This window comes from Phyllostomus discolor, chromosome 5 (assembly GCF_004126475.2).
Source record: "Phyllostomus discolor isolate MPI-MPIP mPhyDis1 chromosome 5, mPhyDis1.pri.v3, whole genome shotgun sequence".
Taxonomy (NCBI): Eukaryota; Metazoa; Chordata; class Mammalia; order Chiroptera; family Phyllostomidae; genus Phyllostomus; species Phyllostomus discolor.
This window is the reverse complement of record NC_040907.2, coordinates 23390469-23445983: the sequence shown is the minus strand read 5'-3', so window position 1 is coordinate 23445983 and position 55515 is coordinate 23390469. Positions and strand designations below refer to the sequence as shown.

At 40.8% G+C, this 55515-nt stretch overlaps 1 protein-coding gene across 2 annotated transcripts; it reads left to right on the top strand.

Moving 5' to 3' along the window:
• The first annotated feature begins 20641 nt into the window (after positions 1 to 20641).
• Positions 20642 to 52978, top strand: CLSPN (claspin). Of its 2 annotated transcripts, none has more exons than XM_028512491.2 (25): positions 20642 to 20817; positions 24797 to 24905; positions 25448 to 25896; positions 26503 to 26661; positions 27322 to 27399; positions 27735 to 27807; positions 28591 to 28699; positions 28877 to 29457; positions 32975 to 33166; positions 34973 to 35241; positions 36167 to 36329; positions 36431 to 36496; positions 37002 to 37201; positions 37531 to 37685; positions 42211 to 42437; positions 43239 to 43347; positions 44679 to 44754; positions 44976 to 45079; positions 49681 to 49845; positions 49950 to 50071; positions 50538 to 50665; positions 51010 to 51115; positions 51694 to 51776; positions 52035 to 52196; positions 52535 to 52978. In XM_028512491.2, exons 1-25 carry the CDS (start codon positions 20794 to 20796, stop codon positions 52643 to 52645), a joined length of 4020 nt encoding a protein of 1339 aa, XP_028368292.1. In that variant the 5' UTR covers positions 20642 to 20793; the 3' UTR covers positions 52646 to 52978. The 2 variants fall into 2 exon arrangements, with proteins under 2 accessions (XP_028368292.1, XP_028368291.1); XM_028512490.2 differs by having other exon boundaries at positions 20643 to 20817; positions 36167 to 36330; positions 36444 to 36496.
• The last annotated feature ends 2537 nt before the right edge of the window (positions 52979 to 55515 follow it).

The window sequence follows — 55515 nt, the reverse complement described above, 5'->3', positions numbered from 1 at the left end:
GACATAGACTACTCAGTTAATTGGGTGTGGGAGGATTTGGAATTTTGTCAGTGAGTATAATGAAGGGAAAGTGACAAGGGAATTAAGACTATTTGGCTGCGAACCAAAGTGTCCCAGGTTCGATTCCCAGCCAGGGTACATTCCTGGGTTGCAGGCCAGAACCCCCAGCAACTGCACATTGATGTTTCTCTCTCTCTATCTCCCTCCCTTCCCTCTCTAAAAGAAAATAAATAAAATCTTTAAAAAAGAATATTTACAATGTAGTGATTATAATGATGTATAATGGAATCTAGACTGGGAAAGAAAAAACGAGAACATGAGAAGGGTGAGATAATTAGTGAAAAGTGATGATGCTGATGGATTAGAGGAACCCATGAGGTTCTGATTCAACTGTAGGAGATCTTTTCATATCATTCCCTACAGTAGCAGAATCAAGGGGAAAATCATACAATTATCCCAATAGATGCTAAAAAAGCATTCGGGAAAATCCCACACTCACTTTTGTTAACACAGGCACATACACACAAATACAATGATTAGTAAGCTGCAAATAGAAAGAAATTTTCTGCCCTGATGGGTGTGGCTCAGTGGATGGAGTGCCAGCCTATGAACCAAAAGGTTGCAGGTTTGATTCCCAGTCAGGGCACATGCCTGGGTTGTGGGCTAGGTCCCAAGGTGGGAGCGTGTGAGAGGCAACTGGTCAATACATCTCTTGCACATCAATGTTTCACTCCCTCTCTTTCTCCTTCCCTTCCCCTTTCTCTAAAATAAATAAATTAAATTAAAAATAATAAAAAGAAGGAAATTTTCTAAATGAGTTAATAAATATAACTAAATGAGTTATATACAAAGTATTTTTAATAGTAGCTAGCACAGCCCTGGCTGGCATGGCGCAGTGGCTTGAGCACTGATCTGTGAACAGAAAGGTCACTGGTTCGATTCCCAGTTGGGGCACATGCCTGGGTTTCGGGCCAGTTCCCCAGATGGGAGTGTGCAGGCCCCAGCTGACATATCTCTTTCACATTGCTGTTCCTCTCCCTCTCTGTCTCCCTCCCTTCCCCTCTCTCTAAAAGTAAGTAAATAAAATGTTTTTTAAAAGTACTTTAAAATTTTTAAAAAAACAATAACTAGCACAAAGTAAACAAATAATAACTCCTGCTATTATCACTATCATCATCATCATCATCATTTTTTTCATAATGTGATAAAAAGCATCTACCGAAAACAAAAGGCAAACATCGTACTTATAGTGGAGGTTCCCCATCAAGGATGCTCACACTACGACTCCCATAAAGGCAATCATCCAGAGCTAAATAGGTGTGTAAAAATTATATACAGATGTGTTCTATTAAATTAAGTACTTCATATTAAATATAGATGTACCCTGTTACATTAAACTTGTTACTGTCATGCGTATGAGCTGTGCTGCTCATGCAAGGAAGGAGTGTGAAGAGTCACCAGGAAAGTATTTGGGTGGCTACTTAGCTTCCATGAAACTTACCCTATAGAAACTGTTAACATCTTGGTCACCTGGTTAGGACATTTCTATGGGACCAGGGAGGTCAGCTGCGGAAAATCTTTTCCATGACGTCTTGCGGTCTGCTGAATGAAGCAATGCTAAGTAAACAATTCGTTTAGATGATACATTCATGCTTCTGGTAATTGAAAACCTATCCATCAAATTACCTGTTGCAATAAAAATGGCAAACTACAAAACCCACTAACATTAAAAACAAGGAAAGCATGCCAATGATCATTTCTACTAGTCAATATCATACTGGAGTATTTAACTATTAATGAGAGACAAAAAAAAGAGATGGTATAAATATTGGGGGAAAAGACTCAATAGCTGAAGATGAAAGATACCCACTAAGTGAACCAACTGAAAAATTATTAGAATAAATAAGGCAGTTAATAAATTAGTTATATATAAAATTACCACATAGAAATCAATAGCTTTTCTACAGACCAGTGATAAGTTATTAGAGTATATCATGAAAAAAAAACAATTCACAATTGCTGCAAAATCTATAAAGAAGCAAGAAATAAACTTGACAAGAAACATGAAAGTCCTATACGAATAAAATTACGGAGTTTTACTCTAAGTTATAAAAGAAGAACCAAATAAATAAAGACATGTGGGAGACCATTTATTTTAAAGATGTCATTTCTACTCATATTAATCTATTTTTAAATGAAATTTGGCAGGTCAACCAAAAAATGTAAGGATAGCCAAGAATATTGGCCAAGTAGGAGGAAGGACTTACCTTATCAGATATCAAAATGTGCTTTAGAGTATTATTGACCTCAAAATACATAAGCATTAAAAAAATTAGGGAGTCCAGCTCTGGTTGGTATGGCTCAGTGGGCTGAGCACCGGCCTGAAAACCAAAGGGTCGCCGGTTCAATTCCCAGTCATGGGCACATGCCTGAGTTGCAGGCCTGGTCCCCAGTGGAGGGTGCGCAAGAGGCAACCACACATTGATGTTTCTCTCCCTCTCTTTTTCTCTCTCCCTTCCCCTTTCTCTAAAAATAAATAAGTAAATAAATAAAAATTTAAAAATAGAGAGTCCAAGGCCAGATTCTTTCTCTCTCTCCCTCTCATATCTCATTTCTGTGTATATATTTTATTTACCTATCAGAACTTAGTACATGAAAAATTACAAAAAATTTTTTTAGTACAAAAATTTTTAAATTAAAGAGGAAAATAATGGCTAGAACAAATGTTGTTGGGGCAACTGGCTATCCATTTGGGAAAAGTAATATATTCAAATGCCACAGCATTTTTCTTTCTCTCTCTGACTCATTTCACTTAGCATAATACCCTCCATGTATTATGAGGCATTGACATAATATCTTCAACATCCATGTTGCTGCAAATGGTGGGTTTCATTCTTTTTATAGCTGAGTAGTATTCCATTCTGTATATACATATCTTTTTGAATTACTATTTTCATTTTCTTCAGATAAATACCCAGAAGTGGAATTGCTGGATCATATGGTAGTTCAATTTTAAATTTTTTTAAAAAATTTATTTACTTTTAGAGAAGGAAAAGGAGGTAGAGAAACACTGGTCAGTTGCCTCTTGCACTCACCCCAACCAGGGACCTGGCCCAAAATCCAGGCATGTGCCCTGAACTAGGAATCAAACTGGTGACCTTTCCTTTTATGGGACCACACCCAACTAACTGAGCCACGGCAGTCAGGGGCTATTTTTAATTTTCTTGATGAACCTCCATACTGTTTTCCGCAGTGGCTATACCAATTTATATTCCCACCAAGCGTGTGCAAGGGTTCCCTTTTCTCTCATTCTTGCCAACACATGTTACCTCTTATCTTTTTGATGATAGTCATTCTAACAGGTGTGAGGTGATATCTCATTGTGGTTTTGAGTTTATAGGCTTCTCTCTTGACCTGTTCAGTTTTCCTAGGAAAGATTTTCCAATCTACAAACTGGGAGATATAGACTTGGCTGCCAGTATTCTCAAAACTGAGTGAGAAAAGGAGGCAGAGGGTATCACCACTCAGTATACAGACTTTCACTTGATCTTCTGCTGTAGCCTCATTTGCCATAGGATTGCAAGAAACAGTAAGAAGGACAGTAAGCTGAAATTGATTGAACAAAGTGAGTGGTAAAAGATGAAGTCAGAGAGTAGGTGATGAGCATGCTGATAATTAGGCTTTATAGACATGTGAGGAACTCTGAATGAGTTGGAAAACAATTAAGAACATACTGAGCTGAAATAATAGAGCCTTGAGCTTTAAAAGAATCACCATAGACTATGGGGCTGTGAGAGTGTTACAAGGTGAATTGTGTCTGTCCCTCCCCCCCAAAAAGATATGTTGAAATCCTAACCCCAGTATATCAGATTGTGACTTCACTTGGAAACAGAGTATTTGCAGTTGGAGTCAAGTTAAGAGGAGGTCATTAGGATGAATACTAATCCAGCATGACTGATGTCCTTACAAAAAGGGGAAATTTGGACATATACATAGACATGGGTGGATGAAAGACTGTAAAGTGACACAGGGAAAATGCCTTGCAAAGATGGAGGGTTGGAGTGATGCATCTACAAGCCAAGGGACATCAGAGGATGCCCACAAAACGCCTGAAGCTAGGGAGAGGCAACGATGGCTTCCCCTGCAGGCTTCAGAGGGAGCATGGCGCTGCAGACACCTTCCAGCCTCCAGAACTGTGAGACAATAAATTTCTGCTGTTTTAAGCCTCCCAGTTTTTGACATTTTGTTACAGTTGCCCCAGAAAACTAATACAGGGAGCAAAGGTAGGAATAGGGAGAACAGGAAACAAGCTGTTGCAGTGATCCAGGTGCATGCTGACACTGGCCTGGGTAAAGGTAGTAGCTGGGGACTCTGGGTATGTTTTGAAGACAAAATCTGCTGATGGATTGCATATGGGGCTATATTTAAAAAGGAGAGTCATTAAGGGTAATTCCAAAGTTTTAGTGCTGTTAGTGCCCCAGACTGCATCTCTGTGCCTGGGGCCTTTCCCAGAAGTTCAAAAGGAAAGCCATACTAACAAGTCCTACCTTAGACTGGAAGTGCTGGGAAATTAACCCTACCTAAGGGAAGCCCTCAACCAGAGATTCGCAGGAGTTGGTGTATAACTACCCCAGCTCCCTTGTCCCTTGGATAGGATAATTCTTACACATTGTTTTACACTATTTCCCACAAGATAAACTGCAAGCAATCAGCTGGTTTAACAACACATCTCTATTGGATGCCTTGTCTTTTAACTTATTGTTTATTTTTTAATTGATTTGAAAAGAGAGATTGGTGGGGAGAGAGAGATTTTGTTGTTCTGCTTACTTATGCATCCATTGGTATTCATTTTTCTGTGGCTGTTCCCTTACTCCAGAGAAAAATCCCCCATTTTCATGCCTAGGGGAGGAATAGCCTAGCCACCAAATAAAGACACTATGCAGAATGGGTGGGAGTGGGTAGAGAAGTGTGCTTTGTTTTTGTTCAATAGGCAGACTCCCAGTGAATCTCCCTTTTCCTAGTAAGGCACCTCTCTGGTTCCATTGCTCCACAGAATAAACCTCCGGACTCCTGCCAGGGAGGCACAATCCCCTGACAGGCTCAAGATTGCAGAGGGGACCTGAAGTCTGATGAAACTTTATAGATCCTTTTATCCAATCCCCTGCCGTCATCCCATTCTTCTCCCTGGGTCTTTCTTCCTGGGTTTTTAGGTCCTCTAGAACTCGAGCTTAGCTGGAGTTTCGTGGCAGGAAATGGCTTGCTTCTCATTAGCACCACCTCTGCAGACACTTGGTATGCAGCTTTCTCAGCTCTGCTAATTTTTCCGCTTGGCTTTCCATCTTATCCTCCGATGTCTCCTCTCCCACTCTCTTTATCCTTGTGCATTCATTCACTTGCTCTTATTTTTGTGGGCTCCAAGAAGGAAAAGAGATAAACCCATGTGTTCAAATTACTATTTTTCCTTCTCAACAAAAATACCTGGAGACAATCAAATGGATAGCACTATTCCAGGCTCTGGGACCAGAATTTCAGGAGAGATGTGAGTTCTTCCCTTGAGAAGCCACATTCCTTGGAGTTCTTGGTGCCTTTGGGGTTCCAGAGTATCTCATTTTCTTTTTCCCAGAGGCTACAACTGGGCCAGCAGTATTTCTGCCTGATCCATTCACACAATTTTCCAGCTACCTGACTGTGGAGGCATTTTCTATTTGCCAAGGAGCCAACTCAGGTCGACTCCTCCCTGTTGTTAAGCTTATATGCCCGTGATCGCCACACAGGAGGACGTATGCATAACTGTATTAAGTCCCAAAAGGCTGGTAGTTATGAAAAGGACTCTCCAAGTTCTGTGGGAAAAATATTTGGAAACGTTGGGCTGAGAGTATGTATATGGAGTGGGTAGGGGTGATTTGGGCCACAAATTTTAATTTGTATCATTTTCCACACATCCTGTTGTTTCTGAATCTGCCAAAGGCAGTGCTAATAATAATCGAAAACATTTTAATATTGTTTATTTGGAGCCAGTACTTTCTATATTCACTTATAAGAGAAATAATTATATATTAACTACACAATCCTCAGCAATCATATGAAGTAGGTACTACCATTATCTCCAAATACCATTAAAGAAACTGAAGCACAAAGGAGTTCATTACAAGGCTAAGACGAAGGGAGTTGAATCTAGGCATTCTAATCCCAGAGCCCAAATGCTTAGCCACGATGCATGCAACCTGTCTTAGAGCAAGATTGTGTTTTACTTTCTTTAACTCATTAGATGAAGATTTTAGGATACCAAACCTCAGAATCCAATCAGAGTCTTCCCATACTATTTATGTATGTATGTATGTATTTATTACTGATTTGAGAGAGAGAGAGGAATGTCAATTTGTTGTTACACTTAGTTGCGCATTCACTGGTTGCTCCTTATATGTTCCGTGACTGAAGACTGAACCCACAGCCCTGGTGTATCAGGATGAGGGTCTAACCAACTGAGCTACCTGGCCGGGGCCTCCATACCATTTATTTATTATTAGGTTGAACACCCAGACCATATCTTGATGGTGACCTCACTGAGGTTAACCTTCTGTTTAAAAATAGGATTCTTTAACAATTTAAATAGTCCTGAACCCCAAGGTGGTACTGCTTCTCTACAGTTGGGGTCAGCGATGCGGCGGATGCCTGCAACCTCACGGCAGAGTCTCTGGGTCCTGAAGCACTTGGACTGGGTTGTGGTTCCAACAAGAAGGAAAGGTCATTCCAATAATTTTCATTATTTTCCCAGGGGCAGAGTTTGTGGGCCCACAGTGAAATTCTACTACAATTTCCTTTTTTCTTATTTGGGACATAGAGGGAAAAGTCTTTTATTAATTTATTTATGGATGTGTCCATTAAAAAAATGTTGAGCAGGGGCACGGTGGGCCTTAATCGAGGCTACCATAGCCAGCTTGCAGAAGCTGGAGCAGGGCAGCAGGGTGGAGGATCTCCCAAGGCGCAGAAAATCTGGTCTGGGACTAAACCCCCAGTAACTCCCGAATCCATCAGCCAAATTCTAAAGCGGAGAGAGATCTTTCACAGTTTAGAAATGTGGGAACTGGCTTGAAAAAGTGTTTACTAAAATATTGCTGATGCTCAGAGCCCATGCTCTGCTGAAAGGAAAGTCTTGATCCACCCTCAAACCACTTGAAACCAACCAACCAAACAAGCAAACAAACAAAAACAAAAAAACATTTGAAACCAGTAGTGAAGTGATTCCGGCTAAAACTGCAACAAAGCTCAGACCCGACTCAGCTGCAGGGTAGATTGACTAATTTCCGCCACACTAATGACCTGACAAAGATGGGTTTGCTCCTTTCTATTTATGTTGGTCTGCAGGTCTTTTATACAAAGACATATAATTATAAATTATGAGACACGTGTAGAATCAAAAAAATAAAAAGAACTATGGTCAAGAATGGAAATATTGCTAGAAGCAGATAAAGTGGTAGCTTAGATCTACAATGATCAAACTCTTTTTAAATTATTTTAAATTATATTTTATTGATTATACTATTAAAATTGCCCCAGTTTTTCCTCCTTCCCTCCCTCAACCCAGCACCCCCCACTCCCTCAGGCGATGTCCACACCATTGTTCATGTCCATGGGTCATGTGTATAAAATGACCAAACTCTTTTTTTTTTAAAGATTTAATTTATTTATTTTTAGAGAGGGGAAGGGAGGTAGAAAGAGAGGGAGAGAAACATCAATGTGTGGTTGCCTCTTGTGTACCTCCTACTGGGGGCCTGGCCCGCAACCCAGGCATGTGCACCCCCACGGGGAATGGAACTGGCAACCCTTTGGTTCACAGGCTGGAACTCAATCCACTGAGCCACACCAGCCAGGGCAATCAAACTCTTTTTTAAAAAGATTTTATTTATTTATTTTTAGAGAGAGGTGAAAGGAGGAAAAAGGGAGGGAGAGAAACATCAATGTGTGGTTGCTTCTCATGCACCCCCTACTGGGGACTTGGCCCACAACCCAGGCATGTGTCCTGACTGGGAATCAAACCAGTGACCCTTTGGTTCTCAGGTTGGTGCACAATCCACTGAGCCACACTAGCCAGGGCAAAATGATCAAACTTTTTAAGACAGCTATGATAAATATGTAAAAGTTCTAGTGGAAAAGGTGTATAAAATGCATGCACAGGTGGGGGTTTCTGCAGAGAGAAAACTTTAAAAAAATCTAATGGGAGTGCTAGGAATGAAAAATAAAATGTAAGAAATGAAGAATGATTTTCAGTGGGCTTAACAGCAGACTGAATCCCACAGAGGAAGGAGTCAGCTGCCTGAAGACAGGTCAGTATTATCCAAATTAAATTATCCAAATTAAAGTACAAAGAAAAGAAAAGAGTTAAAAGTATAAAATAGAGTATCCAAGAACTGAGACAATATTAAATGTTCTAACATATGTGTAATTGAAGCCCCAGATGGAGAAAAACAACGACAAAAAAGTATTTGAAAAAATAATAGCTGAGAGTTTTCTAAAATAAATGAAAGATAAAAGACACAGATCTAAGAAGTGTGCTATAACCCTTCAGATCACTAGCAGGATAAATAGATATGAAAACACACTTAGACATAATGATGTCAAACTGCTGAAAACCGAAGATAAAGACAACATTGTAAAAGCAGCCAGAGAAAAGACTGCATGCAGGGGAGCAATGATGCAGAGGATGGATGACATTAGAAATGGAGGCCAAAGACAATAATGTCAGCTTTAAAGTGACAGAAGAGAAAAACAAAAACATCCTTCAAAAGTGAAGATAAAATAAAAACATTTGCAGGTAGACAAGAACTGAGAGAATTTGTTCCAGGAAGACCTGCATTGCAAGAAAGTCTAGAAGCTGATGGGAAATGATACCAGACAAAAATTCAGATCTGCGGGAAGAAATGAAGAGCGCCAGAAATGGTAGATATCTGGATTCAGTATAAAAGACCTTTTCAGAAATGATCTCTAATTATGTTTATAGATGTATATGTTATGTGTTATGCATGGTGGGATTTATACATATATAACAAGGACCCTAAGGGCAGAGGTGGGTAAATGAAATTATACTCTAGCAAGTTTTCTTGCATTATTCGTAAGTGAGTACAATATTGTTTGAAGGTAGACTGTGATAGCCATTCCTTGATTAATGGTGATAATGTGTAAGTCTCATATGCTTCCATGAGAAGGAAATATTATAGCACTGCTGTGCCACACATTTCATTTTGTGATTTTTCCAAGTATTCCTGGTAGCACTGGCCTTGTTTATCAGATAAACAAGGCACTAGATTAGACCCTTCTTATACAATATTTAATTAACACAACAAACGTACAGAGCCAGTACTATTATTATCCCCATGTTTACAGAGGGCAACTAAGACCCAAAGAAGGAAAACAGGTTTATTATCTAACAGCCTCCTAAAAACTTGGCATTTCTAACAGAGTTGATATCTTTTAATAAGATAACAAGGTCACACATCTTTAAACATAAAAAAGAAATATCCTAAAACAGTGGAAATAGCACTGGACTTGGAGTTAGAGAGACCAGACTTGAATCTTAGCTAAACTGTTAATTAGCTCTATGATCCTAAATAATAAACCTGTTTTCCTTCTTTGGGTCTTAGTTTCCCTCTATAAACATGGGGATAATAATAGTATTGGCTCTGTAGGTTTGTTGTGTTAATTAAATATTGTATAAGAAGGGTCTAGTCTAGTGCCTGGCATATCAATTCCTTCTCAGAAATAATAGCTGAATCTGATCTGATGTCATGGATTGGGAAAACAAGAGGCAGCAGGAAAAAAACCCTGTAGCTCCGAAGGAGGAAACTAACGTATTAATAGACAGAAAAGGAAGATTAAGACTGAAAGCTCCTTGAAGGCAGACATCTTTATTTCCTTATCACCTCTGTTCTTTGACTGTAACTAAGTGCTCTGCTTAGAAAAAGTTTGTTGATTTGAAGTTATCTTGTCAGGTGAGAAGAGCAAGATAATTCTGGTAAGATGTAGCCCAAATGTGGCTCCTAGCGTATGGTGACAGGAAGAGGGGAAGCCCTTGTTTAGGCTCAGACCAGCCTTTCTGCATCCATTTCATCATTCCCTCTTCTGGGTTAATGCTGGTGAAAGGAATGAGCACTTTTTTTACTGCCTACTGCATGCCAAACAGTGAGTTACCATCTCAGTTAATCATTGTTTTGCTTGGGGAAAATTCAGTCTGAGATGAGAACAGTGACTTCCCCACAGTTACCAGACTGCCAAGTGGATCTCTTGGATGCCCGTGTCCAAGCAGGTTCCATTGCGTCATGTGGCACCTCTGACTTTTGCCTCACCTGGGCCGTAGCAACAATCTCCTCACTGGTGTTCCCATCTCCAGTGTTTCTCTTCCCAACCCATTCTCCAGACTGCAGTAAGCTAACTTCCTAAAACATCACATTGTCTGCCTCGACTCAACATGGGTTGACTTCTCTTTTTATTAATGTGAGTGCAAATGATTTGTTTTGCATTTAACGGTGGCAAGAATCAAATTGCTGTGTGATCTTAGGAAATTATCTTCTGTTGCAAACTGACTCAAGACAATTTGCACATTTATTAATCATATTATATTAATAAGTGCTTATTAACTATTGAGTGGGGTTTTTAAATTAATTATTTTATATTATTCTTTATCACCATTTATCCCTTCTGTACCCTCTTCCACCCCCACCTACCCCCTCTCCTCCCACAACCACCACACTGTCGTCTGTGTTAATGAGTTCTGTCTCTTTTGTTTTCTTTTTGCTCAATCCCTCTACCCCTTCAGCCCCCACTGAGGGGGGGCTGGTTTTATTTGGTGGTTGTGATTGCAGGGGTGAGGGTCAGATATCAGCAGCTTCCAAAGTGAGAGATGGGCCACATCTTCCTTCCCCAGCCCTTACTACCAAGCAGTGTGTTGTGTTATAGTGAAAGCAAGTCCCACACGGAAATCTGCCACATGCTCAAACATTTATAAACAAGCAGGCAAAACCAGTCATACAACTTGTAAGTTCAATGAAGTCCCAGCTCTTGGAATTTTTAGACACTTTGCCAAGTACTTTGCATGAAAGGTTTACTTTAGGTAAATAAGATAATGTTTTAGCAGCAGGATTTTAGTCAGAATACTTGTAATGCACGTGCTAGTTGGAATCAGAATATTTGTAATGCACATGCTAGTTAGAATCAGGTAATAGGATCCTCCACTAAATGGAGGGGAAAGGACTGAACAGAGCTCAGCCCATAACATCACTTTGAAGAGCCTTGTTGCTGGGCTCACTAGATTCTTTTCTCTCGGTCAGACAATTGAATACAGTTCTTCTAGCCAAATCACATATGTTGAATCCACTTGTTTCACCCATATCTAACATCTAACCATATTTAAGAGCTTTCTAGTGTTGACTGGGGATAAAAATAGTTGAAATTCTTGCTGTAGTTGCTACTGGAATATGGATTATTGATTAGAATTTCTCAGATATTAACAAACTGCTCATAGGGTGTATGTTTCTTATTAGGTACTTCATATGTTAACTGATAGCCCCTAAGGTTTACACTAAAACTAGTTAACAAACATGTGTATAAAACTTTTTAGTCCCACCCTGACCATCGTGGCTCAGTTGGTTGGGTGTTGCACTAAAAAGCAAAAGGTCCCCGGTTTGATTCCTGGTCAGGGCACGTGCCCAGAGTGCAGGTCTGGTCCTGGCTGGGGTGTGTTCGAGAGGCAACCAATTGATGTTTCTCTCTCACATCAATGTTTTTCTCCCTCTCATTCTCCCTCCCTTCCTCTATCTCTAAAAATAAATAAATAAAATCTTTAAAAAATACTTTCCAGTCTGAAATATTTTAATATATATGTTTAATATATTTTATATTATATAATATTTAACATAAGGAAATTATAGACAACACAACACCTTCTCTGAGGTTCAGCTTATTTTATGTGAAAAGATAGGGTGAGCTGACTTCCAAAGTTTCTCCCATGATCCTATAAGTGGTTATTAATGCAATTATAAGGATGTGGGTTAGGATCATGGAAAAACTTACTGATAGTTGCTGGAATGTCATCAAGCATAAAAACCATTTTTTTAAAGGAAACTCTAATATTTTCATTAAAGAATTTATCTTTCTAAAATAGCAGCTCTTCTCTTTAGTTCCTAATCACACCTGTCATCCTCTAACCCCCCTTTTTAAATAAACACGTTTTAAGTTGTTGAGGTAGAGTTGACATATAACAATTAGTTTCAAGTATACAACATAACCACTCAATATTTGTATATACTGTGAAATGGGCACCACAACATGTCTAGGTAACATCTGTCACCACACAGAGTTACAGAATTTTTTTTTCTTCTAATGAGAACTTCTAAGATCTACTGTCTTAGCAACTTTGAAATATGCACTACAAGCCCTGGCTGGCGTAGCTCAGTGGATTGAGCTCGGGCTGCAAACCAAAGTGTCGCAGGTTCAATTCCCAGTCAGGGCACATGCCTGGGTTGCAGGCCATGGCCCCCCAGCAACTGCACATTGATGTTTCTCTCTCTCTCTCTTTCTCCCTCCCTTCCTTCTCTAAAAAATAAATAAATAAAATCTTAAAAAGAAAAGAATTAGAGCTCAGTTAGGACAAAAATTTTTAAAAATATTAAAAAAAAGAAATATGCATTACAATATTATTACCTATAGTCACCATGCTGTACAGTACACCCCCACAACTTGTTTTATAACTGGATTTTTAAAAGATTTTATTTATTTATTTTTAGAGAGGGAAGGGAAGGAGAACGAGAGAGAGAGAGAGAGAAACAGCAATGTGCTGTTGCTGGGGGCCATGGCCTGCAACCTAGGCATGTGCCCTGGCTGGGAATCAAACCTGCGATGCCTGGTTCGTAGCCCGCACTCAATCCACTGAGCTACTCCAGCCAGGGCTATAACTGGATGTTTGTACCTTCTGACCCCCTTCACCCATTTTGCCTACACTCCACCCCCTGTCTCTGGCAACATCAGTCTGCTCCCAGTTTCTGTGTGCTGTTTGTTTTTAGATTCCACGTATAAGTAAAGTCATGTGGTATTTATCTTTATCTGTCTGACTTATTTCGTTTAGCACAATGCCCTCAAGGTTCATCCCTGTTGTTGCAAATGGCAACAAGACAAATGGCAAAAGATTTCATTCTTTTTTATGGCTGAAAACATTATATATATATATATATATATATATATATATATATATATCATATCTTCTTTATTCATTCATCAATTGATAGATAATTAGATTGTTTTCATATCTTAGCTATTGTAAATAATACTGCAATGAACATAGGGGTGTATATATCTTTTCAAGTTAATGTTTTCCTTGTCTTCTAATATATACCCAGAGATGAAATTGCTGGATCATACGGTAGTTCTATTTTTAATTTTTTGAGAAACCTCCATACTGTTTTCCATAGTGGCTGCACCAATTACATTCCCATCAATGGTACAAAAGGGCTCCCTTTTCTCCACATCCTCACCCACACTTCTTATTTCTTGTCTTTTGATGATAGCCATTTTAACAGGTGTGAGGTGATAGCTCATTGTGGTTTTGATTTGCATCTTCCTCATGATTAGTGAATTTGTGCACTTTTTCAGGTAGGTACTCATTGGCCATCTGTATGTCTTCTTTGGAAAAATTTCTATTCCATTCCTCTGCCCATTTTTAAATTTGATTTTATTTTGCTATTGAGTTGTAGGAGTTCCTTATATATTTTGGATATTATTTGAAAATATTTTCTCCCATTAAGTAGCTTGGCTTTTCATTTTGTTGACAGTTTCTTTTGCTTTGTTGGAGCTTTTTAGTTTGATGTAGTCCCACTTATTTATTTTTGCTTTTGTTGCCTTCGGTTTAGGTGTCAGATCAAAACAAACATTGCCAAGACTGATGTCAAGGAGCTTACTGCCTGTTTTCTTTTAGAAATTTTATCATTTCAGGTCTTATGTTCAAGTCTTCAATCCATTTTGATTTAATTTTTTGGTGTGGTGTATAGTGGTACAGTTTTATTCTTATGTAATTAGCTGCCCAGCTTTCCAAACACCATTTATTAAAGAGACCGTTCTTTTCCCATTGTATATTCCTAGCTCCTTTATTGCAAATTAATTGACCCTATGTACATGAGATAATTTGGGGGCTCTCTATTCATCTTTTTAAACATTTATTTTCTTTAAAAAAATCCTCACAGAGGATATGCTATTTTTATAATTGGTTTTAGAGGAAGAGGAAGGGAAGGAGAGAAACATTAATGTGAAAGAGAAACCTTAATTGGTTGCCTCTTAGGAGCACCCCAACCAGGGATTGAACTCACAACCTAAGTATGTGTCCTGGCCAGGGATCAAACACACAACCTTTTGGTGTACAGGACAATGCTAAACCACCTGATCCACCCAGGTAGGGCTGAGCCCTCTATTCTGTTCCATTCATCTATGTGTCTGTTTTTATGCCAATACCATACTGGTTTGATTACTGTAACTTTGTAATATAGTTTAAAATCAGGGAGTATTATGCCTCCAGCTTTGTTGTTCTTTCTCAAGATAGCTTTGGCTATTTGGGGTCTATCCTCTAACTCCTTAACATTCTTTATTTTTCTTCAAAACATTTATCACTACCTGACATTACTTATGTGTTTACTTGCTTGTTGTCTGTCTTCTGCTACAAGAATATAATCTCTGTAAGAGTAGAAACTTTATTTAAAACTGTATCCTCTATGCCTGATCCATGGTAGGAGCTTGTTTCACTGGTCTATTGCTGCTTAGCAAACCACACTAAAATGTAGTGGCTCATTCATTTACCCACAATCCCATAATTGAGCTAGGCTTAGTTGGTCAGTTCTCTTTGTCTCACCTTCGGTCACTCACATGGCTGCATTCATCTGGAGGCTCAGTGTGGCCGAATAGTCCAAGATGGTCAAGTCTGGCAGTTAGCCATTGGCTGAAGTGCCTGAATCTCTTCTATGTGGCCCATCCAACAAGATACTTTGGGTTTCTTAAATAGTGGCAGCAGTGTTCTCAAGGTGAAAGCTGCAAAGCTCCTTGAGACTTAGCCTCAGAAGCTGTATATACAATGTTACTTGCACTATATTCTGTTGATCAATGCAAGTAAAAAGGACAACCAAGATTTAAGAGACTGAGAATTATACAGGAGGTGAGTAAAATCATATTGAAAAAGGGAGGACACAGAGAGCTGTGATAATTCTAACAAGCTATCACAATGCTCAATAAAGGTTTATGGAGTGAATGAATGACTATGTTATGGGTATATCTTGTCTAAAGTTCCATACTTCATATTCAAGATCTGCTATAATTTTGCTTCAAGAGCATAGATCTTGTATCTTTCCCTGGGCACTCATCAAAATCTGCTTTGTAATTTATTTATTCGCACACATTTCATCCCCAAAGGAATGTACCTTGTTTTGTTCTCTCTATATATCCCATTATCTAGCAGGCATTCAGGCTCCAAAGAGCCATTATAGATCCTTACTGAGTTAAATTTAATTGAAAAACTTGACATTTTATCCCCTACCTTCCATTCCATCATTGTAAAGCCACTAGTTGAACAATTCCCTGAAAATCTTACCATCATTCATGTCTCCATGCCTTTCCTCATTTCATTTTCTCCACCTAAAACATGCTCCTTTTTTCTTTGTGCTTATTTCAGTGTTTCTCACTGACGTTTAGCAACCTTGGCCCTACCCCCTAAATTCCAATGGAGGCAGGGTCATTCTGACAGTTGTGTTATATCCCCTGGTTGAAAACCACTAGTAAAACCACCCTGTAGGCCTAAAGTGGGAACAATGTAGTTTGGCCTCTAGTACCACCTCCTGTCTTAGAAAGGGCTGTTTCCCCCACTCCAACTATACTGTGCTTGAAGGAGTTACTGTATCCTGTAAGATCCTGTCCTTTGAGGTACAGTTGAATTATCTGGCAAATCCTGAAGGGAGTCAAGCATTGATATTCAATTAAAAATTTAATACAAAGTAGGAGTGGAGCAGAAACCCCCTGTCCTGTGATAGAATCCACTACCCTCAAACATACATATATGGGTAGAGTCTCCTTAGACTGGTTAAGGCACATGTAACTGAGACATAATTGACCAAGTCCTCAGGATGCTAAAATATCTACATAAACTCCACTGGCACCACCAGGCCATTAAGTTTCTATAGGACTTTGGGCAAACGTTGGGGCATGAAAACACTTGGGTTTTTACAAAAAATTAAAAAGCCTGAGGGAAAAAGAAATTGAATAAAGCAAGGCAGAGGAAATTATCTTACACATTTTTCTTGGGTCATTAGCCAGAAAGGAAAAGGGAATTAAGGAGAAAACATATAAATAAAATTTTTAAAGCTGCTGAATGAAGGTTTAGGGTGGTGAACAAGTCGCAGTTTGGGAATGGAATGGAGAGATGAGCCTGTGCCTGGGAAACAGCCTTTCAGTCACCAGAGGAGCTGAGAGAGCTCCGATTTGGACTACAGGTGGACAGGGGTCAGCTAGGAAGGGGAAAACTTTTATTCCATGTATTTGTACTATGCTAGAGTGAGTCTATATTTCGACGTAGTGACCTATATTCTCAATTTTGGTGAATGGCACCATCATCTGCCTACTCGACTAATCCAAAAACTGGAGAGTCACACCGACCCCACCAGTTTTTGCCCCTCAAGGTTAGTCTTCCAACAAGCCCTGTCAATTTCACCTCTTTTTTCCAATCCATCTCCTCCTCTCCATTGTTACTATCATTGACCTACTTCAGGTCCTTATAATCTCCCACCTCGACAACTGGTCTTCCTGCCTCCAGTCTAATCCCCTTCCAAATCCATCCTTCAGACGCTACCAGAATAATCTTTCACAAACTAACCATGTTGCTAACCATGTTGCTCTCCATCTTAACAACCCTCCCACCCCCCAGCTGCCCAGTGAATAGTGCCTAAAAACTAAATTCTAAGTGTCTAAAACCTAAATTCTAAGCATGGCATTCTAGACTTTTTCTCTCCTGTTTAACATTCAAGCCTCTCTTTTGGCCATCCCCACCTCCACCACACACACATACACGCCCTCTGCTCTAGTCATACTGACCTACTTTTGGTTCCTCAAACACAACATGCTTTATCAAGCCCCTACACATACCTGGAATGCCTTCTCCTCCCTGTGCCAGCCTGGAGAACTCCAGTTCATCTCTGAAACTCAGTTCAGGAGTCATGTCCCCCTGACTTGCCTCTCTCGGGGCTCCATGGCTCCTTGTGCACACTTCTACTATTACACAGGCCTCCTTGCTTGCCTGTCTCCGGCCAGCCACAGACACCTCTCTGAGAATACGACTGTATTTTATTTATCTTTATATCCTCCATATCTAGCATAGGCTTAAGGTCTGTTAAATGAGTGGGTGAATATTTTATAGGTACTCTAAGTTGCCAAGAGTTGCAGTAAAGAAGATTCTGCATATAAGAAGCTGATGGTTTGTGTGCTGTCATGCCTTGGCAAAAGGCCCTCGTGTCCTTTTTTTTGTTTTGTTTTTTAGGCCATGGTATTTTAATCATTTATTACATAATTATTTATTAAGTACCCAGTATGTGTCAGGTCCTGTGCCATTTTTAAAGGTCAGTGAGTACTACATTAAGCAAGAAAAACAGCCCTGGCCTTCGAGTAGGGCACTCTCCAAAAGAAGCTTTATAATGTTATGGAATCATAGTATGAATTTTTTTTAAAGCTCATTCTGGGAAGTGCAATTATTTCACTGTACAGAAAGTTTAAACAGCTCTTTGAATAATTTTTAGATTAAAAAAAAAGTTTTTAGCATAGGTGAACTGACATGACAAAGATCTGCCACAAGGTGGCAGTATTTCCCTAGGACTAAAGATTACGTGACCTAGGACTTCAGAAAAGTACTTCTCACACCTTGCTCCACAGGAATACTAGTACTAAAAATGTAACATGGTAGCTTTTCTAAATTTTCAGAAAAGGCCAAAAGGTATGATTTGATCAATGTTTCCCCTCCAAACTTTCATAAGCCTTTGGAATCTGTTTTTGTTTGCCTTCAAGCAAACATAAATAGAATTTTGGAACGGGCTGAACATGTTAAATTACATGCCTTATTACTTCATAGACATGTAACATCAGAATTGCTTTTTTATATTGATTTTGGATGATATAATTAAAGATCCTACTAGTGAAAATGTTTCTAATTTATATGACTAGAGTGAATGCGTCAGTACTGCAAAGTATTTCCTATACAGTACCTTACTTTCAGGTGCTCTGCCAATTAAACGCATTTGAGAATCATGATCTAATCCAATGTTTTCTAATTTCAAATGGAGAGATCGAGGCTCTGAGAAGCTAAATGACTTCCCTAAGGTCACAAAGCCATGTATGGGACAGGTTCAGGCTTATCCCTGCAGAGTGAACATTCCAGATCTTGCCCTTGCTGCCATCTATCAACTTCATAAACAAAAATTTTTGGATGATCTTAACCTTGAGAGTCAAGAGACAGAGAGGAGTCAAGGTGAGTCCCAGGTTTCTGACTTGGTGAGTGATGGATTATGGTGTCATTCACCAAAATTGAGCATACAGACTGCTAATTCCAAATACAGACTCCCTTTAGCTTGGCACAAGTTAATATATAGACAGAATAAAAAGTTTCCCCTCCTAGCTCACCACTTCCACTCATTGTCCAAATGAGAACTCTCTCCCTTAGTTTCTCTGACAACTGAAGAAGTACTCTGTAAAGAGATGAAAATGCTAATCTGAAAATGCTAATACCAGGAGTATGACCTCATTTATTCACTTCTGGAGAGGGTTCAAGAAGATAATATAGTTATCAAGAATCTGAATTAATTAGTTCAACCAATATTCATTGACTTCTCTACCATGAGCCAAGAGTGTTCTAAAGTGTGGTTCTCAAGGTATAGTCTCCATAGCAGCAGCATTAGCATCACCTGGCAACTTGTTAAACATGCAAACTCTTAGGCCTCACATGAGACATACTGAGTCAGAAACTCTGGGAGTGGGGTCCGACAATCTGTTTTTACTAGCCCTTCCATCATTTGATGCATGCTCAAATTCAAGAACAATTATTCTAGAGAGTTAAGAATATGGTGTTAAAGAACATGCTTGTCTTCCCGGAGCAACAGCATACAAATAGAAAATTTTAGGTAGAAGTGTTATCGAGGAAACCAAAACAGGGCACAGAGGGAGAACATAAAGGGTGCTCAGGCAAGGTCTTTCAGAGGAGAGTGAGCTCTGGAGTCAGACTGAATATTGGCTCCACCAATTACTAACCTTTCAAAGGTTTCATTTCCCCATTTACTAAAATTGAGATAGTAATATTACTTTACAAAGCTACTCTGAAAATGAAATAAGATAACGTTCCCAAAATTCTTGCAAATGTTTCTGTCACAGGGCAACTCCCCAGTGAGTGGTAGCCCTTCCAATATGAGGGAGGAGTGCTATTTATACATTTGGGAATCACCAATGTAGAAATTAATAGTATAGTGGTGGGTAGACAGATGTGAAAGAGAAAGGATGGTAGGCTTTTGGTGGCGGGGGCAGAAGTGGGTTGAGAAGTGGTGAGGAGGTGAAGAAATGTAGACGAAGAGAGAGGACTTTTATCTGAACCCAGCTAAAGAGGGAAACTTGGGAGAGGAAGCCAGTGGATAAATATAGGGTGACTAACTATCCTGGTTTGCCTGGGACTGAGAGATTCCTGGGAGGTGAGTCTTTCAATGCTGAAACCCAGAGAGTGCTGGGGAAATTGGAATGAGCTGGTCACCCTAACAGTGGATAGGATCCTGGGGAGTGCAGCGGGGGTGGCCATGCTGTGAACTTTCTTTCTTGGTGCCTTCTGATCTCCTCCTTGTAGAGGTACCTTCCAGTAGCTTGACTGGACTGGACGCCAGAGGGCGAGGGAACTCTGGAATGCAGCGGGGAAGAAGCCTCCTTGCCTAGATAGAGCAGGATTCGGAAAGACGGAGAATGGACCTGGAGGGGCAAAAAGATAGCAACCAGCGCAGTAACAAGGAGGTAGAATAGTCTGGGATTAGTCTGACTCTGTACCTTTTATTCTTTTTCCTGCCTCATCCAAAGAGCCTAGGAGAGGAATGCGTGGGTGTTTTCTGCATCCTCGAATTAACCTTTATCCGAGCAGCTCACAAAACTTTCCTTGTTTTGATGTTCACTGGTATGAGTTCCATGTACAAGAAGGAGCGGGTAGGATGTAGGTGCTCCAGGGATGGAGGTCCTGGAGGAAATCCTCTCGGGCACTGGACATTAGTACCGGATAGGAATGCCTTCTGATACTCAGGGATCTTCTCACAGCATATTTCCTGCCTGGAGCAGGAATTTACTCCTCAATTTGCTTCTTGATGACAGCTATCGTGCCACGGAAGGGTCAAGGGTCAAAGGCCACCATTTAAATCGAACAGTCCTTCAAGGCCAGAGGACCCGACGTCCGGCGGCCAGAACACCTCCAGCCTTAGGCAGGTTCAGTTGACAAGAGGAGCCGCGACCCGCCAACCCAACCCACATTACACTTGTGTAGGGCTGGACGAAGGCGCTTCGTGATTGGTAGGGCGGCGTAGGGGCGTGGCCTCAGTAGAAAGCCACCTCTGGATTGGTACAAATCGTCAGGGGCTGTACCTCCACTCTGAGTAGGCGCGAAAGCTCCAAAGTCGCTGCGGGGCTGGAGACGGCGGGAGCAGCTGCGCAGCGGCTGAGGCAACTCGAGATCTGTATAGTCCCGAGCCGAGCGCTGGAGAGGCCGGAGCCATGACCAGCGAAGTGGCTTCTGAAGTGAGTTCGCGTTCAAGGCTCCATCCGCGTTTGCGGGGGTCGGGCTCCGGCAGGGTGGGGTGGGGTGGGGCAGGGATCGAGCCCTGCGGAAAGGGTTTTAAGAGTCTGGGAGGACTACAGTTCCCGGCGTGCACCGGGCGTCTCGACCACGCAGCACCGAGATATTGACGCCCCCTACTCCGGCCCAGCGATCTCGCGGTCCGGTCCCGGCGCTGGGCTTCCCGCGCGTCGGTGTCCCAAGAAGTCCTGTTCCTTGCCTTTGCGGCGCGCGCAGCCCGCCGCCCAACTCATCCTCACCCTGTCCCGCCCGCTCTCACCTTTGGCGCGTTTCCTGCTGTAGGAGTCTTTCCTCTTACAGCGTCCCCAAACGGAGGAAGGCCCAAGCCTACCCTGGCTGCTGGGAGGCAGGGCAGGGCTAGATTCTCTGTAAATGGACGGCGGGGTCTAAGGGAATTTGTAATTGGGTCTGGAAGGGGCCTTTGAGGTCTTCGCGTGGGGCCCCAGGAAGGGGCTGTACCCGTCTCGGGGCCTCCCGGATGGTGGCTTGCTAGGCTAGCTGGAGGAATTGGGCATAGAAGGTACTTCTGTTGGGAACAACCCTGTGTTCTTTTCTGGGGTGAGACTAGGGTGAGATACTTACTGTCTTTGGGAGCAAAATTTAGAGAGACGCCAAAAAACTCAGTAGCTAAGATGATATTTTAAAGCAACATTTAAAAACGTAAAAATTAGTGCAAGAAATATCCCGTGACTTGATATTGAATAAAATACCAAACTTCTAATTCTGGCCCTGATTTCAATAAAACTTTACTTACAAAAGCAAGTGACTGACCTCATGAGCCTCAGTTTGCTAACTTGAGTTTGTTAAAAATATTACATTAAAAAATTATCTTGATTACTAAATTTTTTAAAGACTTTGTCTTCTCACCCTGTTCTTGGTCCTGTCTTTTAACTGTTGCTGGTACTGCTGCAAACTGCTTAGAATAAAGCTATCAACAGCATTTATATTGAGCTCTGTAGTTACCTACATTCAGTTTAAGGATTCACAAACAGAACTAATAGCCTTACTGCTTTGGATTGTTGGGAGAACCATCAGCACATACATGATTATCCTTGGTGATTATTCAGTATGTGTCATCTTGGTTATTATTTTAATAATTATACCAAGTATTGAAATCAACTTAATAGTTGGAGAAGTCAGTGCTAGGCCTCATGCCCTATTACATGACAGATGTTAATATTTTCCCTTTATTAAGTTGATTCAGAGCCCTAAGAACACCTAGGAGGTTGGAGACCTGTCAGCTAGGGCAACTTGGTCACTAACTGGTCACTTAGATTGTTTTACTTGTGACTTTTTTTGTTTGGAAATTTTCAAATATACAAATGTAGAAGGGTTGGTATAATGAACCTATATTCTAACTTCAACAATTATCAAATCATGCCAATCTTATTTAATTTATACCCCCATCCACTTCCCCCTCACTGGATTATCTGGAAGCAAAGTCTAGATATTATTTCATCCACAAATATTTTATTATGCATCTCTAAAAGGTAATGGCTTTCCAAAAAAGATAACCACAATTTTATTACAACATCCAAAAATTCAGAATTATTGCTTGATATTAAATATTTAGTCAGTGTAAAGTGTTCAGGTTTCTTTGACTCATATATATACTTTCAGTTTGTTTGCATTAGGATCCAAAGAAAATCTACATATTTCGATTGTTGATATGTGTGTGTGTATCTTAACTCTTTTTTTCTTTTTAGATTTTATTTTTAGAGAGAGGGAAAGGGAGGAAGAAAGAGAGGGAGAGATACATCAATTGGTTGCCTCTCACTTGCCCCCAGCTGGGGACCTGGCCTGCAACCCAGGCATGTGCCCTGACTGAGAATCGAACCTATGACTTTTTCAGGCTGCCTCTCAGTCCACTGAGCCACACCAGCCAGGACATACATCTTAACACTTTTTTTTTAAATTTTAGATTTTATTTATTTCCAGACAGGAGAAGGGAAGGAGAAAGGGAGAGAAACATCAGTGTGTGGTTGCCTCTCATCCCCTGCCCCCCCCGCCCCACTGGGGACCTGGCCTGCAACCCGGGCATGTTCCATGACTGGGAACTGAACCAGTAACCCTTTGGTTCACAGACCAGTGCGCTCAATCCACTGAGCCACACCAGCCAGGGCTAAGTCCTCTTTATAGGTCCCCTTTCCTCTCTTGTTTTCTTCAAATTATTGTTAAAGAAACCACATAGGGTGGGGCAGGTAGAAGAGGGTAAAGGGGGAATAAATAATGACAGAAGGAGACTTGACTTTGGGTGGTAAACACAAAATATTGTGCAACATACAGAGGGCATTTTATAGAATCATACACTTGAAACCTGTATCATTTTATTAACTAGTGTTACCCCAATACAGTTTAAAAAAAGAAGCTATATAGGTTGTTTGTTTACAGCATGTCCTATACCTGGATTGCATCTCTATGATATTATTTAACATATCTTTTATATATACTGAGAAACAGTTCACACAGAGAAGGCATAATAAATGCTTGATTTTTTTCACTTATTTATCATTACAGAAGTCCCTCCTTATCTGCAGGGGATATGTTCCAAGACCCCCAGTGGGTGCTTGAAACTACACATATTACCTAACCCTATATATACTCTATTTTTTCCTATATACCTTTGATAAAGTTTAATTTATAAATTAGGCCAGTAAGAGATTAACAGCAATAACTAATAATAAAATAGAGCAATTATAACAACATACTGTATTAAAAGTTATGTGAATGTGGTCTCTCTCAAAATATCTTACTTAACCAACCCTGGTTATATTGCAGGAAATGGCTGGTTGTCACTTGTTTCAAGGGATCCCTTGCTGAAATCTCCATAGAGGCTCAATGCTCTCTGCCACAACATGGTGCTGTCAGAACACATTTCCTGTTCATGTCTTCCATCTGCAAACTTAATGCCTTTTCCATCTTAAAGCACTTATCATGCCATGGCCATAACTTTTGCAATTTGAAGTGCAACAGCAAAACTAAGATGAATATCTTCCTTCTTTACAATTTCACAGATACAAGATTCATTCTTAGGAGATTCGTTCTTACTGTAGATCTTAGCATCCTCAGCATAAGATTTCTTTTCTTTCTCCTAATTAAGCCAGGAACTTGCACCTTTTCACTTAAAGGAAGAACTTCATCGCTTCTCTTTGGTATATCTGAATTGCCATCATCACTGCTCCTCTGCCATCTACTGAGTAACATAAGGGTTACTTGAACCCAAGCACCACGATGCCATGACAGTCGATCTGGTAACTGAGGCAGCTACTGACTAACAGGTGGATAATATATTCATCATGGATACACTGAACAAAGGGATGATTCATGTCCTGAGTGGAACAAAGTAGGATGGTGTGAGATTTCATCATGCTACTCAGAATGGCTTGCAATTTAAAAGTTATGAATTGTTTATTTCTGACATTTTCCACTTAATATTTTCTGGCTATGATTGACTATGGGTAACTAAAATTATGGAAAGTAAAACTGTGGATAAGGGGGAAAAACTGTACTGACAATAAAGAGTTGGTTCTATAGAACCCTTCAAAGGTGAACAATGATCTTTTTTGTCCAGTAATTCTTTTTTTTTTAAGGTTTCATTTTATTTTTAGAGAAAAGAAGTGGGGGAGAAAGAAAGGGAGAGAAACATCAGTGTGTGGTTGCCTCTTGAGTGCTCCCTACTGGGGACCTGGCCTGCAACCCAGGCATGTGCCCTGACTCGGAAAAGGGTGTCACTCAATCCACTGAGCCACACCAGCCAAGGCATTTGTCTAAAAACTCTTAATGTCATCCTTTCATTGAACCATTGAATTTATTTATTTTTCCTTATTTCAGCCTGATGATCCCATAATGATTTGTGTATAATTATGTACTTAGGGTTTCTGTCACCTCCTGGTTAATGCAAAGTATATTCTTATTTTCTAGGTGAACCTAGAAACCAGTGATCCAAAACTTATTTCACAAGAAGAAGTAGATAGTCCTTCAGACAGTGGACAGGGCAGTTGTGAAGCAATTGAGCCCTTAAGTGAAAGAGGTTTGTAATCGCGCTTTTATTTTTAGTAGAATGTGGGGGCTTGGGTTACAAGTAGATTGAATTAATCTCATTATTCTCTCAATTTACTGAATTATTAATGCCTGATTTTATTGTTTGTTTTATTACAACAGCAAAATAATAATGCTTGTACCCTTTTGAAAGTAATTGTTTCTGTAGTATTGTTGAATGTGTAAAATGTCTAGAAGCTACCACATTGCCTGGTTGAATGCTTTCATTCTATAAAGGGTGTTTATAGACACCCTTTAAGGTGTTTCATTCTATAAAAGGGTGTTTAACACCTGCAAGAAGGATTAGAACAACTTTTCCCACTATAAGGATACATAATTCCATTTCTTAGTGAGACATTTTTCCAGGGGAAATGTTTTTCAAATGTATTTTTAGATTTATTTTGCTACAATCAGTTCTTAGTGGTAGTTACATAATTTTCCGGGTGATATATCACTTAGATAATTGGATATGTTTACTGGGACATGAGAAAAGCCAAGTAAAAGTAGATCTCTAAAAAAAATTGTTTCCTTCAGATTCAGATGAAGAGATATTTGTGAGTAAGAAATTGAAAAGCAGGAAGGTGCTACAGGACAGTGACTCTGAAAGAGAGGACACAAATGGTTCTCCAGAGAAAACTACCTATGACAGTGCCGACGATGAAAATAAAGAGAACTTATATGCTGGAAAAAATGGGAAAGTCGGAAGGATTTACAAAACCTTGGCAGACAGTGGTGAAAGTGACATCGAGGAGTCTTCGTACCAGGAAAATCTTGAAACCCAGGTGACATCTTCCTTAGAGCTGAGCCTCCAGTCTGAAAATTCTGTGGGCTTCACAGCTGACAGAAAGATTTACAGAAAACCCATGCACGATAAAGAAGGAAGTGGAGGAAAAGCAAAAGTAAAATCAAAGAGAAGACATGAGAAAGAGGAGAAAAAGATGCAAAAAATTAGGCAGCTGAAAAAGAAGGAAACAAAAAATGAGGTACATTTTAAAGAACAATTTGCTATTTCTAAGGCAGATTAACATTTTGGAAAATGTTGGTTTTAGTTCTCGAAGTTTTTCTACACTCAGAATATAGCTTTGAGTTGATTGTTTTTACATTACGAGTAATGAGGTATGTGATTTAAAACTTGGTCTCATTCTGCATTTCAGACACATGGAGGACACGTCCAAAAAAATGGGTGTCTGATTTTCTTTGTGAGCACATGGGGTAATTCTCTGCTGCTTTTGATCTGATGAAATCTACATTTTAAAGAAGGATTTTGCATATATTCATTAGTCAGAAGTTTTATTTGCTAACTGGAAAAACTATCCTCAAGTTTTATAAACTAGTTGCTTAATACATATTTAATTTATTTTTCAAAGATATCATTTTTTAAGTTAGTTTTGGACAGTTGCATAAAATCACAGCGTAGACTTCGAGGATGACTGTGGGTTAGGAACCAGTGAGTGTGTTCTAGAATGTCATATATTTGTCTGTTGATGGAACAGGGACTTTTTGTGGCCTGATCCGAATTGCTTTATGATGTTGTGCAATACTGGATTTTGAAATAATTGGAATTTGCTCTTTCTTTATGGATTATCCAGGAAGAAGTGAAACAGCCATTTAATGATAGTGGCTGTCTTCTTGTGGATGAAGACCTTTTTGAAACTGGGTTGGAGGAGGAAAATAACTCTCCATTGGAAGATGAAGAGTCAATAGAATCCATAAGGGCTGCTATGAAAAACAAAGTAAAAAAGCACAAGGCAAGTAAAATATTATTGTAGTAAGTGCTAACCTGTTTCTTCAAACCTTTGCTTTATTATCTGATTTACTGTTGGATCCTTTTTTTTTTTTCCAGTTGAAGGAAAACACATGTCAATTGATTTAAGTTTTTCAGATGTTAACTTTGGAATCATACAGTACAAGTGATAGACATGCTAGCTTGTTTGGAAACTAGTACCTTGATTGCCCTCATGGAAATGTTGGGGGGAAAAATAAGATACTTTATGTTGTATAAGATAAATAATGGGGCAGAGATGTAAATTTTATAATCATGTGGCCTCTAACAAATGAACCAGTAGGGTTTCAGGAAGGATATCAAAGAGACGTATCAAAGCATCTTTGTCCTGAGTGTTTGGAAGCATAATTGTTCTTCTTAAGACTGTCTTTAGCTGCCCGGGAGTTGCTGTCTCTCCTTAGGGAATGATGTAATACAGAGGTATAAGAAATGAGGGCCCAAACTCCATTTTAGACATCTGTTTTCTAGGCATTATAGCTTGCTGTGTTTAAAGTTTTCTGTTTGGTCATTATCGATAGTTATTAATGTAGTATGAGGTAATGATTTAATGTTGGAGCACAAAAGCAGTCTCTGAGTAAGCAGCATCCTCTTATTTCAGTTTCCTTTAACTTGCCATCTCTTTTAGAAAAAGCAACTATCTTTGGAGAGTGGGGTTTCTACATTTGAAGAAGAAAGTGAGTTATCAAAAGGCACCGGGAGGAAGGTAAGGTAGAGCCCTCTACTGTATAGTGGCCGTGCTGGTCTCTGTCCTTAGGAGATTTTGAATTTCACAGGGATAAATATTTTACCATATTTATCATATTTTCCTGGTACCCAAGATAATGCTTTGTACATAGCGGTGACATAAATGTGGATTGGGTTTAATTAATTCTATGTAATTTACAAATATGAGTAAATGAGCTTCTTGGGTTTTATATTGTGTTGAGCTTATTTGTGCTTACTGTTACCTCTCCATCCTCTTTTCTTGGAGACAGCAAACTCTCTTTCTGAATATCTATCTATAGTGTTAATGTAGTCTCACTTTTTGTTTTCTTTAAGGAAAGGAAGGCAGCCAAGTTAAGTAAGGAAGCATTAAAAAAACTGCATAGTGAGACTCAGCGCCTTATTCGAGGTAATGCAAATCAGTACAGTAAACTTTGAGGCAAATCACAATATTTCTTTGTAAACTCAATTTAGATGTTGGGGGTTTTTGTTTAACACTCCTAATATGAGTTGGGCTATAATTTTAAGTTTAGAATTGATCTTGGTGGATGGGTATTGTTCTGAAGCCCCTGGGACATTACTACAAAATGAGAAAATTTTCAGAATTGTAGAGGTGGTAAGGAAGGAGGGTTTGCTTTTTTTTTTTTTTTTTTTTCAAAAAAAATTTTTTTAAAGATTTATTTATTTTTAGAGAGGGAAGGGAAGGAGGAAGAGAGAGAGAGAGAAACATCAATGCACGGTTGCTGGGGGTCATGGCCTGCAACCCAGGCATGTACCTTGACTGGGAATTGAACCTGCGACACTTTGGTTCGCAGCCCGTGCTCAATCCACTGAGCTATGCCAGCCAGGGCTCAAATGTTTTTAATGAACCAGCTGTATCAGGATCCCTTTGGGAACTTTACAAATATGTAAATCTTTAGGCTCCACAGAAAATCTGATTCAATAGGCTTGAAATGCAGTCCAAGAATATGTATTTTTAAAAAGCTTCCTAGACCAGTTTGATTTCACAGCTAAGTTAAAAAACCACTGGTCTTCAGGGAGTTCTTTTGTACTTAGATCCTGTCTTTATTAAAGCCTGGATTGTTTTCTATTTCTGGTGATGATTTTGGCTGTACTGTTTAGTTAACTGAATATGAAGTGACATTTCAGATTACGCAGTATATAGATTTGTTTGTTTTGTTCCATTTTATAGAGTCTGCACTTAATCTTCCATATCATGTGCCTGAGAATAAAACCATTCATGATTTCTTCAAACGTAAACCCCGGCCCACTTGCCAGGGAAATGCCATGGCGCTACTGAAGTAAGAACCCTCTTTCCTGTGATTATAATTTCCGTAAAAATTCCATTTTGTAGCAAATAAGAAGTTCTGATTTCTTACACTGTTAAAACTGATTTAACTGATTCACTCTGTGCAAATGGATGAGAATGTTTCACGTTTAGGATAATTTTCAACTCCAGCTCCTTTCCCCTTCTCTAGGTCATCTAAGTATCAGTTAAGCCATCACAAAGAAATTGCAGACACTGCAAACACAACTGAGATGAATAGTGACCATCATAGCAAAGACTCGAAGCCGACAACAGGTGCAGGATATGAAATGGAAACTAATGCATTCCCTTCAGTTTCAAAGGAACCCCAGATGACGACTGGATCAGATGAGTCTTGCAGTAAAGATCTGATGGGAAGTGAAGAGCTAGAAACTCAGGAGAAACAGAAGCAGAATGATGCTAGACCTTCACCTGGGGATAGCTCAGTGGCACAGCAGGAATCCAGCCTCCTTGGGAACAAGGACAATGACGGGTATCAAACTGGAGGGCTTGTGGCACCTGAATGTGATGCCCTGGAGGGAGTAGAAGGTGAACAAACACCAGAAGAAGCAGATGAGAAGGTGGAAGAGCTAAGGCAGCAAACTAAATCAGCAGCAGCTGTGCCACCTGAAAAAATGAGGAAGTTCACTCTGGATAGACTTAAGCAATTGGGAGTAGATGTTTTCGTTAAACCTCGGCTGGGTGCTGATGAAGATTCCTTTGTGATACTTGAAGAACCTGAAACCAATAGAGGTAATCTGTGGAATTGTGGGGGGCCTCGCCAGAGTAATTTATTCTGGAAGCTTTCAATTATATGCCACTTTGGATGGCAGGGAACACAAGAGGAACCAATAACCACATACGATCTTATTCTGTGGATGAACAGGCACATCTTGTTTTATTGTGTGTGGCCTTATTGCACTTCACAGATGTTGGATTTTTTTTTTAAGAGTTTATTTATTTATTTTTAGAGAGGGAAGGGAGGGAGAGAGAGAGAGAGAGAAACATCAATGTGCGGTTGCTGGGGGTCATGGCCTGCAACCCAGGCAGGTACCCTGACTGGGAATCGAACCTGTGACACTTTTGGTTCGCAGCCCGCGCTCAATCCACTGAGCTACGCCAGCCAGGGCCAGATGTTGGATTTTTTACAAATCAAAGGTGGGATCTTTCACCAGCAAAAAGATTATGACTCATTTTGTTGCAATACTTGCTATATTGTAATGGTCTGGATCCAAACCTGCACTGTCTCTGAGGTATGCTTGTACCAGATATAGGTAGGATCCTATTTAGACGAATTTGGTAGTGTGCCAGAATATTCTAAACCTTGTTTAAGGTAGAAGCCTATTGATAGGTTAATATGCAAAAGAGGTACATTGCTTTTGTATTATGGTATGACATTCATAAAAGCATGACTATTCAGTTTTTCAGTTAAAGAGAAATATTTTGGTTCAGGAAATGCCTGCAAAATTAATTTTTTTACTCATTCAACAAATATTAGACATGCAAGATGCTATAGGGCATTCAAGGGAAATCTGACACTCTACACTTAAGGTACTTACACTGTAATTGGGCAAATATGTATGCGAGAGAGAAAGTGACATACTTCTTCTCATACATTTTATAATGAACCCGTGTCACTGATAATTGGAAAAAAATAAGTAATGTGAACAAAAGGGAAAAGTATTCTTTACTGAAAAGAAACATTTAGAGTCCTGGCTGCTGTGGTTCAGTGGATTGAGTGTTAGCCTGCGAACCAAAGGGTTGCTGGTTCAGTTCCCAGTCAGGGCACATGCTTGGGTTACTGGCCAGGTCTCTAGTAGGGGGCACCCAGGATGCAACCACACATTGATGTTTTTCTCCTTCTCTTTCTCCCTCCCTTCCCCTTTCTCTAAAGATAAATAAAATCTTTTTTTTTTAAAAGAGACATTTAGAATAAAGGGCTACTGGTGTTCAAAGGAAGGATATGTTTCTTCTAATAGGTAGTTAAAGGAAGGCCTGAAGAATTAGGTGGATGTAATTGCTTGTTCATTGCCTTCCCCTTTATATTTTGAGTAGGGTCTTCTGGCCTGTTCCCTACTCTATCCCTAAGGCTTCCACAGTGGATGATACATTGTAGGCATTCTTATTTATTGAATGAATGAACGATTCTTCAAAACAGAACTCCAATATTACCACATTAGGTAAACTTCCTGACTCATAGGTAGAATTGGGTGTCACCTCTACATTAAAGCAGTGTGGCATGAAATTAAGAGCTTAAGCTTTTATAGCAAGACCAGAGTTTGAATCTAGATCATGCTACTTACTGTTTAACCTTGAGTATGCTGTTGACCTATCTAAGCCATCTTTAAAAAAAAAAGAAAAAGAAAAAAATACCACTATCTAGTTCACAAGGCTCCTGTAAGGATTTGATGAAATCATGCATACAATTAGATAGCATGAAGAAGCACTCATATAGTGGCTGCTGTTTTTACTAATTTTGTTACTGAAATTAATCCATCAAGACTTACTAAACAGTTTATGGTTGGCAAGTGCTGTCAGCCACAGTATTTGGTGTGTAAAATGTGCTCAGTGAGTCGTTGATTGAATGGGTGGGCTTTGTGGAAGTGGAGAGGATGGTTTTGGAAGGCACAGAAAGAATGGGAGGTTTTGGGAGGTTGTGTAAGTCACTTAGATCAGAGCAGGAGGTAGGATGGAAGACGTGTGGAACAGAACTAGCAGAGCTTCATTAGCAGAGAAATGTAGGGATAAGCTGTTGCCTAGGACATGGAAGGAAAGTTTTGTTATGTTGGACTAGAAGTTTTCTAAACATTTCCAGACTAAGAGATGGGGAAGAAACATTTTTGAGTACCTGATATACTAGACACTGTTAAATTTCGTTTTATGAGACTAGAAGTTAAACTAAACAGTCCTGGACGGAGAGGCAGGAAAGGAAAGAAACCTGTTTTTGAGTACCTAATATGTAGACTCTTTATTAATTGTCTTGTGTGCAAGTTGGGTGTGTGGTCCAGGAGCCAGTGGGATTTCCTGTAAGTGAGATTTCCTTTCTGTTTGTACCAAGTATAAGAGTTTCACCAAAAAACTTTTCCAGCTCTGGTGCTGAGTTACCGGTACATCACTGACTGGGTTGTTGTCATCTTTTTTCTATTTTTTTAATTGACCTTGCCCATATTTAGTAAGATTTCTAATCAATAGTGAAATGTTCAAAATAGGACTTTTTTTTTTAATTTTAATCATTGTTCAAGTACAGTTTTCTCCCCCCAAAATAGGACATTTTTTAAAGGGAGACTGAAACCAATGAAATATGAAGCCCTTGAATAATTGGGAATTGTGGTATTTTTTTCTATCATTTGATACTTATTTTTCTTAAGATTTTATTTATTTATTTTTAGAGAGAGAGGGAGGGAGAAAGAGAGGGAGAGAAACATTGGTACAAGAGATGTCAATTGGTTGCTTCTCACACACCCCCAACCCGGGCATGTGCCCTGACTAGGAATCGAACCTGCGAACTTTCTGTTTGCAGGCAGACATTCAATCCACTGAGCCACACCAACCAGGGCTGATACTTATTTTTTTTTTTTTTAATCCTCACCCAAGGATATGTTTATTGAATTTTTTTTCTTTTAGAGACAGGAAGGGAAAGGGAAACATTTATCATTTGCCTCTCATCCATGCCCCGAATGGGGATCAAACCCACAGCCTAGGTGTGTGCCCTGACTGGGAATCAAACCTGCAACCTTTGGTGTATGGGAAGATGCTCCAACCAATTGAGCCCCCCAGCCAGGGCCATTTGATACTTTTTTTTTTTTTTTTTAAGAGAGGGAAGGGAGGGAGAAAGAAAGAGAAACATCAATGTGCAGTTGCTGGGGGCCGTGGCCTACAACCCAGGCATGTACCCTGACTGGGAATTGAACCTGCGACACTTTGGTTCACAGCCTGCGCTCAATCCACTGAGCTACGCCAGCCAGGGCCATTTGATACTTTTTATAAAAGAATTGTACATATTTAGAAACTGTAGTTGTAAATGTCTACCCTAAAATGACTTTTAAAGCATACTAAGGAAGAACAGTTGTAGACGTCCATTAGTTTGCGTTAAGTTATATGAATTCACACAGGTGTTCATAGCAAAAGAGTGTTCGGTGATTCTTTGTGGGTTTTTTCCCCCTACCACTTTGTTGAGCTTAAAAAACTTAGCTTATAATTCCTAACTGAAATCTTAAAGGAAAGGGTTTGAGCATGGCAAACTGACATACTGGTTGATACTTGGGTTTAGAACTGGAAGCCTTGAAGCAGCGTTTCTGGAAGCATGCTAATCCAGCAGCCAAACCCAGGGCTGGTCAGAAGGTGAATGTGAACATCATCGTGAAAGATGTGGGCACTGATGGAAAGGAAGAGCTCAAGGCTGATGTGGTGCCTGTGACTTTGGCAGCTGAGAAGCTGGATGGAGTGAGCCACACAAAACCAGGTATTTACGTTAACATTATTATTATTATTATTATTATTTTGGCTTTGCACTTTGTACTCTGGCAGGTCTTTATGGCAACTGACAACCCTATGGTGAAAGTTATAGAATCTTTTTTCTTGGGGACTTTGGAGAGGGGACAACATTACCTCTAGCATGATTCACCTGTAGCATTGCCTAGAGGTGTGGGATGGGTGAGATGACTTCTGTCCTTAAAATAGCCTTTGTCTTATTTTTTAAAGCTAAATAGAGTAGAAAATGTATTCGAAGATAAACAGAAAGTTCTGCAGTCTTCTCTCGAAGATTACTTCTATAACCATATTGTGTATCTATCCTTTTAAACTCTTTTTACACGTATATAAGTATGTATATATGTGTATTTTTTTTAAAGCACAGTAATGTGATTATTCTATTCTGCTTTGTAATCAGCTTTTTTGTTTTTACAATGTATTAGGGACAGGTCTTTTGTTTCCATTCCCACTTTGAAAATATGGGTAATATGTCACATAGAAAAAAATGTAAAATCCTGAAGAAAGGGTATAAAATGAAAAATTAGTCTTCCCAAGAGCAATTGTTAACAATTTTTTGTTTGTCCTAAGAAAATTCATATGCACATACTATTGTGTGTTTGTGCGTCTATGTGAGAGAGAGATTAATACTTATTCTCTGCTAGGCATTGCTCTAGGTGCTTTACAGTAAATAGCATTAGTATTCTTATTTTATATACATGGAAATGATACACAAAGGATTTACACAACTTTCTCAAGTGCTAAAACAGCATAATCCAGACCACCTAACGCCAAAGCTCAGATACACATATATGTTGCTTTTGAGGGTTTTTAAACAGCTGCATAATATTTCATTGTATGAGTATAACATGATTTTTAAAAGATTTTATTTATTTATTTTTAGAGAGAGGGGGAGGGAAGGAGAAAGAGAGGGAAACAAATATCAGTGTGTGGTTGCCTTTTACACACCTCCAACTGGAGACCTGGCCCACAACCCAGGCATGTGCCATGACTGGGAATTGAATTGGCAGCCCTTTGGTTCACAGGCCAACAATCCACTGAGCCACACCAACCAGGGCTGTTTCTCTCTTTTTAAAACGGAAATAGCCCTGGCTGGCATAGCTCAGTGGATTGAGCACGGGCTGCAAACCAAAGTGTTGCAGGTTCAATTCCCAGTCAGGGTGCATGCCTGGGTTGCAGGCCATGACCCCCAGCAACTGCACATTGATGTTTTTTTCTCTCTCTCTATCTCACTCCCTTCCCTCTCTAAAAATAAATAAATAAAATCTTTACAAAAAAAGAAAATAGATAAATGTTACCAATTTTTCCTTCATGGCTTCTGAGCCAGGGATTTTTAACTGATTTTTTTTTAAGAGAAAGGGGAAGGGAGAAGATTTATTTTTCGCCTTATTTATATATTCATTAGTTGATTATTATATGTGCCTTGACCAAGGATCAAACCAGCAAGCTTGATGTATCAGCATAATGCTCTCACCAACTGAGATGCCTGTCCAGGGCCTCCCTGGAGACTTTTGAAGTCCCACTTCTCCCCTCTTTCTTTTGCCCTTTAATAATTTTAATCTCTGCATAGTATATTATCCCAGGGTATAGAACGTAATTCTGGAAGCTTTTAAATTTGAATTCATAAACCCCATTTGTTCAAGTAACAAAAGCATAAGTACTAAGATCTCTGCTTTTTCTTTTGGAATGTGACTAGAACACTTCTGGAGTTGCACACTTCCATTATTGTAGCCTGTAGTCAGCCATTCTGCCTAAAACATGTCTTCATATTTCTATTCAGGTGAAAAGCTTCAGGTGCTGAAAGCTAAACTGCAAGAAGCAATGAAACTCCGAAGGTTTGAGGAACGCCAAAAGCGCCAGGCATTGTTTAATTTAGATAATGAAGATGGATTTGAAGAAGAGGAAGAAGAGGAAGAAATGACTGATGAGTCTGAGGATGATGGAGAAGGGGAGGAAGAGGAAAAATTAGAGGAAGAAGAGAAAGAGGAAGAGGAGAAAGAAGAGGAAGAAGAAGAGAAAGAAGAAGAGGAGGAAGAAGGCAATCAAGAGGTTTCTGGCAATCATGCCATTTTGTTACTTGGTCCCGATGAATAAGGAACAGACAAGAATCAGATCTGAACAGGAGTATAATAAGTGTGTTCAGTTGTCTGAGAGATTTTAGGGGCAGAGATGAAGGTAGCTAGCTCACATGTACCTCCTTCTCAGTGCATTCAGTTCAGTCGGCACCAGTGAATACCTGCACTTCACAGAGCCGCCATGGCTTGTGTTAGTTTACGTAATGTAACAGTGTTATAATGTGAAATGGCTCCGAATGAACAGGGACTTTTATCCTTGTTGTTTATTTAGATTTCTCTGTTGAGAATAAAAATTGGTTTCAACCCTGGCCAGGTTGAGGCCTAGAATCACTTCTCAGGCAGGCCGAGACCTTCCTGAGTTAATTACACGTAGAGGAGGGTATTCGTAGAGGCCTCTTGCCTTTGTTCCATGGTATTGTTTTCCATGGGGAACATACATGATGATAGGATTTTTCGTATTAGAGGAAAGAAAAGCTTCCTTGTCAGGTGGTTTCACTGGAGTCACCTGAAAGAGTTGGTCAATATCTAACCTGGGGAAGGAAGGAAGGAACACTGGCCGCACTGGGCAGCACGTCCCGTCTGCGGTGGGTTTGAGGTCGGTAGTTGTCCTGTAGTCTCAGGCTACTCACTTAACCTCTCATTGCCACAGTAAAATGATAATTCCGGTTTTCTTTCATAGTCTTATGCCAATTTTGGGAGACTAAAAGGTAAAATGAGTATAAAAGAGCTCTAAAAGTGTCAGGGGAAATTATGCTATTGATTGCAGTGGGACTGAACTTCCTTCAGGTTTACCTTTTCAGATACAAACTGACTTAGCAGCCCTGTTGCAGGCTAACTATGTTTGCTTGAAATTGTTTTGACATGTGTTATTTTATTTGGGGGCGGCATGGTTGATACAGATTGCAGAATTCCTTCTTGGTAATGAAGAAATGGAAACTAAAGGTGAGAAAGAAATGGATAAAGAGAATAATGATGACAGTTGTGAAACTGGCAAGTCCATCCTCAAGCCTCTCTCATCAGATTCTACCGTTCTCCTATTTAAAGACAACTCTTCCAGGATGGGGTAAGTCATTCTCTCTAAGGAAAGATAAGATTCCCTTGGATTTGCCCCTCTGGTAGGAAGCAGAAAGAGATACTCAAACAATTTACCCTCTTATTTTGTCGTTACTTTCCCAGTGAAGAAAAATCAGAAACAGATGAAAACTCAGACAGAAGGCCTAGCAAACTGGGTAAGTAGTGACTCTTAGGTAGAACTTGACTTTTCTTTGATCTTCCAGCTTTGATACTTAAGGACTACAATTCCTTAAGATTCTATTTTTTGAACCCTAGTGGACTTTCCCAGTCCTACATGTGGCGATGAAAGCAGTTTATAAATTAGAATATTTTTCTTGGTCCAGTTTTTCAAAACTTATGTGCAGTTTCTTGATAGTTGACCATGGGCATCTAATAGGTCTGTAGTGAGTTTGTGTTGATTGTGTGAACCATGACACATTTCCATGTAGATCGAAGGGAAATGTGTAAGTGATTAGATAATGGAGAGAGTAGTGAGAAGCCTTGATTGTGTAATGCTATCTCAGTACTGTAATTTACCTTTAAGTTGATGTTCTGAAACATATAATTTGGGAGATTTGTCTATGAATGTTACCAACAGTTTCATTCTCAACTCTTTTTTTTTCTAAACAAATCCACTTTATTCCAGAATCACACACTTAAAAGTTATTCCTCCTTCTTTAGATGAAGATGATTCATGCTCATTGCTAACAAAGGAGAGCAGCCACAATAGCAGCTTCGAGTTGATTGGCTCCACAATTCCATCCTATCAGCCTTGCAACAGACAAGCAGGCCTTGGGACTGGTTTTATCCCTACAGCAGCGGGATTCAGATCTCCTTCTCCTGGGCTATTTCGAGCCAGTTTGGTTAGCTCAGCTTCTAAGGTAAGATGGTGATGATTTCTGATCTCCTCCCCCTTTTGCTTCCCACAGTGCTAAAAAAAGTGTGTCCAAGCCAACAAACTCCCACCACATTATGTATGTTCAGTTTAAAAATGCATCCCCTTTGTGTATTAAAAACAAGCTTCATCCGGTATTCTTACTTTCTTGGAGATATTTTTCTTTATGCTTCTCTTGGCTATGCATTGTCCTCCTCAACTGCAGTTGCCTGAGAGTAGATTAAATTCTGCGAATAGCAACTTCTGTTGTTGTCATGACAGTGAATGACATTTGTAAACTGTTAATGTTTTTGTTTGGTTTTACTTTGGTGCCAGAGTTCAGGAAAGCTGTCTGAGCCTTCACTTCCCATAGAGGATTCCCAGGATCTGTATAACGCCTCCCCAGAGCCCAAGACACTTTTCCTAGGAGCAGGAGACTTCCAGTTCTGTTTAGAAGATGACACTCAGAGCCAACTGTTGGATGCAGATGGGTAGGTGGTTTTATGTTTGTGGGTGGGGTGGTGCTGGGTACTGCTTAATTTTGTTTAAAAATAAAGTGAGCTTCTGTCACTCCATCTGTGCTTTCTCTTCTGAGTAAGAAAAGGTGTACAGACCATTAGTATTACATTCTACAAGTTTGAGCCGAGTCTCTTCGGAAAATCAAAGGTAAATAGCCCTTGCTGACACCTTTCCATCTCTACATCATTTGAAATGCATACTAGGGGGGGCCCCAAAAAACGGAATTTATTTATAAAAAATCGTGTATTTGTTCTCACATATTTAAACTTCAGTTTACTTTTACTTTCAGTACTTTTTTTTTTAATATATTTTATTGATTATGCTATTACAGTTGTCCCATTTCCCCCTTCACTCCCCTCCCCCCTGTGCTCCCTCTCCCACCCACCTTCCCCCCCTTTAGTCCATGTCCATATGTCATACTTATAAGTTCTTTAGCTTCTACATTTCCCGTGCTATTCTTGCCCTCCCCTGATCTATTTTCAACCTACATTCTATGCTACTGATTCTCTATACCTTTTCCCCCTCTCTCCTCCTCCCACCCCTACTGCTAGCCCCTCCTTGTGCCCTCTATTTCTGTGGTTCTGTTCCTATTCTAGTTGTTTACTTAGTTTCTTTTGGTTTTGCTTTAGGTGTGGTTGTTAATAATTGTGAGTTTGCTGTCCTTTTACTATACATGTCTTTTCTTTATCTTCTTTTCTTAGATAAGTCCCTTTAGCATTTCATAAAGTAAGGGCTTGGTGATGATGAACTCCTTTAATTTGACCTTATCTGAAAAGCACTTTATCTTCTCTTCCATTCTAAATGAGAGCTTTGCTGGATAGAGCAATCTGGGATGTAGGTCCTTGTCTTTCATGACTTGGAATATTTCTTTCCAGCCCCTTCTTGCCTGTAAGGTCTCTTTGGAGAAATCAGCTGACAGTCTGATGGGAACTCCTTTGTAGGTTACTGTCCCCTTATCTCTTGCTGCTTCTAGGATTCTCTCCTTCGTTTTTACCTTGGCTAATGTAATTATGATGTGCCTTGGTGTGTTTCTTCTTGGGTCCAACTTCTTTGGGGCTCTCTGCGCTCCTTGGATTTCTTGGAAGACTGTTCCCTTTGCCAGTTTGGGGAAGTTCTCCTTTATTATTTGTTCAAATAACTTTTCCACTTGTTGGTCTTCCCCTTCTGGTACCCCTATAATTCGGATGTTGGAACGTTTAAAGGTGTCCTCGATGGTCTTAAGCTTTTCTTCGATTTTTTGAATTCTTATTTCATCATGCTCTCCTGCTTGGTTGATTCTATCTTCCTTCTGGTCCACTGTGTTGTTTTGAGATTCAGATTCCTTCCTTTCACAATTGGCTCTTCTCCGTGTGTCTTCCTGCATCCCTTTTATGGTAATCTGCATTTTTTCATGTAATTTGGATCCAAAATCCACCAGTTCCGTGAGCTTCCTGATCACCAGTGTTTTGAACTGTGCATCTGATAGATTGGCTATTTCTTGGTCACTCAAAAGGATGAGTCCTGGGGGTCTGATCTGTTCTGCTGGAAACATATCTTACGTCTTTCCCCGTCTCTCCTATTATTTTACTTATTTATTTATTTTTTCTCCGGTCTGGTCGCTCTTGTTATGGCGGGGGGGCGGAGCCTTAGGTGTTCACCGGTGCTGGGCGCCCCAGTCGCTAGCTTGTGACGTTATATGTGGGGGCAGGGGCGGGAGCGGGGACAGGAGGGATCAATGGCGACCCTTCCGTTCTCCTGGAGTCAGACACTTCCCTGGGCTTCTGGGCTGTGAGCTCTGCCCTGATCCCCAGTCGCTGCCCCACTGATTCCCCCAGCCGCCGCTTGCGTACTCAGGGGTCACCGCTACACCGCTGCGCTCTTGCATCCCGGATTGCTGTCGCGCTGTCGCGCCGATTTTGCGCCAAATTTCCCCCGACCTACGCGCGCCTGCGACCAGCGCCAGCCCCGCGCCCGCTCGCTCGGCTCGTAGTCCCCTACCAGTCTGGATGTACGGGTCTACTTCAACTTCTAGGCTGTCCGACTTCCATTTAGATAAATCCTCTGACAGTTCTGATATTATGACTGCAAATCATTGTTGTAAATTATTGTTGCTCTGTTCTTGGTTGTGCGAGGTACGGTGCGCCCACCTATTCCTCCATCTTGCCGGAAGTCCCTCCTTTCAGTACTTTGAATAAACTTCAAAGTACTCTCCATCTGATGTAAGACACCTACGGAGATGTTTTTTCCGCTGTTCCAAATAGTTTTTGAACTCATGAGTTTTGATACCTTTTAGTTCTGCTGTTTTTCTTTTCACCTCTTCCACATCAGCAAAATGTTTCCCTTTGAGGACTTTTTTTATCTGGGGAAACAAAAAGTGACCCGGGGTGAGATCGGGTGAATAGGGAGGGTGAGGCATGGGGGTCATGCTGGTTTTGGTGAAAAACTGCTGAGCACTCAGAGTGGTGTGGGCAGCTGTGCTTGTAAATCACCCATGATGAAATGGGCAGATGCCTAAAGGAGTCTCCAAAAACAGTTCTCTGAAGCTGAATGCAGCTTCTCACAACAACGCCAGCTCCTACCCTGTTATAGATGGGTTTCTAGAACACTCACCTAGCAGGAAAGGTCTGTACTACAAGGAGCCTGCCCTCCAGAAGATAATTCCATTTTGGGGGGAAATCTCACCTCATAGCTCTTATAAAAGCATCAAATTTCCACGTATCCATCCTACTACGTTATGATTGTTGGGGGGTGGTGGATTGAGAATTGACAGATCTTCCCTGGCCGGGTTGCTCAGTTGGTTAGAGCAACATTCCAATATGCCAAGGTTGCAGGTTCGATCTCCTATTAGGGCATATATAAGAATCAGCCAATGACCCTGGCTGGTGTGACTTAGTGGATTGAGTGCTGGCCTGTGAACCAAAGGATTGCTGGTTCAATTCCCATTCAGGGCACATGCCTGGGTTGCGGGCCAGGTCCTCAGTAGGGGCATGTGAGAGACAACCACACATTGATGTTTCTCTCCCTCTTTCACCTTCCCTTCCCCTCTCTCTAAAAATAAATAAATAAAATCTTTTTTAAAAAAAGAGAACCAAAAAATGAATATATAAATAAGTGGAGCAACAAATTGGTGTCCCTCTTTCTTTCTCTGCCTCAAATCCATAAATAAAAGAAAAAGTGAATTGACACACCTCTGGCATGTTACATGGGACACAACACCAAGTCCTACTCCAAAAACATCTGAAGCCAAAATTATCCTTTATCCTTTACCCTTTATCTTTTTTTTTTCCTGAGAGTAGAGATTTTATTCACTCTCCAGGAAAGGAGAGGGGCATAGTGTGGACCAATATTGAGCGGTGGAGCTTTGAGCTTTTATTGAATGATAATTGGATTATGAAAGGGTTGGGGGTGCTGTTGTGAAGCCCCTGGGCTGTTGGGGGCGTTGTAACATGAGGTTGCAATTTGTTCCAACCTTACTTTCTGCGTGGGGCTGTGGGGAGCAGTCAGTCACGTTCTATTCTTGCTTTCCAGTACTTTCCAGTCACGTTGTTCCAGGGAAAAAAATAAGTTTTCTTTTTTTAAAGATTTTTTTTTTACTTACTTTTGGAGAGAGTTGGGAAAGGAGGGAAACATTGATGTGTGAGAGAAATGGCAGGGAAGGCCACACGCCCCCAATTGGGGACCTGGCTTGTAACCCAGACATGTGCCCTGACTGGGAATTGATCAAGCGACCTTTTGGTTCACAGGCCAGCACTCAATCTACTGAGCCATACCAGCTAAGGTGGGAAAAATAAGTTTTCTTATCAATCACTGGTCATGCAGGGTGGTGAGGAGGAGGCTGTCTGCGGAGTCCAGAAAGACGGAGGATTAGAGTCCTCTCTCCAAACCTCACAGCGACAGGGTTACGGGGCCAACCTGGGTTGAGCTTCCACTGCCCACTGCTCCCCTAGTCGCAAGTCTTAGGAGGGTGGAGGAGAGGAAGAAATAGAGAATGTTCCTGTACAGGCCACCAAATGTTAGGGTGGTCAGTGACACGGGCTGTGAAAGAATTCACAAAGAGAAGAAAGTGTAAAGATTTTATTCACTCTTCAAGAAAGGAGAGGGTCATGGTGTGGAGAGACATACCAGCCTACCTTTTTTTAAAATTGAATTTCTTGGGGTGACATTGGTTAATAAAATGATAGCGGTTTCAGATAATTCAGTTCTGTAATACATCATCTGTACAATGTACTGTGTGTGCACCACCCTAAGTCAAATCTCCTTCCATCACCATTTATCCCCTCTTTATTCTCCTCCACCTCTCCCCATCCTCCTGTCCCCTTTACCTTTTGGATAGCATTTATTCTTTCGTAAAACTTCCCCCTCCCTCTTTAGATTATCACACGGCTAAAAGTTGGATCTTTTGTCTTTTGGTTTGGGATTCAGCTTCTAACTTTGTTATTGGAATGAGTTGAGTTCTCCACCTGCCACTACTTTGTTTTTTCACTAGAGCATTTCTTATACTCTTCATTGTGCTTGTAGGTTCTTAAACATTAGAAACCACAGGAACCAGTACCAGGCTTTGAAGCCTCGATTGCCACTGGCCAGTATGGATGAGAATGCCATGGATGCTAACATGGATGAACTGTTGGATTTGTGTACTGGAAAATTCACATCTCAGGCTGAAAAAGCTCTGCCCAGGAAAAGCGACAAGAAAGAGAACATGGAAGAACTTCTGAATCTTTGTTCAGGAAAATTCACCTCTCAGGGTAAATATCCAACCAAGTGCATTAGGCTCACTACAGCCAAATAACCTAAGTGTCCTTGAAGAGAAGCCCTTTACTCTTGGGTAAAAGTTGACAGAGGACAGGGCGTGATGGATTTTTGCATGTGGATTGGATTCACTGCTTAGCTCCCTGACATTTAGAGCCCTCACTTTCTTAGGGTGGTAAAGTGTAGACTTAAGATTGCTCTTAATATTTGTGCAAAGCTTAGAAAAATGTCTGGTATATAGGAAACTTCATACAAGTCCTAATTTATTATTCCTACCCGTACACCCCTCTCTCCTGACACCCTGCTAGAATCTAAGCTCTGTGGAAGTTGGGGTCTTTGTTTTGTTCACTACTGTATCCCTGGTGCATGGCACATAGTAATCACTCAATAAGGATTTGTTGAATGAATAAATGAATGAATACCTGGTGAGGTCTTTTTGGCAAGCGTACCTTAGAACTGTATTGAGCTGGTATATCCTTATTTTATTATTTTTAAAGCATTTTTTAAAATTTCTTTTTAGAGAGAGAGGAAGGCAGGGAGAAAGAGGGAGAGAAATATCCACATGCAAGACAAACATCAATCAGTTGCCCCTTGAATACCCCCCAGCCAGAGACCTGGCTCACAACCCAGGCATGTGCCCTGACTGCAATTGAACTGCGACCCATCAGTCTGTGGAGCAATGCCCAGCCCACTGAGCCACACCAGTCAAGACAAGCTGGCGTGTTGTTAGATGGCTGGGAAAAGAAGAAAAAGCTGTTATTCCCTGGTGATAAGTCTTTTTCTTTGTTGTGATGTAGATGACTCCACTCTGACTCCATCAGAGGTAAATAAGCAGAAGGAGAGCAGCATGGGTGATCCACTGGAAGAAGCACTTGCTCTTTGTTCAGGCTCTTTCCCAACAGACAGGTAAGTCTTGGTGATTGGCAGAAACTTGAGAAGGCCAGGTCTTCTGATAAAATTTTGGAGTCAGGTTCTCTGGGCTTAGCAATAACTGGCTATCTTAGGGGCTTCATATCCTACCTGAGAGCATTGCAATGGGTCTGGATCTCATATTTGCATGTAAGCAAACTATAATTCTTTCATTTAGTTGGTGGAGAACAGGATTTTTAAAAAGGCAAAAATTAGCACATGAAAGTGGTCAACATCACTAATAATTGGGGAAATGCAAATCAAAATCACAATAAAATAGAATCTCACACCCATTAGAATGGCTATTATCAAAAAAACAAAAACAAAATAGGGGCCCTGGCTGGTGTAGCTCAGTGGGTTGAACACAGGCCTATGAACCAAAAGGTTGCTGGTTCAATCCCCAGTCACATGCCTGGGTTATGGGCCAGGTCCCCAGTAGGGGGCATGTGAGAGGCAACCACACATTGACGTTTCTCTCCCTTTCTTCTTTCCCCTCTCTCTGAAAATAATAAATAAAATCTTAAAAGAAATAAGAAGTGTTGGGAGGATATAGAGAAATTGGAATCTTTGTGCTTTGTTTGTAGGAAGGTAAAAATAAGCTGCTGTGAAAAACAAAACAGCAATTCCTCAAAAAAGTTCAAAACAGAATGTGATTCAGCAGTTCCACTTTTGGGTTTATATACAAAGAAGTGAAAACAAGGACTCACAAATATAGACTCACATATATATTTGTATGCACATGTTCATAGCAGCATGGTTTTTAATAGTCAAAAGGTAGAAACAACCCAAGTAGATATAAAATGTGTTGTCTGTATGTATATGCAAATACACCATGCGATATTATTCAGCCTTAAAAAGGAAGGAAATTATGATAAATGCTACAACATGGATGAACTGTGAAGATGTTATGCTAAGTGAAAAGAAGCCAATCATAAAAATACAAATACTACAAGATTCCAGTTACATGAAGTACTTATAATATAGTAAAATTCATAGAGAAAGTACAACAGAATGATAGTTGCCAGGGGCTGCAGGGAGGGAAGAACAAGGAGCTGTTTAAAGGCTATAGCATTTCAGTTTTGCAAGCTGAAAACAATTCTGCAGGCTGGTTGCACAACAGTGTGGATGTACTTAACACTGTACTACTAAAAGTGCTTAATATGGTAAGTTTTATGTTCTATGTATTGTGTCACAATTTTTAAAAAATTTTTAAGGCAAGAGATCTTGTTTCCTGTTTCTTAAAGAGATTTTGGTACTAATAAGATATTTTCAGTTCTCGTAGTTTGCTTGCAACTGCTTATCTATTGATTTGTGGATTTTCATTTTAGAGAAGAAGAAGGTGATGAGGAAGAATTTGGAGACTTTCGGCTTGTCCCAAATGATAATGATTTTGACAGTGATGAGGTGAGTTTGAAGGGAACAAAGTAGCCATACCTGAGCTTTGTGAATTGCTATTGTATGTTTTGTTTTCCCAGTCTGAGTTCTTGAAAATTCTAAGTTTGGTATCTTATCAGAAGCAATTTCCTAGAATGAGATGTTTGGGCAGAAGTTTATAAATCCTGTTTTAATGGAGGACACAGTTTTATTCTGTTTAACTTTGGGTGTGATCCTATGTGATTTTGCAGGATGAACGCAATGACTCCGATGATGAAAATGAGGCGCTGGAAGACCACGAAGACGACGACGAAGAAGAGCTCCTGAGGCGGTCTGAGAAGTTGAAAAGGCAAATGTAGGTGTTATGTCTGTTTCTTCGGTTGCAGAAAGTTCTGACAGTTGCATTGTAGCTTGCCACCCTTTTACCTGTTTGCTGATTCTGTTTTTGCTTTTTGTGGTTGGCATGGATTAAATAAAATCCATTCACATGTTATCTCTTGAGTATTCAAAGATGGTCAGTCCTCCTTACATGATTTCTATACTGAACATCTCTAGGTCTTTCTGCTGTTTCTCACATGACATTGTTTCCATACTCTTCACATGCTGGAGATTCTCTTTACCCTCAAGTGCAGTCTGACTGCAGCTGTATGTTGTGATACAGCCATTTTTCTTGTCCTGGGTGCATAACATGCTACTTAGAATGTAGCCAAAGGTCATAAGAACTGAGTCACTCTAGATCCTGAGGATCTAGTAGTCAACTACAATTCCCTGGACCTTTTTTCCTATGAATTACTGTCATTCCAGGTTTTTCCATCCTAGTTTTAGGCAAAAGACCCTCACTTATTTTTAATTTTAGTTTTTTAATCTTCACTTGAGGATCTGTTTATTATTTTGGGGGGGGCAGGGGTGAGAGAAACATCAACTGGATGCCTGCTGTATGCACCCTGATTGGGGATCGAACCCTCAACCATTTGGAGTACAGGACAGTGCTCCAAGCAACTGAGCCACCCAACCAGGGCCCCATTTATTTTTCAATGTTTTGTTGTACTGACATGAAAGAAAACCATTTATTTTAGAATATTTAAAAGAATATAGAAAGATTAAATTAAAAGTTGTCCCTGTTCATCATCCAGAATCTTTATGAAAGCATTGATGGTGGTAATTGCCTCATCATCTTTTTTATGTATATATATTTTATATAGTTGGGATCTGTACAATTTTCTTTTTTTAAATATATTTTATTGATTATGCTATTACAATTGTCCCATTTCCCCCCCTTCATTCCCCTCCACCCTGTACACCCTCTCCCACCCACATCCTCCCCTTTTAGTTCATGTCCATGTGTCATAAGTTCTTTAGCTTCTACATTTCCCATACTGTTCTTGCCCTCCCCCTATCTATTTTCTACCTACTGTCTGTGCTACTTATTCTCTGTACCTTTTCCCCCTCTCTCCTCCTACTTCCCTGTTGCTAACCCTCCATGTGATCTCCATTTTTGTGGTTCTGTTCCTGTTCTCATTGTTTGTTTTTGTTTTAGGTGTGGTTGTTAATAATTGTCAATTTGCTGTCATTTTATCGTACATGTTTTTTATCTTCTTTTTCTTAGATAAGTCCCTTTAACATTTCATATAATAAGGGCTTGGTGATGATGAAGTCCTTTAACTTGACCTTATCTGAGAAGCACTTTGTCTTCCCTTCCATTCTAAATGATAGCTTTGCTGGATAGAGCAATCTGGGATGTAGGTCCTTGCCTTTCATGACTTGGAATACTTCTTTCCAGCCCCTTCTTGCCTGCAAGGTCTCTTTTGAGAAATCAGCTGATAGTCTAATGGAAACTCCTTTGTAGGTAACTGTCTCCTTATCTCTTGCTACTTTTGAGATTCTCTCCTTATCTTTCATCTTGGCTAATGTAATTATGATGTGCCTTGGTGTGTTCCTCCTTGGGTCCAACTTCTTTGGGACTCTCTGAGCTTCCTGGACTTCCTGGAAGTCTATTTCCTTTACTAGATTGGGGAAGTTCTCCTTTATTATTTGTTCAAATAACTTTTCCACTTGTTGCCCTTCCTGTTCCCCTTCTGATACCCCTATAATTCAGATGTTGGAATGTTTAAAGATGTCCTGCAGGTTCCTAAGCCTCTCCTCATTTTTAAAAAATTCTTGTTTCTTCATTCTTTTCTGTTTGGTTGTTTCTTTCTTCCTTCTGGTCCACTCTGTTGATTAGAGTCCCAGTTTCCTTCCCATCACCATTGGTTCCCTGTGCATTTTCCTTTATTTCACTTATTGTAGCCTTCATTTTTTCATCTAATTTGTGACCAAATTCAACCAATTCTGTGAGCATCCTGATCACCAGTGCTTTGAACCGTGCATCTGATAGGTTGGCTATCCATCTTTTAGTTGTATTTGTTCTGGAGATTTGATCTGTTCTTTCGTTTGGGCCATTTTTTTTTCTTGGTGCACCTGCTATGTATAAGGGGCAGAGCCTTAGGTGTTCACCAGGGCGGGGCAAGCCAGTTGTGGGGTAGTAGCACTGTGGCACTGTATGTGGGGGAAGGGTCCGAGAGGGAACAATGGCACTCGGTCCGCTCTCTGCTGGATTTCAGTCACCTTTCCTGCTTCCCCTAAGCAAACTGGGCCCTCCTGGTGCTGATTCCTGTGTGTGTGGGCTTGTGTAGATTCTAGGAACCAGTGGGTCTCTCCAACAAACTCTCCTGTGAGGCTGGGAGTCTCTCCCGGCCCCTGAACCCACACAGGTGTTTTTAATCAGTGTTTTGAGGCTTTATTTCCCCATGCTGGGACACTGGGTTGTGTGGTCTGTTTCGCTCCCCAGTTTCTCCTGGTTTATCTGTGCGAGAATATGGGACTGCCAGCTCCCCCAGCCCCTCCACAGTCTGTCTGCCCTCTGCCGTCCCGTGGGCCTGGGGTCTGCCGGCCACCGATTTGCTTTTTTTTTTCTGGGACCCCTCTCCGCCTGGCCGCCCAACTCCGTCCCTCCTACTGGTCTGGATGAATGTTTCTTTAATTCCTTGGTTGTCAGACTTCCATACAGTTCAGTTTTCTGTCAGTACTGGTTGTTTTTTTTTGCTTCTAAATTTTTGTTGTCCTTATTTTGGTTGTGCGAGGAGGCACAGTGTGTCTACCTATGCCTCCATCTTGGCCGGAAGTCTGTACAATTTTCTGTATGTACAATTTTGCTTCCTTTCCCACTTAGCATATCCATAATCAATTTCCCACAATATTACAAGTTTTATAAAGAACATTTTAGTAAGTATTCAATATTTTATTGTATGTGGATGACTTTTTGAATTCACATATAGAGTGTCATATTGATCCCTCTTAGATTTATATTATTGTTTTTAGCCCATCACTCATTCTATTAAGATCAGGTTTGGGTTCTAATTTATCACCTGCTGAATTAACTTATCTCTTAAAAAATTTTATTTATTTACTTTTAGAAAGAGTGGATGGGAGGGAGAAAGGGAGAGAAACATCTTCGATCAGTTGCCTCTCACATGCTTCTAACCAGGGACCAGCCTGCAATCCAGGCACGTGCCTAACCAGGAATCAACCCGTGACCTTTCAGCTTGCGGTGACACCCAGTCCCCTAAGCCACACCAGTCAGGGCTATCTCACACAGCTTTAGGACATCTATAGATTTTTCTAAGGCAGTGGTTCTTCAACCTTATGTAACTGTAGAGTCCATATGAAATCTTATAAGGAGTGACAGCTAGAGGTTGAACTCCTCAGAGAGGATGGATGAGGAGATTGGGAAACATAGTGGCTAGTACCCCCTGAAGGAATTCCCTGTAAACCCTAGGATTTTGGGAAACTCAGCCTTAAAAAAATAACACAAGTCTTTGAAAAAAGTCAGCCTTTGGAAAGCCATCCAACTTCTGCCACTCATGGCCATAGATAATAGGACTTTGAACCCAGAGTGACAGCAGATTTGCTCTCAGTGGGAACTGAAGTCAGAAAAACTAACTAGCAGTGGTTATTAGCTACCAGTAGCTCTGAGCCTCAGTCATGCCTATAACTTGGTGGACTGTAAGGGATCCAAGTCTATTTATTTCCTTTCTATACCACTCTGTCTCCTGAAGCTAGTGAGCCTAAATACAAAACAAGATAGATTGAACCTTCTAGCAGGTGTGTTTCAAATGTATAGAGATAGAGATGGCTTTAAAGTCATCAACCTAATTGAATTCAGGCTCTGCTGCCTTCTAGCTGTGTGACTTTGGGTAAGTTGTCTAGTTTCTGAGCTCTGTTCCTTTAACTATAAATTGACTAGAGTAATAGTGCTCCTCCTGAGATAATGCAATGATGTCTGTAAAGCACAGTTACTGGCACATACTATTAAGAAATGATAGACTTAAGTATTATCAAAATATATTACTATAAAGTTAAACTTATTATTAGAGGTGGCTCTATGTTCTGCTTTTCTCATTGCTTCCATATTCTTTTTTATTTTTTAAAAAGATTTTATTTATTTATTTTTAGAGAGGGGAAGGGAGGGAAAAGAGAGGGAGAGAAACATCAATGTGTGGTTGCCTCTTGAGTGCCTCTACTGGGGACCTGGCCAGTAACCCAGGCATGTGCCCTGACTGGGAATTGAACCAGCAACCCTTTGGTTCACAGACTAGCACTCAATCCACTGAGCCACACCAGCCAGGGCCCATATTCTTTTTTCTTTTTCTTTTTCTTTTTTATTGATTTTAGTGAGAGAAGGGGAGGGAGGAAAGAGAGAGAGAAACATTGATTTGTGGTTCCACTTATTTATGCATTCATCAGTGGCTTCTTGTATGTGCCCTGGCTGGAGATCAAACCCGCAACCTTGGCGCATCAACCTTGGCTTATTGGGGCAATGCTCTGACCAACTGAACCACCCAGCCAGGGCCTCATGACTTCCATATTCTGTGCGTATGTTCATTGTTGCATCTTCTGTTCTTCTAAATTATTTTCCAGGAGATTGAAGAAATACCTGGAGGATGAGGCAGAGGTGTCAGGGAGTGATGTGGGAAGTGAAGACGAGTATGATGGGGAAGAGATTAATGAGTATGAAGAGGACGTAATTGACGAAGTACTTCCTTCTGACGAGGAGCTACAGAATCAAGTCAAGAAAATCCACATGTCAGTATCCCAGCAAGCCCTTCTGAGTAATGGGGTGTGTGTTCATGTGGCTACTAGAGCCAGCAAGAATTGGGCTTGATTTGAACATCATACTTCTGTTGTAGGAAAACAATGTTGGATGATGATAAGCGACAGCTGCGTTTATACCAAGAGAGGTACCTTGCTGATGGGGATCTGCACAGTGATGGTCCTGGACGAATGAGGAAATTCCGATGGAAAAACATAGGTATCTTGGTGATTGCATTTATGTATGTATGTATTTATTTATTTGATTTTGTTTGTTTATAGTGAAAGGGGGAGGGAGGGAGAAAGAGAAGGAGAGAAACATTGATAAGTTGCCTCTTGCACACCCGCACTGGGCACCTGGCCCATAACCCAGGTATGTGCCCTGACCTAGAATCAAACTAGTGACCCTTCACTCTGTGGAATGATACCCAACCCACCAAGCCGTGCTGATCACCTTGAGAAGCAATGATATAATGTGCATGTTTGTCCAGTTTAAAATAACAAGTGGAAATCAAAACCATAGCAGGCTGTTATGGAGGACCTGCTTATAACCATTATTTTCTATTAATGGATGAGAAAATTTGTGTCAGTGTATGGTAAGTGATAAAAGAGTTCATTTGTGTCTGTCCAGGCATCCTTTCCTATGGCAGTTGCAGAATGCTGAGAGTCTTAACTCTTTACTTTAGATGATGCTTCGCAGATGGACTTGTTCCACAGAGACTCTGATGATGAACAGATCGAGGAGCAGCTTGATGAGACTGAAGCCAGATGGAGGAAGGAGCGAATTCAACGAGAGCAGTGGCTCCGGGACCAGGTAGGAAGTTTGCAAGAAGTTCATTTCATTTTGACCCTAGTGTAAGAGGAGAGGACCTGGACACCTGTCTTGTCACAATGGTTTCAAAAGCTTGGGCAGCATATTGCTGTTCCTTTTAATCTTTGAATTTTCTTTTGTGCTTGGAGAAGGTTTACCATGGGCATTTCTTCATGTTTGTCCAAAATCAATTTTTTCTTTCTCCTTTTTTTTTAACTAGAGCAATAAAGGGTTGCAAAAAGGGAAACAAATGATATCCCAGGTACCTTAGCTTCACAACCCAGGCTATGCCAACTACTTGGGGGAATTGTGGGCTTCTGTTAATGCTGTCTGATTTTTATTTTCAGGCACAGCAGGGGAAAATTGTAACTGAAGAAGAAGAAGAAATTGGGGAAGACAGTCAGTTTATGATGCTGGCCAAGAAAGTTACAGCCAAAGCGCTGCAGAAAAATGGTGAGCTCTCAGTCCTCCTCAGGGTCTGGTTCCCTAGATTGTTAGTGCTGGAGCCTCGGAGGGGACTCCAACCTTTGGGGGCTGTTGCAGCTTAGTCACGGGCCTGTGTCTAACATCATCTGAAAGTGGTGTGGAGAGACGTTGGTCTTGGAGCATGATCTGTTGGGCTGTGGGTGTTGTACTTATGAGCATGGGTAGCTGGTTTTGCTGTGTGTTCTAAGACAGTTCAAAGGAGTGTATTCTGGATTTTTTATTTAGTTGCCCAGGATTAAATACCTAAGTGTTAGAGCTGGAATTTGAGCCTAGATAAAGCTACTTCCAGAGCTAAGGCTCTGAAACACTACTCCACACTCATAATTGTTATTTTTTTCTTACTACTGTTAATGATTAGTCAGTGAGTTCAACTTGGTTTCAGTCTTCTTGCAGCCACTTGCTATAGTTTCAAGTTACCATTACAAAATAATCAGAGTTCCTGTGGCTTTAGTTTATTGGTTTAAAGGTTTCTTTGCTTGTTTAGGTTTAAAAGTATTCTACCGAGTTTTGCCCAGAATAAGGCTCTCTGTCTTTTTTCTTTTTAGCCAATCGTGCTGTGGTTGTTCAAGAATCAGTGTCTTTACTCAGAAATCCTTTTGAAGCCGTCAGACCAGGAAGTGCCCACCAGGTTGGTTGCAGACATTGTTAGCCTGACGTCGTGGTCTTCTGTGTTACAATCGCCCAGGTCAAGCTAAGGGCATCCTCTCACTAGGGGATGGAGGCGGCTGCAGGAAATGGAAGTAGATGGCAAAGGGCTCTGCTATTTCTCTTCCACTGAGCGGGGTGGGAATATGCCCCCTCAGCACCTGGGGAGGCAGTGCGAGACCGACTTCCTATTCTTTCTTGGGCCCTTGAAATTTGGTACCAGTGACTCTTCTTTCCTCAGCTGAAGACAGGCTCGCTGCTAAACCAGCCCAAAGCTGTGCTTCAGAAACTGGCTGCCCTCTCTGACCTCAACCCCAGTGCTCCCCGAAATTCAAGAAACTTTGTCTTCCATACTCTTTCTCCTGTCAAGGCTGAGGCAGCAAAGGAATCATCTAAGCCTCAGGTAGGGAATTTGAGAACTGATTTGATGGCTTTCCAGAGCAGAATTAACTAATTAATTAATGTATGTATGTATGTATTTATTTATTTTAAAAATATGAATTTCTGGCTTAAAGCCTTGTGCTGTGGTGTTAATCTTGTACTCCTCAATAAGGTACAAGGTGATTGCTACCCCCAGTAGGTGATCAGTTTTCAAACTTGCCTGGAAAGTTTCTATTTGTTTCTTTTCTTTTTTGTGTCATTAATCGTCTATGATTTAACTTTGAGTTGCTGAAGAGCTAATTGATAGTAAGCACTTATATGAGGGTCTTAAGTTGGCCTGACTCTCTCTCTGCCCTCTAGGTGAGGAGAAAGGGTCCGTCCTTCATGAGAACTCCTTCGCCTAAGCGCCTCAAAACTGGTGATAGCACTTCAGGACTGAAGCAAAGCATCTTTAGGTTCTTGGAAAGCTAACTCCATCAGCGGTGCCAGCACCTACTTTGAAAACTTCGTGGCATTGAAAGTTGGAATTGAAGCTCACATAGATGATTCTTCCCATCCTTCGTAATCAGTGCATTAAGATTGCCAACAGAGATTCCAGTTCTTTCCACTTCCTGGCTGTGGGCATCTCTTTCCTTCCCTAGTATTATTTCCTGGGTTGGCCACTAACCTTAATTCTGCAGTATTTATAACACTGACTCATGGGGAACTTGGGTGAAGACTTCCTTCCTTCATGAAATACTTGATATTTTATCCTAATAGCTTGCTGGGTTGATAACTCTTTGTGAAAGCAGTGATTAGAGGAGGGGGAAGAGGAGGAAAAAGTGTGGCATTTCAGAAACTTACAGAAAGCTGTGGACGTCAATACCAGTGTGACTCCTTCACACCCCTCGGATCAGTACCAGGGAGACCAGGGCTCTGTGAAAGACATAACTTAGACTAGAGGACCCAGGAACCAAACATTTGGGCTGTTTATTTTATTTTATTTTTATTTTTATTTTTATTTTTATTTTTAGGGGGCTGTTTATTAGTCTTGCCCCTTCCATTTTCCTGTACTACTCTTACCAAGACAGCCCCCAAGTGTCCAGTTAACTTTTGCTTCCTTTATAAGGACTCAGACTGGTACCCAAGTTAGAAAGACTTTGGCCCCAATTTTCTGGCTTATGAGGATGCAGATAAAGGGTTGCACCCAGTGTCTGTCCACATGACGTAGCCCGTGGGACAGAGACCCCTCTCCTGGGACCAAATTCTCAGTTTGAAACACTGGTGCTTAAGGGTCTCCCTTCTCTTCCTGACAAAAAGAGTATAACCATGATTTATTGCCTTCAACTGGGAGGACTGCATTGACCCAATCAGGCAGAGGGCAACTTAATACTTCATTACTTATTTTGAGAGAAAACCATCATGGAGTTTAATCAAAACATTAAGAGAATTGCCATCACTCCTGAGTCCCCCATAAACTACCATGAGGCACTCGCATTTTAGATAGATTTTTTTCAGAACTGAGCACCATTGCTGCTTTGGGTAAAATGTTCCGTGTGAATACTGTGGTTTCAGTGTCAGAAGCTGGACTTGGGAAGGCAGATGAATTGTGCCGATTTTTTCGTGACAGGTGGGGAACACGTGGTTTTCTCCAGTTGTTTCTAATACACAGATGCTGACTTTGACAGAATTTATATTTGTATATTTGTAATCTTGTAATGGGGAAAATGTATATGAAGATGTTTTAACATGTATGTAGGTTTTCAATAAATCTCAATGCCTTGAAGGCAGGAATTTCTGTCCAGATCGAGTGCTCATTTTTAGGTCAGTGCCTAATGTTGAGGAACGTTTTGTTTTCAGGGTGTCTCTGAGGGAAGCCCTCTGGGTCTCGAGTGAGAGGCTGCTGCACTTGGCCCTCACTGGCCTCTCAACTTCAGTGAATTGGTAAGTTAACTTGCCAAATGGTTTGGGTTCAGTGCAGGTGAGGAGAGCTTCCATAAATGGTACCTCTTTGTACAGCCCTTTGACAGCCATAGGTCCAAGGTGAGAGTTATTGCCCCTTCCTTTCAGATCCCCCATTTATATCTATAAAATGAGGATGACAATTCATGCTTGTCTGAGTTGTCGTGAAGCTGAAGTTGGAAAATGGATGTGAGTGCATTATGTCGTGCAAATTGCCAGTGTTACAACTGCAGCATGTTTTGTCGACCACTTCCTAAATGCCTGTCGTCTCATAAGATTCTCAAACTTAACATCTTTAAAACAGTGACTTTTCCCCCCCTAAAAACCTGCTCTTCCTCCTGTGTTTCCTATTTCATCCACATACCCTGTCATTCAGGCTGAAAACCTGAAGGCCATTCTTTTTCATTTCATTTTACTTCTTCAGATCTGAATTGAAAAGATTTTCTTTTGTTGTTGTGGAGGCATAACATTATATTAGTTTTTCAGGTGTACAACATAATGATTTTAGAAGTGAGCAAACAGGAGCCTGTCCATGTGTTACCTTGATACACAACCCAACAATTAGTGTGGAAGGAAACAGGTTTTTATTTACAGGATTCCAACTCCTGGTGGGGGTGGGGTGCTGGGAGCACTTCTGCTCTGAGCCCTGTTCTCCCACGAGACTTAGCACTTCACTTGCTCCCCATCAGGCTATGAGCCAAAGACATGCCCAGAAGTTCCCATATTCTTAACTCTTCTTACAGTGCAAACGGTTCTCCATCCCCTCTGGAAGATGCTCTTGTGGGTTTCAGAGTCGCCATCCTCTCACAGCCGCTCTCTGCTTCAGGATGTGGGTACGCTGTCCTCAGCCTCCATGTAGTAGTCCAGGAAACATGTGCCGTGTTACACTGGATCATGGTGGAGCCCAGGGAGGCACACGTCCCAAGAGAGTGGCTTTTGTGTGTCCTTCAGAGAATCAGAAGTCTACATTTCTGGTCATAGTTCAGTTCCAAAGCATCTCCTGCAAACCCGTGCTTGGTCAGGCAGGTTCCCGCACAGCTCCATCAGCTCTCTCTTCACACCCTTCCCTCGGCCCATGTGGCTGCCTTCCTCACTACCCCAGGCCATGTGGCCGAATCCTGACTCCGCCAGCATGGCTTCTACCTTACACACCAGCCCTTATGGCGGGCTGCTTGCTGCTCCCACTCTGAGACCTCATGGCTGAATCCCCCCTACTTCATGGCTCCTTTCTCATGGCTGCCTTCTCAGAGGAGCAGACGTGACTCCTCTCACTACAGGCAGCATGGCTGAATCCCCTTCTCTTTCAGCCCGCCCTCATTTTTAAGTGCTAACCTAGAGCTTCCCAGGTTACCTCATATCCGGCCCCGCCTACAATGTGCTACTTTTGCCGGTCCCCCTGT

What these genes read in the sequence shown, in the direction of transcription:
- CLSPN (XM_028512491.2), top strand. Translation starts at nt 20,794, where the DNA reads ATGACCAGCGAAGTGGCTTCTGAA. An exon ending in ATTCCGATGGAAAAACATAG is followed by an intron (nt 50,072 to 50,537) that starts GTATCTTGGTGA and finishes TCTTTACTTTAG; the next exon opens with ATGATGCTTCGCAGATGGAC. An exon ending in GACCAGGAAGTGCCCACCAG is followed by an intron (nt 51,777 to 52,034) that starts GTTGGTTGCAGA and finishes TTCTTTCCTCAG; the next exon opens with CTGAAGACAGGCTCGCTGCT.